The 60948-nt window shown below is 38.8% G+C and overlaps 1 protein-coding gene across 2 annotated transcripts; it reads right to left on the bottom strand.

The window, feature by feature from the left end:
- Window positions 1-12547: 12547 nt before the first annotated feature.
- On the bottom strand, window positions 12548-55397 carry LOC105043147 (myosin-6). Of its 2 annotated transcripts, none has more exons than XM_019850083.3 (39): window positions 55008-55397; window positions 54430-54558; window positions 54007-54150; window positions 53629-53774; window positions 53390-53546; window positions 53192-53250; window positions 52932-53091; window positions 47226-47375; window positions 46979-47115; window positions 46741-46887; window positions 46478-46579; window positions 43301-43358; window positions 43074-43175; window positions 40487-40524; window positions 40257-40383; window positions 39998-40168; window positions 39761-39892; window positions 39553-39662; window positions 39398-39458; window positions 37568-37745; window positions 37220-37425; window positions 36567-36686; window positions 35767-35865; window positions 34531-34743; window positions 32715-32854; window positions 32458-32581; window positions 32324-32362; window positions 32149-32232; window positions 31871-32041; window positions 20555-20701; window positions 20243-20422; window positions 16146-16271; window positions 15990-16060; window positions 15812-15911; window positions 15655-15711; window positions 13974-14030; window positions 13780-13860; window positions 13466-13548; window positions 12548-12919 (listed from the first exon to the last, which is right to left on the bottom strand). In XM_019850083.3, exons 1-39 carry the CDS (start codon window positions 55008-55010, stop codon window positions 12805-12807), a joined length of 4524 nt encoding a protein of 1507 aa, XP_019705642.1. In that variant the 5' UTR covers window positions 55011-55397; the 3' UTR covers window positions 12548-12804. The 2 variants fall into 2 exon arrangements, with proteins under 2 accessions (XP_019705642.1, XP_010918867.1); XM_010920565.4 differs by having other exon boundaries at window positions 32137-32232; window positions 55008-55149.
- Between the last annotated feature and the right edge of the window lie 5551 nt (window positions 55398-60948).

The raw sequence follows: 60948 nt of genomic DNA, 5'->3' as shown, positions 1-60948 counted from the left end.
GGCCCCAGCTGCGGAGGAGACGGCCGGACCAGCGTTGGAAGGTCTCTCCACCAGGGCGGAAGCCGAAGACGTCGCAGAGCCGGTTGCCGAAGATCAGTCGGCCCTGACGGCTGAAGTCGGAGCAGATCCGCCGACCAACTCCCATCGTCGTCCCGTGGAGGATGTAGACTCCGACGACTAGTCATTTTTGCTTTGACTTGTAATCGGGTTTCGGCCTTTTTCTTGTAAACCTTCTTTTATCTATGGATAGAATTTCTTTAAGTCTTGAATGAAATCTTCTTTTACCTTCTCCCTTTGTTTGTAATGTCGAGTATGTCTGCAATGTCGAACGTGAGTCGCTAACTTAGGCAAGTCACTAACTCACGTAAGTCGGTAGGACTTCAGCAACTAGTGCAGCCTCGAAAGCAGGGTGCGTTCCGACTTTAGGTCGGCTTCCAATAATCGAAGTCGTCAGTCGGGCACGTTTGTTGAGTCGGGAGCCGACCGGACCTGGTAAAGGTTCGGTAGTCGGGCTTCCATAGATGTGTTTAGTCGGTCATTGTCCGACGCAGTGTCGGGGGAACGACAGTAAGTCGGGTCCCCATACCCTTGCGTCGGGTTCTGTGTCTTCCGACATACGGTAGCAAGCCGAATGTCGTTCAGCCGGCCGTAGGTCGGTCGGCAAGTCGTGGATGCGACTAAGGTCGCGCTGTGCGATAGACGGTGGTAAGCCGAATATCCCTCGACCGCCGTAGCCTGGTCGGAAGTCGCGACGACAGTCGCGTGGGCTTTTAGCCTTTCTTTGGTCGGGGCCCGATCGGCCTGTCGGCCGATGGTTCGGCCCGAAAATTCGACTGTAGAAGGAGTATGGACTCCCGTTGCAACAGGTGCATCGGCCTTTGTCAAGGACGGATGTGTTGCAGAAAGTCGAAGGAGTGCAACTCCCGTTGACAAGAGTCCGTCGGCCCTTGTGAGGGTCCGATGTGTCGCCGATGATGAGGTCATCGGTTTTAGGTGGATGCTAGGTCCACGTTGATACGTTGGGGCTGAGCGTCGATCATTAGCCGAAAATTTAAGACTCCGAGATTTCAAACCGAACTTGTATTCCGACTATTGAATTACGAAATTCACTGGTAATACAGCTTCAAGTTGTCGGCGTTCCAAGTCCGGGGAATGGGCTTCCCCTCAAGGGTCTCGAGTCGATAGGCTCTTGGCCCGAAGGTGTCTGCAACCTTGTAGGGTCTTCCCAGTTGGGAGCCAGCTTCCCTTGGTCCAAGGGCTTCGACACTTCTGCCTTCCTCAAGACCAGGTCGCCAGGCCTGAAGAGCTTTGGTCTGACCTTGGCGTTGTAATACCGGGCGACCCTCTGTCGGTATGAAGCCATTCGGATTTGAGCCTCGTCTCGTAGCTCGGGGAGGAGGTCCAGGTCGGCCCTCCGACCCTCGGAGTTGTCCGGCTCTTGGTATTGCTCGACTCTTGAAGATGGAAGGCCAATCTCGAGCGGGATCATAGCTTCCGTCCCGTAGGCCAAACTGAACGGCGACTCCCCGGTCGGGATGCGGGGGGTCGTTCGGTAAGCCCACAGAACGGAGCCCAGCTCGTCGACCCAAAGACCTTTGGCTTCATTCAGTCGGGTCTTGAGTCCATGGAGCAAGGTCCGGTTGGTCACTTCAACCTCGCCGTTGGACTGAGGGTGCCCGACTGAAGTCAATCGGTGCCGGATGTGGAACCTGGCGCAGAAGTCTTTGAAGTCTTGGTTGTCGAATTACCGTCCATTGTCGGTGATGATGGTGTGCGGCAATCCGAACCTGAAGATGATGGACTTTTGGATGAAGTCCTCCATCTTCCGCTCGGTGATCTGCGCCAAGGGCTCAGCCTCGACCCACTTCGTGAAGTAGTCGATGGCGACAACGATGAACTTCCTCTGGCCCGACGCTGGTGGGAATGGGCCGAGAATGTCGACTCTCCACTGGGCGAAGGGCCACGGAGCGACAACGGGAGCGATTTGGCTGGCCGGTTGGTGCTGAATATTGGCATACTTTTGGCATAGCTCGCACCTCCGGACCAACTCTGCCGCATCCTTCTTCATGGTCGGCCAATAGTAGCCTTGTCGCAGGACCTTGAAGGCTAGGGACTTGCCCCCCAAGTGGTTCCCGCAAATTCCTTCGTGAATCTCTCGGAGAGCGTAGTCGGCGTCGGTCGGCCCCAAGCATCTGAGCAAGGGGAGGGAAAACGACCTTTTGTAGAGTCGGCCGTCCATGATCACATATTGCGAGGCCGACCATCGGAGTCGCTTGGCCTCCGCGGGATCTTCAGGACTGATCCCGTCGGTTAGGTACTGGACGATCGGGTCCATCCAACTTGGTTCGGACGTTAGCTGCTGCACTTCTTCGACCCGATCGATGCTCAGCTGCTGGAGGTTTTCGACGAACGTCCGACCCAACGAGTCGTAGGCCGACGTTGCCAATCTGGAGAGTGCGTCGGCACGGGCGTTCTCCGACCTGGGGATGTGGGAGATCTCGAAATACTCGAGGCGTGCCACGAGGTCCCTCACTTTCTGAAGGTACTTGATCATGGTCGGATCTCGCGCCTCGAATTCGTCCTTGACCTGCCCCACGATCAGCTGAGAGTCGGAGAATGCCCGGAGGCTGTCGATGCCCAGCTCCTTCGCCATCCTCAAGCCAGCGAGGAGTGCCTCGTATTCAGCTTGATTGTTGGAGGCCTTGAAGTCGAACCGGAGGGCGTACTCGATGACCACCCCATCCGAATTCGTGAGCAGGAGCCCGGCCCTGCTTCCCTGAGCGTTCGAGGCTCCGTCGATGTGGAGTACCCAGGTGGAGATCGGGTCTGGCTCAGAGACCGCATCTCGTCCCGGGTCTTCAGCTCCCGACCTTCGGTCGGTCGTCGGGCATTCGGCGATGAAGTCGGCCAAGACCTGGGCCTTCAGGGCAGGCCTTGGTCGGTACTGAATGTCGAACTCGCTAAGCTTCATCGCCCACTTTGCGAGTCGTCCAGATGTGTCGGGTCAGCGCAGTATCGCCCTCAGGGGCTGGTTGGTGAGTACCACTATGGCGTGGGCCTGGAAGTACGGTCGAAGTCGTTGCGCGGAGACGGTCAGGGCGAAAATCATCTTTTCCGTCTCCGAGTACCTTGCTTCGGCCCCGTGGAGCACTTTGCTGGTGTAGTAGATGGGCTGATGAGTTCGGCACTCGTTTTCCCGGATGAGCACTGAACTGATCACCTCGGAAGATGTAGCCAAGTAGAGATACAAGGTCTCCCCGACCTGCGGCTTTACGAGCAGCGGCGGGGAAGCCAAGTACCTTTTCAGGTCTTCGAAGGCCTGTTCGCACTCATCCGACCAAGAGAAACCGTTCGCTTGACGCAGAATCTTGAAGAATGGGAGGCACCTTTCAGCCGACCGAGAAATGAATCGGCTAAGAGCGACGATTCTTCCGTTCAGCTGTTGGACCTCCTTTTTGGTGTTCGGATGACGCATGTCGAGGATTGCCTTTATTTTCTCAGGGTTGGCCTCGATCCCTCTCTGAGAAACGAGGAATCTGAGGAACTTCCCTGAGGTCACCCCGAAAGCACATTTGGTCGGGTTGAGCTTCATTCGGTGTCGTCGAAGGGTGCGAAAGATCTCCTCGAGATCCTGAACGTGGTCCGGGATCTGCGCGCTTTTCACCAGCATGTCGTCCACGTACACTTCCATGTTGCGCCCGATCTAGTCTTTGAAGACCTTATTGACGAGTCGCTAGTAGGTGGCGCCGGCGTTCTTCAGTCCGAAGGGCATCATCCGATAACAGTAGAGGCCCTTGGGAGTCACGAACGCGGTGTGCTCCTCGTCTTCAGGCGCCATCCGGATCTGGTTGTACCCGGCGAAGGCGTCCATGAAGCTGAGCAGTCGAAATCCGGACGTCGCATCCACCAGCTGGTCGATCTTCGGAAGTGGGAAGCTATCTTTTGGGCAGGCTCTGTTGAGGTCGGTATAGTCGATGCAGATCCTCCACTTCCCGTTGGCTTTCTTTACCATGACGACGTTGGCGAGCCAATCGGGATACGTGGATTCCCGAATGAAGCCCGCTTCGAGTAGCTTGTCCACTTCTTCGTCGATGGCCCTCTGCCTCTCTAGGGCGAAGGACCTTTTCTTCTGCCTCACCGGCTTCATCGTCGGATCGATGTTGAGTCGGTGAGTTATTGTTTCTGGAGGGATGCCCGACATATCTGCTGCCGACCAAGCAAATATGTCGGCGTTGGCCGTCAGCAGCTCCGTCAGTCGGCGTCGTTCGGTGTCGGGCAATCGAGACCGGACCCAAACTTTCCTGTCGGGATTTTCTCCTATCGGGATCGCCTCGAGCTGCTCGGTCGGCGAACCCTGTTCTTCCTCCTCCCTTTGGTCCAGCTTGTCGATTGTCAGAGGATCCTTCGACTCGTTGCTTTGAGCGGAGATTTGGAAGCATCGTCGGGCGAGCTGTTGATCTCCGCGCATCTCCCCGACTCCGTTTTTGATCGGGAATCGAACAAGGAGATGGTACGTCGAGACGATCGCCTTGAGGGCATTCAGTCCGGGTCGTCCAAGTATGGCGTTGTAGGCCGAAGGAACTTGGACGACCGCAAAAGTGAGGGAGGCCGTGCTTTGCCGTGGTTCGGTGCCGACCGTCACGGGCAGGGTGATTTCTCCCTCTGTCGTGACAGTGTCTCCGGCAAAGCCGATCAGGGGCACAGGGACCCTCCTAAGTCGGTCAGTTGACAGTCGCATTCGGGAGAAGGTCGAGTAAAACAAAACATTTGTCGAACTTCCATTATCAACAAAAATTCGTTTTACATCATAATTGGCTATTGTCGCCGACACAACAACAGCGTCGTCGTGGGGAGTCTGGATGCCCTGAACGTCATCTTCTGTAAAGGTGATTACGTCGTCCGGGCGTGGCCTTTTCGTCGGCTCCCCTCCTGCAGACGTCCCCGGGCCCAGCCGCTTGGAGATCATGTTGATGACTCCGGCCGTCGGCTGGTTGGTCGCCGCCTCTTCAGTCGGCTGGGGGCGTCGATCGGCAATCGGTTGGGTCGGCAGACCCTTCCGAAATTTGCCGAGGTACCCCCGACGGATGAGATTTTCAATCTCATCCTTCAACTGGATGCACCGCTCGGTGTCGTGGCCGTGGCTTCGATGGAACCGGCAGTACTTCCGATGGTCGAGGCCCTTTGCCTTCAGAGGCGGAGGCCGTCGCAGGTATCCTCTCCCTCGATCTCCATCAAGATCTGCGCACGGGGAGCGGAGAGAGGAGTGTAGGAGTCGTACCTGGGACGCACCGGCCTCGGAGTCTGCTGCCGAGGTGGCTTTTGGATTCGTCGGGGTGGTGAGACCCGACTATCGGTCGGGGGCCGGCTGGGTTCGGCGGGCTCCCGACCTTTCCTCCGCTTCTCTTTCGGGCCTCTGGGCTCGGCCAAGCGTCGGTCGGACGCTCCTTCGTCCGCGCGCATATACTTGTATGCGCGCTCCAGTAGCTCGGCATAAGTCCGGGGGAGGGTCTTGTCCAGAGAATAAGTGAATCGGGATGCCCTCAAGCCCCGCTTCATGGCTGAGACAGCCATGTCTTCGTTGAGGTCCCGGACCTCGAGCGTGGCCGTGTTGAATCGCGCCACGAAGTGTCGGAGCGTCTCGTTTTCCCCCTGCTTGAGGGAGAAAAGGCTGTCCGACGTTCGCGGTGGCTTTCGGCTGGTGCTGAAATGGGCCACGAACGAGTGCTCGAGCTGCCCGAAGGAATGGATACTTTCCGATCGGAGATCGGAGTACCAGGCCCTGGCAGCTTTGCGGAGCGTGGCGGGGAAGCCGATGCAAAAAAGAGCGTCGGTTGCCCCCTGAATCGTCATGAGAGCTTTGTAGCTCTCGAGGTGATCGACTGGGTCGGTGGAGCCGTCGTATGGCTCCACGTGCGGCATCTTGAACCGACTGGGAATCGGCTCGTCAAGGACCAGTCGGGAGAGAGGTTGGGCGGTCTGGAAGTCGACGTCGTTGGAAGACTTCTGGCCGTCCGTCTGCAGTTGGGCGAGTCGGCGGTCGATTTCCTCGAACCGTCGCTCGTAGTCGTCCGTCCGTCGATGCTGGGAGACCCCGGGAGTGGAGTCTCCGGAGGATTCTGAGAGGGAGGCCGACGGTGTGCGCGGCCGTTTCTCCTTCCTTGCCCGTTCCAACGGGGAGGGAGAGGGCCGCTGGGACCGTCGGTCGTCGCGCCGTGGTCGTCCCTCCTTTTCCCGTGGGAGCGCTGTTGGGGGCGCTCGCACGGAGGCGACAGGGATCGGCGCGGTCGCCGGCGGCTGCTCCTGGAAGGCATAGGTCGGGCCGCCGGTTGCTGCTGGAGGCTTTTGACTGCGTCGGTCAGTACGGTCATCTGTCGTATGATGGCCGCAATCTGCGCCTCCGTGGTCACTGCAGGGCACGGGGAGCTAGGCTCCGCCGCTGGTGGGGGCGGGGAGGCCTCTTCCCGGCGGGAAGAGGCCTGGCCGACCCAGTGACTCTCGATCGTTGAGCTTTTGTCTTTGTCATACTGCCCCCCCTACCTGGCGCGCCAATCTGTTGCGGCCAATCGCCTCGTCGTCCGATCGTCGGGGGACGTGCACCTGCAAAAACGAGAAGTCCACACTAACCGGAGGCGGCTCCGGCGGGGACCCTCCGACGGTCAAGTCAGAGAGGTGACTGGGCAATAGTGAAATGTAGACAGAGAGCTCTGAGAGAGAGAGAGAGAGAGAGAGAGGAGCGAGCCTGTGATTTAGGAGTCGAGAAGTGGGGGAGCGGATCCCCCTGCACTGTTGCCTTCCCCGGTATATATAGTGGAGCACGGTATGGCGCCGTCATTAATGGCGCGGACAAGTGAGGAACTGTCAACTCACTGTAGACTTCAGGGTCGCCGTGAAGATGTCACATCGCCGTGGGGGCTGTCAAATCATCAGGGTTGACAATGCCCCTGGCAGGACAATGCCCCAAAATGGCCGTGCCACATGTTGCTGTCAGAGCTGACAAGGTCTGGCGGCTGTACGGCGATTGGAGGAGTCGGCCGATCCTAGGTCGGCGGCCAGCAGAGTGGCGTCGGGTTCCTCCGTCGGTCGACGAGTTTCATATGAGTCGGCCGTCAGACCTCTGGGTTCAGTCGGTCGGGAAAGATACGCCTGACATATCCCTAGTCGGCGATGGACCATTGAATGGCCGGTAGTGGCGTCCGTCAGTCGGGCGCCCCCGGCGTCGGTCGGTCGGCCAGTCGGTCGGTCGGTCCGACCGTCAATCGGTCGGGCAGTTGGTCGGGACGCCAGTCGGTCGGTCGGTCGGCGGGTATCCCCCAACAAAATTCATCCTTAATCAAATATTCGTACGAGAAATAAATAAATTATTACTAGATTCTTATTTTCAAAACTCTAATATCTAAATTATTTTTAATCTCAAATTTTTAGACTTTATTTAATATATGACTAATTTAATAAATAAAAATTTAAAAAATTATATTGCTTTAGAAATCAGACCATAAATCTCTTGCTCAGCATCTTATCATTCAGTTGATTCTATCTATATATAGCCGAATCGCATAACTAAGAAAAATCATTAAATGAATATGTTTGTGGTGGAAAAATTATGAAAGAAGGTCACAGCTATCCAAATAACGATGCTTGGTAATCGAATGGATTACAGATGGACTCGACTAGTTGGCCATAAAGTAAGAATCCAGTAAGTTCCAGTATGATACGATAAGCATTGTCAATGATGAATATTCTACAGAAGTCAAGATGGAGATAAATACAGTGGGCTGTGTCAATATCAATCCAAGATCTTCCATTGGAGGTCAACTAGAGATTCATAAAACAAAAATCGAGATCCCTTCACTGGATCAATAACCATGTAACATGTAGAGAGAGTGGAGAGAGAAAGAAAGAAGAGAGAGAAAGGAGGAGAGAGAGAGAATAAGGAGATAAGAGAGGCATGGAGTCTCTCTCTTCCACACATCCAAGGAAAGAAGAAGGTTGCTCAACGATGGCCATGGTCGGATGGGTGGTGGCCCATGGTAATGCCCAGCAGCAACTGCGGTGATTATCGGTTGGAAGGAAAGAAAGAAGAACAAAAACAAAAGATAAACTGGAGATTGTGGTGACCGTGTTTGGATTAGGCCTCAAACTAGCAGCTAAGCTCTAATGTGCCCTCTTAATACATCAATATATAAGTTCCGATGGTGGGCAACATTGGCGGCGGCGGCGGTAAGCAAGGAAAAGAGCTGAAACAGGGCACCCCTGTTTCAAAAAAAAAAAAAAAATCGATGATAATTTGAGCAACAACAGTAATCTCAAGAGTGGGGAAGGTGAGGAAAAAGGAAGACTTAATGATGGTGGTCCAATGCCTTCGTCTCCAGCGAGAAATCAAAGCTGGATCAACGAAAAACCCAACAGCCTTAGACGGAAAACAACAAACTTAGGATCACGGCTCTAATCGAGGCTAGACGGTGGAACACCATGAGATACTAAGGAAGAGAGGAGAGAAGGGCTCTTTTTATGGCCAAAAATGAGAGATGCAGATGGAAATTTGGCACCACGAGGCCGTTGTGCGTCAAACTTGGGGAAGGTGGACTCCTGGTCCGAGTCCTCTTTTCTCGCCACACAAGCACATCACGTACGTTGAACTCATGTTGGGCCGCCGAGCCAAAAAAAAAAAAATACACATCACCCAATAATATTAAGAAATGTAGTGCATTTAAATGGAATAGGTATTTAATATCATTTAGTTTTTTTCTCTAATTTTTAGTGATAAAAATATCATTCTCTTCATAAAATAAAAAAAATAATATTATTACTTTCTAATGTCTTATATAATTTTGTATGAATATATACGATGTTCTGAACGATATATTGACTTCATATGTCTTTATGATATCTTAAACAATATATATAACTTTCTAATGCTTTGTATGATTTTTTGTGAATATATATGATATTATGAATAATATATATGACTTCTTAATATCTTATATGACTTTTTGTGAATATAGGACATCCTGAATAATATATGATTTTCTGTAAATATATATGACATTCGGAACGATATATATGGCTTCTTAATGTATTATATGAATTTTCATGAATATATAGAATATCTTGAATAATATATATGATTTTCTGTGAATATATATGATATCCTGAATAATATATATAATTTTCTAATACCTTAACCAATAAAAGTTATATAAGGCATCAAAAAATCATACATATTGTTCAAGACGTTGTATATATTATTTAGAATATTATATATCTATAGAAATTTATATAAGGTATTAGTAAGTCATATATACTGTTCAAGATGTCATATATATTCACAAGAAGTCATATATATTGTTCAGGATATCATATTTATTTATAAGAAGTCATATAAGGTATTAGGATGTCATATATATTTACAGAAAGTCATACAAGCATCAAGAAGTCATATATATTGTTCAGGACGTCATAAATATATAGAAAATTATATATATGGTTCAAAATGTCATATATATTCATAAAAAATCATATAAGGCATCAGGAAGTAATAAATTATTTTTTTTTTGTTCTACGAAGAAAAAGATATTTTCATCACTGAAAACTGAAGTAAGAAAAAGCTAAGCGGTATTAAATATTTATCCCATCATTGAGTGCGCTGTATGCTCCAATGTGATCAAACAGTGGGCACCATATTAATTTTATTGTACCGAATGTGATGCATGAAGACTTTTTCAAAATAAAAATCAGATGGCCCAATCGATCGAGCCTACTTCGCCCAATAGGCCAGCTCACCTTGGTTTCCCTGATGATGTACTTGTTAAGGCTGTTAATGTCTTCTTTTTGGTAAAAGGTTTGAAAAAAAGGAACAAACCCATGACAACGTAGCAAGAGGATCACAAAGCAGAAAAAGAAACAGGCTAAAACAACGAGAAACAGAGTCACAGGGGCCGGGGATGCAGCAATCCTTGAGCATCGGCCGCAAGAATCGCCGCGGAATTGCATCTAACCAGAAAAGCAAGAAAGAACCACCAATGCCAGCCAACAAATCCACAGCGTAGTTTCCCTTTCTGAAAGTACGTCGAATGAAGAAACGAGCAAAATCTACAGTAAAATGGAGGATCTTGCGCACCAAGGGACAGTCTGATAAATAAGTGAGCTGCGGATCAAGCCATTGAACGACTGTCGACGAATCCCCCTCAAAAATGATGCATGGCCTCGTAAACATTCTCTTGGCAACCTTAACTGCCTCCAACGCCGCCCGAAGTTCTATAAGAAGAACAGAGGATAAAAAAAAGGTCCGAGCCCCAGCATATAGAAATCTGCCAAGATGGTCACGAATGATGTAACCATCACATGATCTTCCCTCCCGGACCGATCCATCAAAATTCACCTTCAACCATCCGTGGGGTGGGGGCATCCAAGACACCAAAATAGGTGGATGAACAAGGGAGCTGCTAGAGCTGCGGATGTCCCAAGGCATGTCAAGGAGGAAGGCAGTGTTGAATTCATTGGCCAGCCAGAGAGCATTAGCAATGACTGCATTGGCATCGAGAGTCTGTTGATGATGAATGCGAGAATTGCGAGCAAACCAAAGATACCACCCACAATAAGCGACTGAGGTCTGATGCAATTGGTTGTGTGATGTGCGGAGAAGCTGCAGAACGTCAACGGTAGAGGAAAAAGGCTGAGGTTAATGTCTTTGTGGTCGGTGAAAGCTTCCAACCACAGACTTGACGAGGATCTTGATGGCGAGGGACTAGGTCTCCTAGTGGTCAGATGTATACCAGTTTAACCACTATAAGGACTGGGTAGAGTCCAAAAGTAAGATCACCCAAACTGGATTACGTATCAAACTTTCGAGGCCCTAACTTATCTGTACAATATCCAATTGACATACTTGTTTTCTGAATTAGCGGGCTTTTTCAAGCTCCATTGCACCATCCTGTAAGGGTGTGGCATACCAAGTGATCGCAATCGAAGACAATGAGCCAATGTTTTATGGAGCACCAATCCAGGTTTGTTGAATTTATTAATCTTTTAGCGTTGCCTACGATCTCAATTGAAGTCATTAGGTAAAAGAAAGAATCTTTCCCCCACTTTCAGCTTGCCTCCTTCCTAATGTGTGCTTGCGCGTGAGAGAGAGAGAGAGAGGATTCATCAGTCTGCTTGATTCATTTTAAAGTTTGTAATCCATATTTTGATTGTAGAGAATTTTTCTAGCATCAATGTATATGCTGTAATAAATGTTCAAAACTTTCCTTGTCAGCTAACTTTGTTTTGAAAGACCAAAATTATATAGAAAAAATGTCTTGGCAGATTTTTTTTTTTGTTATAACTGCCTTTCCACTAGAATTTTACTTGTAGAATTTTTTTTCTTATGGCCTGTACAATGTGCATCAACAATTCTTTTTGGGTTGTACCAAAACCAAGGTAACAGTGTAACATAATACACAGAACATGATTTCGAAGAAGACATAAAAGGATTAGGAAACAAAATATAGAGTCTATCACATAATATTCTTAACCTGCATTGCGGTATCAGTGGTAACCACGGAACAAGTTGTTGAGCTTGTATTGATTCTCTAATCACTATAGTGAATTAGCCGACCACAAGACAATCCCCAATACAATCGTAATTTGCCTCCTGACAATGACCTCAATGAGCTAGATCTATGAGTGCTTCAGCCCATTAGGGCTAAGTTCTGATGGACGATACAGGCACCATCCATCAAAAGCAAACACATAGGGTTTTTGCTATTGACGTGCTTTGGCTGCTAGTCAGAAAACTTAGCATTCATTTTTTGATCGATACTCCCAACTCGTCACCAAAGCCTGGGAGATGGAATGAAAAAAGACAGGTGTGAAGTTCTTTTCCAGCTTTATGCAGGCGTTCAAGTAAAATTTTACGATAAACGGCTGTAGCGATGCTGCATATAGAAGCAGGGACCCAAATTTTTTTGTGAATTACCGGAATTACATAGCAAACAAAACATGTATGGTGCCAAAAATTGAAGGGTGTGAATGTGGAATGCATGAAGACCTTTAGTAAATTTGACACTACTATATCAATAGGTGGCAAGTATTCATCAATGGAATAAGCCAGGATCGGAACTAAATTAGTGCAACAAATACGGGGAACAAATACAAATTTTTGATTGTTTTTTTCTTTTCTTTTCTTTTCTTTTCCTTGTGAACATCTGGTTGATACTTATAGTTCACGTATCTCCACGTGTCCGAGAATACTTGATTCAATCAAAAGATCAATCACCATGCACCTTGCAAGGTAATGACAATTTTTATAATTCCACTACCTTGACTATTAATTTATTTAAAAAAAAAAAAAAAAGTTGCATCATTGAAGCAGATTCCAGATTGGCTGCGAAGGCAAACAGAACCACCATGTGAACATAGAGAAAAGGTTTTGATAATCCTGATGCTTTACACTAAATCAAAGCTTTATACAATTAAAGAGGAGGATATGGAATCATCCCCTCCCAACATTTTATAAATGCTTCCACTTGCGTATAAAGAACGTCACCTGCTGGTAAAAGACCAAATGTAATGAAAAAGGTTTTGATAATGCACTATGGGAGAAAACTCATCGCAACCCAGTTGGCCAATTAATTCATAAGGAATAATGAACACCTAGTAGCAAAAAAGAATAATTACACAGCCCAACAAGGAGAGTGTAAGAGGGAAAAAAAAAATTGGAAATGGGGTGGATTTACAACAAAAAACGCAGAAGCACAAACATCTACTTTGGAAATGAAGATCAAGAAATGAAATAGACCAAATGAATGGTTGAATTCTGTATCCTCATGCCTGTAAAAATTGGAAGGCTGGGTTCTTGAGAAGCTCTTCTGGTGGTTTTATATCTGAAAATATCTTATCTTGTAGAGAACTTGATACGTCATCAACTGAGAAGGGAATGCTGCACCAGAAACAAGCACAAAAGAGTAAACCATGGAATGTTGTATTGCACCAAACTGTCTGATTCAGGGTGGACCAGCACAATTCCACTCCTCGATTCAAGATATGTGGCAAAATAGAGAAGAGAGAGAGAGAGAGGGGCTGAGAGAGAGGGGCTTTTGAGCCCCCTCTACTAAAGCCACATGAAAACAGCAGCGGAGCCCCTGTTTTGAAATGAAACAGAGCTCTGCCCCCTTATTTTTATTGAAATTTCTTTAAGCCAGCCCCTGTTTTTGTGCAATCAGAAGAGAGGGTGCTCGAAAGCCATCTCTCCCTCTCCTCTCCCCCTTCCTCCCTCTCTCTTCCTCTCTTTCCTTCTCCCTCTCCCCCCCTCTTGCCGGCTTTGGCTGTGCCAGCACAGGCCCAGAACAGAACAGCATGATACCATACTGTACGGGCAACTGGTACAGATCCCAATATCAGCACAGCATATCTTGGAGTTAACTACGAACTATTTTAACAGACGGTTTCCATAATTAAAGGAATAATTTAATTTAATTCTTTCCACCTGGAATTGTCATCCAGCAAAAAGGCACTGCTAACAGCATTATTGGAGTCCTCTGTCATTAATATCCTCATGCTTGAAAGGACCTGTAGGGAGACATAATGAGTTCATAAAGGTAATATTGGAATAAATGAGCTGTTCAACAAATATAGATAATACTGTACACTTAAAATAGATGCTCACATGCTGCTCGCTAAAGGGTGTAAGCAAACTAAAAACACAGATGAACAAGCATGAAAAACCACTAAGCAATGTTGTGTAGCGTGCCCTAGATAAAAGGTTCTTGTATTTATACCAGAAGCAGAATTTGCACTTACGCTTGAAGATACACTTTGAGTGTTATATTTGTCATCCCAATACTGGGTGCAAATTCTATAGAGCTGTTGGACGCTCAAGACCTGTAGAAAGAACAGAGAATTAGTAGACATATATTGTGCAAAACAACATGTGCATGTATGCATGTGTGTGTGTGTGTGTGAGAGAGAGAGAGAGAGAGAGAGGGAGAGCTCACCGGGCAGAGGTCATTGACAATTTCATCATATGAAATCCTATACTTCTGAAATATCACCTGTATATTGCCATAGAAGATAAAACAATCATGACACAAACAATGAGTGCATACATTGTTAACCAAACAATCTTGATGCTTGTCAAAATTGATCAATACTAAATATAATTGAAACAGATTGTTAAAATTGTACTCAAGCCATATAACCTACAAGACAGTTCTGTAGAAGACTTTACATATTCAGAAAATCTGCAACCTAGATATAAATATTATATGACACCCTGCCTGTCAATATTCAGATAATCTTCAGTGTGTATGGTTCGCGACTTGTATATCAGAATATACCATCACAGGAATTAACCAGGAAGTTCACCTTATCATGAATAGACTCTATATCCCAGATTGATGCAGACATTAATAAATATATGATTGACATATGAACATAATATCTGACATAATGTAATTTAAGTCACCATGATTTAGAGCCATAAGACTACTGCCACAGCTGAAAGTCAAGATATAATGCATCATAACGTATGTTAGTGGTTCTATCAATATGGACGTTGAATTATTATTTTCTTTGTCAAAGCTTCTGAGTGAAAATGAAGAGGAGCTTTGGTTTCAATGCCCGGATGTTTCAAGAAGGATTCAAACGATAGACCAATAAGAAGGGAAATTCACAAAGAATGACCGACAAATATATGTATATTATTTTGCATAAAATTCTCAGGTGGCTAATCAATAAAAAAGATTTTGTGCTACTCAGACTCAGAGATCATCATCTACTTAATTCTTTTTCTTTTAAAAAGAAAACTACCAAAATGCAAATAATCATCACTATTTTAGTCATAATAGATTCAAAATTGATAACCACTCCTTCATGCGTATGTAGACTGGCCCCTATTTCAATCCACCGTTGCTATTGGGAAGCATGGTAGATTGAAGCTAACATTAGTTGGTGAGACAGGAAGAGGCAAATGTGTCAGGTAATATTACATATGACCTTACAATTCTTGAGCGACTTCCTAATCCATCCCAGTTCCACACCCAACTAACCAACAGCTCATAAATCATAAAAGAACTAAATTGTTTGACCCACCAATTTTTTTTTAAGCAATGTAGTTGGGATAATCTATCCCATGGAATTAATTGATTGCACATAAATATTCTCAGCGTGATTATTGATCCACCTTTGATCCATATTCCCATCAATGGATCTCTTTCTTATTTCATTTTTTTCCCTTTTTTGAGTGGAGCCATCAATGGAATTTTTAAATTTGTAATTGCATAAGTACCATAACTAAAAATTATGATAGACAAGTGTTACTAAAGAACATTACTTATTTCATAATTACACCATGAATGAGAAAAGAAAGTCCCTGTTATGGACTTATATAGCACTTGCAGAACTTCACAGAGCAAATCAGTCAGATATCATATAGCAAGATCAAAATGAACAGGTCAGGATGTTATAAAGCTGCAAAATTGATTCTATGAATTGAAAAAGAGAATTGGCATGGGCATTATCTTCCGGTTTATACTTTATCATTAATAAGCTCATAGCTATGGATATCTTGCAGATGCGTCTCATAAAAGTTCCAAGTCAAGTACCAATCAGCTCAATATGAGGAAGTCAACCCAGACATATGGTAAATTCTAATGTGGAAGGGGTAGGATTGCTTACCAAGAAACCCACGGCTTGTCTTATGTGTTTAAGTTCATCCCAGGATGTCCCAGCATACTGTAATGTGAGATGTTATAATATGATACCAAAAAAATTCCAGACATGGTCTAGACCACATACAGTTCCATATATGTCAAAACTCTATTAAGTTTCTCACCTCTGGTTTTGCCTGTGCACACCACAGCTCCAATTCAGCCAAACCAGATTTCACATATTCCCCATTGCTAAAGGAGCAACATTCACGGCGCAGGAGAAGACTAAAGTACCAGAGAAGAGAATATGTCATCAAATTATCCACAAATTAGAAGGGTGAACAAAGTAAAACATATGGTCACCTGTTGAAGAGTTGAACATTGATGAATGAGAATATCTGAGTAAAGAGTTTCTGTATCAGAACTGTAGGCACCTAAAAGTCATATTAACAACAATCAGCCAACTGCTTATAAATAATGTATATACATATTGCCCCAATCTGAGGAGATAATGTTTACATAGTTTTCTTGTAGTGTCTTGAGAAGGTTATTAAGGTTGTCAATGATGCTCTGCCAGTGGCTAGTTTGAGTTGAATTCCCAAATGAACGCCCTCTCAGCATACTTGCTCTTGCTGTTCTTGGTGCCTTTAGTTCGTAAATAAATAATCAGCAATACAGATATCAGTATTAAAGGCTCATAATTCTGATAAGATTCAAATAGGCAAGCATGTATAGCTAGTTGCAAGTCAAAAGGAGAAAAGAATGAAGTCTAGTGCAAGTAGTCAGCAGACTACCATGCCAAGTAAACACAGAACAACAATCCCCTAATGGTGTCTAAATACAAAAGAGACGTAAGAATAGCTAAAAGGACAGACACTTTCAGAACTTTTTCAAAATTCTATTCACAACCAAATGAAAGTAATTATAAACTCAGCCATGACATAATTTTCTTAGGTTGCATTTGGATGTTTTAGATTTTCAAATCATGATTTTATCTTTTTCTCAAAGTAATTAAATTCACAGAGTCAAGAATTTTGGAAGGTATTTGGTTGTGAAAATGTTAAAGATCTAAAATGGTCAATATGGTAGGACCATAAAGATCTAAAATGGTTAATATGGTAGGATCACATGAATGAGAAAAACATGAACTTGGAAAGTTCCATAAAAATAGAAGTTCTGAATTCCACGATTTACAGGGTTTTATGAATTTCTACCACACAATCAAATGCACAGACTTCTAAAATAATCAATTGTGATTTCTAAAGTCATAAAATGTCATGCTTTGAAGGTACATTCAAATGCACCCTTACTAATCTTAATGAGGATTTTACGCAAATAAACAAAGTACATAGCAAATTTATCAGCATATTTTTATGACAAGGATCCGCAGGATCATTTGCTATATGCTAACAGTGTCAAGGATGAAAGATAAAATATATGAATACGGAATACCATTAAAAGAAAGATTCAAAAGTTTTTTCTAATGGCTATATGTGACTTCGTAGTAATAATACTTTGTCAATCAGTTGAATTCCATAGGTGAGATAGTGTTCTTGGTGGGTGCTGGCTGAGGAAATCCTCATGGGGGGCTTCAGGTTTGTAATATACTCTAACTCCATATCTATTGATCTAAGGACAAACTACATCCGCACACGATGTAGAATTGTAGGGCAAGTTGGTCTCATTTCTTAAAGTGATATATATTTCTCTTAAGTTTTTAGAAATGGGGTGGCAAGATATCAAGCGCCTCCAGTGAGGAACATGTTTGTTGATAGCACAGGCATGGACCATTGTTTGACAAGAGACTATAGATGGAACAATATATGATAAGAGATTATGTTGTTGATTAATGTTCCTCCAAGAAAGTATATCTTCCATAATGTAGTGTGGGATCACTATTGGACCAAAGTCTGAATATTTGGTCATGGTTTTGCTTTGGTCAGGCTTGTCGAGTTCCAATTTTGGCAATTTTGTTGTAGGTTATGAAGTTCCAGTAAAATAAATAAAGAAAACATTCAAAATTAAAACTGGAATAATAGAAGAAAAATTTTTAGAAAAAGTTAAAATAAGTTATCACTCACTGCTTTTAAGTATTTTGCATTAAAAGGATTCTTTTGTTGTATAGCCTTCATAGTTTTATTCTAATATTAGGATCAAATATGTGATATAAGCAAAATTCATAAAGTCTAGTGATAATTGCATGGTGAACATATAAAGGGCCTAGTTATTAAATTTTTACCACTTATGAAGCTTTCAATTTTCAATTTTGAGTAGAACTTGCAAACCTCATTCCATCTTATTTTTTTTAGATTGTGTGTCCACTTAACTGATTTCATATTGTTACAGAAAATTATATTTATTTATTTAAAATATACTTGTTATTGTGTAGATGGTGCTTCGTATTTTGTTAATGTTAATTTAAGAATTTTCTTAGGTTCAATCATTCCAGTTTTATAATAAGAACCTCTCTAACCTCCGCACGTGAGGTGCCAAAGTTTTCAGAATAGCAAATATTCAAAGGTTTTTGACTGAAACTGAAAAGAGCTGGCCGAAATCAATAAGTTTCCGGCTAAGCTGACTGACTTGACTGGAACCCAAAAACAAGTACAGTTTTGGCTTGACCTGACCAAAATTACGAATCTTGAGCTTGATTGAAAAGTACCGTCAGACCAGCATGATTCTGATATTGAGTTTTGAACATGTTCTATTTCAGAGGGGCACCAACAATTTTGGAGTGTTGAGAGATACCTGTAGCATGGTATGCATGGTATAACTAAATCTCAAGCAGACAGAAAACTTGAAGTCTACTTGTACATCTGATGCTTGATCTCGTACACCTACTGACATTGGAATAGATAATGCAAACCCTTAAGGCAATGTCTGGTTGTAAAGAATAAAGATCAATAAGAGTTTTCCCATTCATAGGATATCAATTACTAGGAATCATCATGATGATTAATTCCAATTCTGTGTTTGGATAAGTCTAAGCAATCTCGAGGGAATAAAGCAAACTTTGTATTATATTTTATTGTATACTAATATAATAATATTATCATATCATCATACCACAGTAAGATGTCCATGCTAATATTACTGCAATATTAATATTATTAAAATAAGATCAAAATATCTGATATAACAATATGACTTAATATTGTTATAATGCTAATACTACAAATATTAATACAAAAATATTGTATTAGTCTGATTCAGAGTATTTTATTGTTAATATTATTAATAATATCATTAATAATATTAGTATTACAAAGGAGTACCGATCCAATATAATATTATATTATTAATAGCATGGATTGCGTCCCAAACTGCCCGATATGGAGCATACTGTATTGTACCAGGTCAGAACTAGTATGAAACTCATTTTTGGGTTGGTGCAGGATCTATACTGTCCTGTAGAGAGGCGTGCTACATACTGAGGCATACCAAGATAAAAGGTGAGAAAAATGGTCCGAAAAATATTTTGATGAGATGTGTAATGTACCATATCGAGTCAGTAACATACCAATACGGTACTTAGTACCGAGCATGCAAACTTTGATTAATAGCATTATTATAATATTAAATTAACTAGATAACTATAATATATGATAATATAATTATGATATTACAATAATCATAGGTATAATAGTGTATTACTATAACAACATAATAATAAATAAGACATCAATTACATTAATATACATTTAAAAATTATCAAGCAATATGAATACATTATCAACAAAAAGTACAATATGATCTACAAATATTAACATTTTTATAATATATTCCCCTCTCCCCCTAAAAGTGTGGTTTTACCCCCTTCTTATCGGAATTCGGTTCCCATTGCAATCAGCATTCCTATGTCTAGACAAGTTACCAAACAAGGGAATGGGTTGGAATTCAAAGTGATGCCCATTCCCACCTCCCACTCCTGCAAATCAAGCATGTTATAAACCATGTGAGAATCAATTTTGTATGTCAAGCAGGAATTCTAAGTGGCACTCCAAGACAAGATGATAACAGCAAGGTGTTCATTGTGCTACTAATGGAAATTAGGAGAAAACATATAAATGTAGCGTTATTTTCTCTTGCTTTTTTCAAGTCACAAAACAATTAGCAGGCAAACTTGCAAGGGTGTCAAGAATTGGAGGATCTTTAGTAACAATTACCTTTATATATGTCATTTGAGCCTCACTGTTTATTGGTTTATCTTTATCATTGTAATATAATTACCTCCACTTGATCAAATATTTATAATACTTATTTAGAAAGAAAGGAATGAAGAAAGAAAGAAAGAGAATCCCAAAGAATCACTAAGTCATGGTTTGCCATACCGGTGCATATTGATCATACCATACCGATACCGAACTAGTATATAGTATGGAGGACGTTCCAAGTGTCGATACACAGAACTGGCCCCATACCGAATGTACCAACACAGTTACGGGATGGTACCAGTATGGGGTCCGGTATCGAAATGGCAAACCTTGTACTAGGTTCAGCTAATAATCAAAGATTGAGCTGTAGGCTAAAATTATGAATGTAAATGCATCTCACAACATCAACCCCAGATAAATTGCTCCTGAATATTCAAAATAGAATTCCTGCAGTCATCTTACCTGGATACATAAAGAAAGCACAGAAGTCAACTCTTTCTTCACATTATCACGAATAATTCCATATATCTTCTCCACATAAGCTGTGAGCTGCTGCTTGAAAAGCAGGGCAGGGTACTTGGCCTCAACTTCGCGTACAATGTCTGGTCCATCAACAGGAAGGTTTGCAGAGGACCGGAATCCCTACAGAGAATGCCATATTAAATGATGTAAAAGAATGGAGTTCATCCAATTTGCATCCAAGATAAAGCCTGACTGTAGTAACTATGTGTCCATCACAAAGGAAGACAAAGAAAATTTAATGTAACTGCATACTTGTGTCATCCTTCCAAACAATGATGTTGGAGGGGATGGTTTCCGACGTGGAATAGCACCAGCTGCTTTCAGACTCCTTTGAAGTAGGTGTAACAAAGTAGATGTATTTGATAGCCAGTAGGCTAAATGGTCATTTCTCTCATTACTCTGCAACATGGATTTTTATCAGAATAATTGCAATGGCAAAGTACACTACAGGAAACAAAATGAGATGAGGAATACAATGGATCCACATTGCCCCAGTCATGTTACAGTATTTACATGACACCTTTGAAGACAGAAACAGATACCAAACAAGAAAATTTGGTGATAGTGAAGAGAAATGCAGATCTGAGGTTTTAAGTAACAATAAGTATAGGGGAGGTTGTGTCTAAGCAGCATGATTCTATTGGAATTACACTAAAAATATTCTATATTAGTAAACTTTCCTATCATGCTTTCTTCCATGGATGTGCGTTACAAAACACTTCCATACATGAGGCATTAACCTTGAGTTTGAAGAGTCCACAAGTAATTGGTGTTTACATGTGCTAGGGTTGGTTTCTAAACATTAATAAGGCAACTCGCAGTGACACATTAATCTGCTTTATAATGAATGAATGGCTGATTGATACTGCTAGGTACACTTAACCATGTAATAATTCAGGCTGACCTAACGTCTCCCAAACACCATCATAATAGTCTCACCATTCAAGATTTATTCTGCATACCCATATGCCTTGTCCTGATCGTTGTTGCTCACAATACATTTTTTTCATAGGCTAGAGAGTGGGAGCTCTTAGGTTTATAAAGACTTCTAGTGAGGCCCAGCCCATTGTCCGGTCTAACTTAAACATAGGCATGGTCAATTGACCAGCCTAGAGGGTAGGGAGTGGCCTGGCATGATGCTGGAGTGTGGCCCTAAATGATCCACTCCCAAGCTGGCTGAGGGTCCATTTGGTGACATACAGCATGATCAGACTGATCCACTAGGATGCAGGTATGTAATCAGTAGCACTGATTTTACATGATAAATGACTGCATATTTTCATATAATAATATAGTGGCTTTATTTTGGACAGATGGAGGACTCGACTGACTGGTGCTAGCAATCCGGTGCCGCACACAGTTATATATTATAGGGATCAGTTAGATCAGCAGCGCGATGATCAGATATTGTGGGTACCTTACGCATCAAAGATATTGGCCGCATTGTCCAAGATATGCTGATCAGATCAGCATGTATGGAGGACGCGCGCACCTCTCATTTGTTTCGACATCGTGGAGATTTATTGTCCGGAGCGCATGATGCGATAGTTTGGGATGCATCAGAGCGTCCCCCCAGCATGTGACACTCGAGACGCTCTCCACCGTTTCGATCGATGAGGGCGACATCATCATGATTGGGTTCGAGAGCATCGGGATTATATTGATGCATGGGAGCGACGGGAGGATTTGATTGTGGCTGGACCACCCATGCTTCCCATGATAGATTATTATGATCCATATCTGTAGTGGTACAGAGCATCACTAGGCGATTCATCTCGCCATTGATGAGTGAGCGTCTCGAGATGAGGTTCCATGCTTCGGGTGGCTTTATGGACATTGTGATAAATACATTTTACTTTTATCTCATTTTGTTATGTTGTTATTAATATACTTATGAATAATATTTATTTTTTATATATTTTTTTACAGTTTCAGAGGATCACGTCACTATATCATACAGCAAGGAGCGGATTCCATTCGGTCACTGTTGGATGCAAGGATCGAGTACTTGCCGATATTATGGACGGCCTTGTTGATACTATACGAGTTGTCTCAGAGGATAGACAACTTCAGACTGTGGCATCGACGGATGATCCGAGTACCTCTTCGTATGCCCAGCACACCTCATATCCTAGCTTCTCGGACTTCGACCACCCCGTAGACGACGCATCTCTATCACAGAGTGAGTGAGCCTCCACCTTCCTCCCCACCGATCGATATCACACCTGAGCCATCACATCAGTGGCCAGAGATGACACGCGTTTATGAGAGACGAACGCGCAGAAGACCCCAGTATCTTGATATATATACCTCTCGATAGTTGTGATATTTGTATATTTTTTTTACTAAAATAATTTTGTAATCAACTATTATTTTGAAATTAACGTTACAAACTTTTTATCCGAAAGCACACGTTACAATGCTAGTTGCAAAAAAAATTAATTATTGATCGTTTAGGATTGTCCAACATTTTTAATATATTATAATAATATAATAATATAATAATATAAAATATTAATATAATATTATAATATGATATCTATTATATTATTATAATGTATAACCAGTAAAATAATATCATATAATAACAAATTGATATAATACTGATTTGGCACAGACCTGCATTGGCACGGAGTAAATATTACTTTAGCACGGCACAAAGTAAATATAATCATGCACAAAATCTAACAGAGCAAATCAAATGTTATGTAAACCAAATCAAGAACTACTCTGTTTGATAAAACAAAAACTGCTACATTCAAGAACTGATCCATATTTATAGCTTAAAACAAAAACCGTTACATTCAAGAAAATATAGTACTAGATTCAAAAAAATACAGTACTACATTCAACAAAAATACAGTAATATATCATCACAACACAATATATAAAATCAAAAAATACTACATCATCACACCACACAACACATAAAACCATCATCACAATACACAACATATAAAATCAAAAAATACTACATCACACCACTCATCACATAAAACAGTAAAATAATATCATATATTATATTACATATGGCACTAAGAACATTATTTTTGGCACAGACTTGATTTGGCACGTTGTCACTGGCTCCATACAACATTAGTTGTCTGAACTTCATAATAGATACATAAAATCTAACAGCAAATCATAGTGTTCAGGGTTGTACAAGTGAACTTAAACCATTATTCTTTCATCCTTTGATACATACACAACAATTCAATATATAAACCAATATATAAACCACTCTAATATAGAAAATACAATGCTACATTATCACAACACAACATATAAAATCAAAATACTACATCACAACACAACACATAAAATCCGATAGTCTGATCCTTAGGATCAGACTGGACAGCAGGACGATAGCGACGGGTAGATGAAGATGGTCTAGAGGAGGATGGCTGACTAGGAAGAGACTAACTAGGAGGCTGACTGGAAGAAAGCTGACTGGAAGGAGGCTGACTGGATTGATTTGAGAGATTTGAAACAAGAATATTCATCTGTTGGCCGATCCGGGTAATCTTCTGCAAAACTGTAGCCAATCCAGTAGAAAAAATATTGTCTTTCTATCCCACTTGATTCTCTCTGGATCACAGTCTGGAGCACTCTAAGAGTGCAGATAACCTCGCCTAGCTGATGTTGCATAGCTGTATGAGGCGAACATCTTTCTAATTCCTCTATACGACAGAACAAATTACAAATATCCTGTCTTATGTCCTGCATTGCTGAAATAAGATTATCCAATTTTTGTTTGAACGAAGAACTATGTACGCCGTTAGGATCCATACGTGCAGTACTCTCTCCTAAAGATGAGAACTGAAGAATAGATACAACCTCTCGTGTGATTGCACTGACCATATCCGGAATCATCCTCACTTGATCAACAAGTTCCGTAGATCTATATCTGGAAGGTCCTGTTTCACTTCTATTAAATTGAGGTCTTTCTTCCTCAGCTTCCTCATGTTCTCTACTTCCATCCTTTCTGGTCCACTCACCATCATCAGTTTTAAACCAATGCATTCTGTGGAGGACTGCTTCATTGATTTTGCTACCTCTGCCTAATTTTGTTAATTGTTCACCCTGAATCCTTACTCCATAATGTTTAAATATATGGGTTAAAATCATGACATAAGGTAGGGATGTCTGTGCTCTACCCACCACTTATTGCATAGCTTTGATGATCATTCTTGAAAGATTGAGTGGGATGCATTGAACTATATGATACATAATTGCTAAATCTCTCTTTGTTACAATATCAAATCCTCATGCTTTAGGTTATATAATCCAGCAAACAATGATATGGAGGAGTCTCATTTCAATATTTAAGTGTCGTCCATAAATTTTGCGGAATTGACCATGATCCTCTACCCTAAGAACAGTTTCTATTCTTACACTTCTATCTCCTTTACTGCTCCGTAGGTCATCTACGGTTGGAAGTTTTAAAATTTATCCTAGTATTTCATCATCAAAATAAATTTCTTTTTCTTTCACTGAAGATGATACGGTATCTTCTTCAAATGAAATATTCTTATAAAATTCTCTAACTTCATAAACATTGGGGCTTCAGCTGTGCAGATGAATTCCCACCCCATAGCTCTAATCAAGTTTGCAATCTTGAATCTCTTTGAATCTAAAAAATTCATATCAACAATACGATCTGAGAGAATATTTTTATCACTTACTGGAGTTCTTGAAGGAGGTGATCTCGAAGGAGGTGATGAAGGTGGTGCTTCACTTGCTCTTCCCCTTCTGCTTTCACTTCTGGTACGTGATCTCGAAGATGAAGCTGGTGCTTCGCTTGCTCCTCTTTCCCTTCTGCTTTCACTTCTGGTTGCTCTTTGGTGTTGGGGAAGATGCATCTTTGAAGCCATAGGTTGGCCGAAGATGGAAAGAAAGCTTTTAGTTTGAGATTTAAGGTGTGAGTGGAGATGGAAGGTAGGGATTTTGATAGCAACGAAAGGAAAAGGAAAAGAAGATGAAGTCGATATTCAGAACTCGGTGCCCTGGGTCCAATAAATATAAAAACGATGGAACGAACCAATAAATGCAAGTGCTTACATTGAAACCATGGATGTACGCGCCTGCATCAGGGATGTAGGTGCCTACATGCGCCTCCTCACTTTTTCATGGCAAATTTTCGATCAAATTCAAATCAGCTCCAGCTCAAATCTTCAAATCAGCTCCTTCTATTTGATCAATCTTGACCAACATCTGCCCATTCAAATCTTCAAATCAGCTCCTATTTCATCCAAGTTCAAATCTTGACCAACATCTGCCCTGTTGGGTCACGGGTGCCTGTTGGATCACAAGCATCCGCTCAGGCATATGGACAAGAAGATCCAAAACACTAGGTACTGTTTATATGAAACACTGTGACTGGTATGGCAGATGTTGATTCTTCTTTAGATCGACTCAAGTACTTGGCGAGTCGTTGTTGAAGTCTAGACTAGGTTGGCTTGTTTGCTGATGAATCGACTCAATTGTGCAGGTCTATAGGTCTATAGATTTGTGTTGTGCCGACTCACTATGACGAGTCAAGTCGATTTTGCAGATGGAAAAATTGTAAAAGACTATTAGGCAGATTGATTAGATGATGCATTATTGGGCCGACAGCTTATAAGAACCCTATGAAAAAGCATATTCTAATGAAACTTGAACACAAAGCAAAGCATATTGGGCAATCAATGAAACAAACTGGTTCCAATCGGATGTTGCAGATGTTGCAACTAAATGAATTGGATGAATTGAGATGAGAGGTTTATGAAAATTCATGATTTATAAAGGAAAAATAAAACCCTTTCATGACTTCCTCCCATCGATCTCTGGCCAACATGAAAGTATGACTGATTTAGGTGCCCCTAGTTCAACTATCTTTGTGAAGTCAGTTTTGTGAAGTCAGTGGAAGGATTTATAGATCATAATAAGTCCAAGATGATCATTGGAGGCACCACACGCCTGGTGATCCAAGTTCAAATCAACTCATTCTAGGATCAAAGTTCAAATCTTAGCTCTTTCTACTTATCTACTTCTTTTCCATTATAGGCAGCACCACGAAGGCAAGATTCACTGTAATCTAACTGGCCTGTTGGATCACGGGCATCCTAAAATACTTCTGTTAGGTCACAGACATCCTAAAACATAGGGTGGTGCGAACACATAAAGTCGCCATATGGTAGGGCGATTTTGTGAGTCGCCTTGTGGAAGGGCGGCTTTATAAGTCGTCTTTTCATAGGGTGGCTCATAAAGTCGCCCTTCCAAATCACGACTTTCTCTTGACTGACTCACCCCCCTCCGACATGGTGTGAAGGTGGGCTAGATGGCACCTAAAGTCGCCCTATGATAGGACGACTTTCTTTTGAACAGTATTTTCGTAAATACTTTTTGAAGAACATTATTTTCGTAAATTATTTTAAAATTAACAGTAAATCGATAAACAAAATCCTTTTCTCCTATTTTTTTTCCCATGATTTCTCTTCTTTTCCCACCGTCACTACAACCATTGCTTGTCACCAATCAATCAGCCGTAACCACTAGCACCAGTAGCAACCACCACCAACCACTTTCCTTTTCCTAAGAGAGGCGACATGACCCTATTTCGCCAGATGTCTCTCATATTCTCTCTCATCTCTCATTTCTCTATCTTCCTCTCTCTTTTTTTTCTCTCATTATCTTTCAAGTTGGACTCTGACAGAAGGTCCCTCCACTATGATCTTGGTCAACCTTGGTAAAGCGGATATGAACCGCCTTGGTGGCCATGTGTCAGCTAAGGTTTACTATCTCGGTATAGGACGTCATAATAGTACCATCCTATTACAGTGTCGATACACGATTTGATACGGTATAAAATAGCATACCGATGTGAGATTGGTAGGATATGCCTCGTATAAGACAATACAATAGACCATGATGTCAACCCTCACCCTAGCCCTCATCAAGCAACAATGGACTCCACAATCATCAACCCCTATTGTGTTATCATTACTCCAGTCTGACTCTCGCCTTGCGACTTGACTGGCTGGATTACCTAGCCACCCGACTAGCCTTGTTCCTAGGGCTGGTAAAATGTGATCCAACTCATCAATCCGACTCGTGTTCGACTTACAACAAGCAAATTTGAATTTGGGCTAAATACGCTCGGGTTGTAAATGGATTGATTCGTTTAAAATGTTTAATAATCAGGTTGGGTTTAGGTTCCAGCCCCCTGACTCATTTAATAATTGAGTAGGGTCTTATTAAACAGGTTAGTGTGCTATATAAGTTATATAGGTTAACAAACTATATAGGCTAACAAGTTAATAGGTTAAGCAAATTACCTATTTATTAAATAGATTAAATGGGTCAGATTATATTACCTATTTAGTAACATGGTAGGTTCAAATTTCAAATTCTGACCTATTTAATAAACAAGTCATATTCAAGTTTCAGATTTTCTGACCCAACCCATATTTGATCCAACCTGTATATGACCTGACCTGAACCAACTACCACCCCAACTTGTTTGCTTCTTTTAATTCTTCCTCCTATTTGTCTAAAATTGTCATAATTATTGACTTGATTCTATATAGGGATGCAATTGTCTAGATAAGAAGTCCAGCAAGGGGGTATTAATATTACAAATATTGTCCTTAAATAAGAATTTTTAGGAAAGAAGTTATAGAAATTATTTGGATTTGTCTACGTTCTCACCTTAAGCAAAGATTTGCCTTTCTTAAGTTTTTCAATCGATTCATATAAATTTTTGACATCCAATAAATTATAATCAATTTACATGCAATTTATGAATTTTGTATTTTGAACAAAAACTAAATTTGTCATCCGGAAGTAATATTTTTATTAAAGAATGTTATGCATGTTGTTTATAGATTTTACATGGAATATACATATTTTGATTGGAATATGACATAATTATTATGTAAAAAGAGATTTAATATGTTTCTGATTTGCACTTCTAATCTATTTTATGGACCCCACTAGTGGAGGTTAAATGTTGCCTCTTTGATTGTTCCAAGATGTGATTAATATGGATCTACTCCATAATGATTAAGCATCGTGGACCTACTCTGTAGAGGTTAAGTGCGGTATTGTGGACCTATTCCACGAGGGGCTAAATGTGATACTATGGATCTACTCCACAAGGGTTAAGTGCAGTAAAACGGATCTATTCTGCAAGAGTTAAATGCAGTATTATGGGCCTTGCCAAGGATAATATAGTCATAGTTAAAAGACCATTCAGTAACATGATATTTTCAAACTAGACTTGTGAACATGAATAGTTGAGCAATGTTGGATATTTTGGATTCATTTATTACAACATAATGATTTTGTTAATATGCTTATTATCGATAAGAATATTTATATAATTTATTACATAAATTATCTAGTTAAGATATTCACTACTTACTGAATTGTTGAGCTTATCATTTGGTCTCTTCTTTCCTTAAGGATTTAGAGAATTAATCACTGACAGGTATTGCTAAGGGCATGTAATTAGAAGCAAGGATTGATCGTATTGATTTAGCTTAAATTAGCATTGCTTTCATTGTTCAATATTGAAAACATTTCATAGGTGTCTTATTTTGATTGGTGTTTGAAGAATAGTTGATCTAAGACTCATGTAAACAAAATTCTGGATACTACTTATTCTTGGATTTATTAATTATTTGAATTTGGATTTTAGATGCTTTGATTTTATTCTGTTGTGTTATTTATGATCTCATGATAGAAGCCATGCATGCTTGTGGGGAAAGTGCCCCATGAGTTTATGGTGGCTGTCATGTTTCTATCTCTTGATTTCATGATGGAGGAGCGACACTTCTCCAACTAATTGGTTTCATATCTCCTAAATAAAAGAGAGAAATATAAATCAAATTCCAGACACAGCCAACCTAACCATTGACAAATGGACGTCGGTTAATTTAAAGATTGCTGTAACAAGCACATCCATATCTCATTATCCATCAAACCCACTCTTTAAATTAAGTATTATCTACAATTAAAATCATTTCCATGTTTTTACATAATTTCAACTAATTAATGCCGAATTTCCTCAATTTGAAAATAAGATAAATTAACTACATCAGATTTATGAGTCAACATATATATAATTAATGCTAAGTAAGGAATAACATTGACATAGTATAATCTAGATGGGTACTCATGCGAAATTAATAATATAGAAATGTGAGGTCTTAGACTACATAAAATATTAATTTCACATAATTGGATAACAAGTTGTGAATATTCCTCATTATTCCTTGATTCTAATTACCATAATTCAATTATACCCAGTATGCGTCTCTGTTCTTCTTAAATAGACAAAGCCTGATATCTCATACTAAAGTGATCATTGTCATATGCCTCTCAATGAGTATTAAGGCAAAAGAATGGTTTCAAGTAATATTTGGAAAAATGACTTAGACAATGCTAGTTTCATTAGCATCCACCAACCAATAAATGTGGTCCCATACTCATGTGAGTCACATTCTGTGAATGAGTTTACATAAGTTATCAATGTTCTTTATTCACATATGGTCAACAGTAATTTGGAGCTGATCCCATCTGACATCCCTAGCTATCTCCCAAAACCATGTATTTGATTTCACAAGCATGTAAAGAATAGAGCACAAATAACGTGTAAAAAAATTCTTGCAAGGCCACAGAAATAATAATAAATTTCCAATATACCATAACTTAGGACCCTTTTCCAGCTCATCTCCAACCATTGTGTATGTGTGAAATAATAATAAAAAAAAAAGGAATGAGACAAATAGACAAATATCTAGAAAAGCTTGAAAGGTCATTGAAAACATTAATCAAGTTCAAAATCTTTGCATCCCTCATCTATTGCCGTTCTCATCATTCGTATTCCATTCAATCAGAAGATAGACATGCCAAATTTTATTGAAGCCTTTGATGGATTCTAGATTTATTTCTAGGGTTTTCAAAGAAACCTACAAGCATATTTCATGTACGGGCGCATGATCAAGAATTCAAGATGATAGATCACATAATATAAGCTTATATACATTACTAATAAGACATCCAAAATTGCAGTCCTTGTGTATTCCCCCTTGTGCATTGGTCGTCCCATATTAATGCCAGTAAGCCATGCTCCTATCTTCCAATGTTAGGTTCTAATGTATCTACTATTACGAACTAGATCTCAACTCGTGTTTCATGGACACTTTATTTTTAAGCTGCCTAGAGGTGTTGATATTGTTGGACACTTAGACACGGTAGGATATGACATGATAAAATGGGACACTCCACTTTGAAGGGTCCGACAAACATCAACAAAAAGCATCCGACACTTGGCAATTTTTTTAGTTGAAGTCAAGGGTTTTTAAGTGTCAGTAGGATGGTGGGGCATCCCACTATCCCGTCTTGTTCCTATAAGAAAATAGGATCAAGATAGGATCGAGACTTTGAAACTCATCCATGCGGGGAGACAAAAAAAAAGAGGAAAGAAAGAAAGGAAAGATGAAGAAAAAGAAAAAGTGAGAGGAAAGAAGAAAACGGAAAGAATGAAAGGAAGAAAGAAGAAAATGAAAGGAAGGAAAAAAAAAAGGAAGGAAAGAGAAAAAAGAAGAAAAAGGAAAAAATAAATAAAAGAAGGCATAAGAAAAAGAAAGAAAAAGGAAAGAAAGAAAGGAAGGTACAAGAAAAAGAAAGAAAGAAGAAAAAGAAATAAAAAAATAAAGAAAGAAAAGAAAGAAAAGGAGAGAGAGATGAAGAATATCTACTAGGACGCATGATCGAAACTGCCGCCACGACAGGTTAGGATAGTAGGGCATTCTATTCCATGGAGAAACTGGGACACCTGCATCCCATGGGATTTAAAATCTTAGCCGAAGTGTTACATACTCATATTGGAAAACTTTTAGTTTTCGGTGTTGGACACTTTTAGATGTGCCCTTTTTTTTTTGGGTGCTTCAAGTAAACTATTCTTATATATTTAATACAAAGTTAACAAGATTGTACAAATACTTTAAGCAAAATATCATTGTATTTTAAAAATAAATATATCGTAGTTATCAATCAGAGTATTTCAAAACATCTTAAATGTGCCAAGCAAATAAGTTAAACAACTCACAAACTCATGACTATTTCTTTTTTTTTTTTTTGTTAAATAGCTCATGATTCTTTTTTTTTTTTTTTGAATAAGCATCAAAAGACTACAAACACATACATATGTACGTACATCCACACACATACACAAACATATAGACACACACATATAAGTACATATGTACATGGTACATCCATGCATGCATTCATGTATGTATTGTGTCTCAATGCCCAGATTTTTGGAGGCTGCCATGTCCAACAATTGAGGACACTTGGACATTTGGCACCTACACTAATTTTCTAGGTGACATTATTCTTAACTGCTGTTGCATGAATACCTTAATCTTGTCTCTCGGCTTGGCTTTTCTTGCCAAAGTTGTATAACAAACAAATGTCTTGTTTTTTGATGAACAAAGATCTAAATGCCACAAATATTCCGATGTAACAATGATTATATTATCAGACAAAAAAAATATTTAGCTGATAAGCAGCACATACCTCGATTGCCGAACCAATCACCTGAATAAGTCGGTCAAACACACTTGTTTTTTCTGCTTCAAAGGACTTCCAATGAAGAAGACATTGGTATATTGTTAACGCAGCCACTGGCTTTCCTTGACTAAATCCAATATTTTGAACTACACAATTGATAAGGACATCAACACATTCCTGCATGAGAATAAAATTTTGGCATCAAAATTGCTCATTTTATATTGACAAACTAATGCGCTGCAATTAAAAGTTTATTTCATTTGGAAAATAACCAGCGTATATACATGCTGTCTCTCAATATAAGATCTCCTAAGCTTAGGATCAGAGTTGGCATAATCCTTAACAGCTGGAGGTGCACTTTGAGGTTCCTGCCAAAAATTGATGATGATGATGGTGATAAAAGAGCAAAATAACAATAGAAAAATGAGGAAAACATCTTCCTAGATATACATTCCAGACCTTAGGCTCTTCAATATCATGACGACCGTTACCCAAGTGCTGCAAGTCCAAAAAAAAATGTACATAACAAACAAAGGAAAATAGAACTTAAAGAAAGAAAAGTATGTTATCAATAATTTAGAATCCACAAGTACATGTTTTGATGGTGTTGTAGGGATTGATAGATGTTCAGATATCTGTTTTACGGGTGAATTCAACAAGCCCTGCTGACGTAGAACTTGGTTCTCAGATTCCATGTTAGACAGCTTCTCTTGAAGCCTGCTTCAAGAAAATACACACTCAACTATCCAAAATTGGTGGATCGCATTTTGATCAAAGACGTTGTAATGACTACCCTCCAATCATATAAAAATATTGATATTCTGAAATACAGTTGCGAAATTACAAGAACCTTTGCATTGAATTGTTTAGTTCAATTATCTTTGACCCTGCCTCCATAGCTTTATTCAGTCTTTCCTCGCTAATTCTCCTTGTTTCTTCATACTTTTTCTCAGTTTCTTGAATCCTTGTTTCAAGAGAACTCACCAAAGCCTGCAAATTATAGTAGGACATTTGGTGAGGGAAAAATAACTTAATGACAATAACACTTACAAAAGAGAGAGGAAAAATACCAATGCAAAAGAAGAAAGACCAGCACTGTTACCCGCATTGCTGAAAACTCTACCCCAATACAACCTAGCAGTACTCACTCAGAGATTCATAACCCATACACGTGAAAGACAGAACCAAGACTATTGAAAACCCATACCCTCCCACACAAGTAAAACAACCCCAGATAAGAAATATGAGAGAGAGTAAGAGAGAGAGAAAGCAGCACTGAAAACCCCAGCACCAAAAAATTCACTCCCATACAAGAGAGCTGTATCCAATTTCAAATTTATTTGACTTTTATAATGAAGACAATGTCAAAATTACCAAGGAAGGCTACTAAATACACAGTTGCTACATAAATAAGGGTGCCTAACTTTTTAGGTGGCTTCCATTTAAACATCCATTTAGATGTGTACCATTACCCATCACCACTCCATTCTCTGCTCGGTTCCCTCGTCCTATGTGGCAGTTTGGATGGTGCAACACAAGCAGATAAGTTTGAGTTGGAACTAAGGATTCCAAAAATGCCACATCAGCACATATTGATCACCACAGCAGCGTAGGAGAATGAAGCAACAATGTTCAGCATTTTTCTCATTAGATATTTAAGTGGCTATCTAATCCAATCAAATTGCCCAAAAGGAGAATGTTAACAGATTCATCATGCACATGCATTAATGTGATTGCCCCCATCATTCAATAACAACATGTTTCACTCTTATTGGATTTAACTAGAGTTTAATCATGCCATTTCGGTTACCAATTAAATTTGGCCCCACAAAATCTCCTCATATCTCTCCATCTAATTCACCTGCCCAGCACTCCCCTCCCCCCCCCCCCCCTGCAGCCGCACCCCCCCCAAGCTGTTCCTTATTTAGCACACATGGTAGATTAAGATTTAGTTTACTGGAGCATTGATGGATGACAATGATTCAGTTTGGTACTTCTATCCATCTTTATTTCCTTTCAACATACAGCCAAAACCTATAACATGCCACATAAACTTATATTTCCTTTCTATCCCAGAACTCCATCATCATCATGTCATCGCTGTTGTTATCATTATTATCATATTGACTTCTGATTCTGCATTTTTGTCCCCACATTGTACTTATTTTTCTCACCTATGACCCTAAGCCACAATAGTATCATCACCGATTTTGTTAAAAAATAGATTCCAAATCGACACCACATTGTTAACAGCAACAATTCAGACATACATGCTGGTCTCCTGCCATCACAGCACTGACTGCACCATGCCGAAGCAATAGAGAAACGTACAGATTACATATATTTATCCTTTGTTTTTCATCAAAATTGTGAAAATAGAATTCATAGGTCTCATGCAACCCAGGCAGGTTGCTGATACTGGCCTGTCTTATATATGACTATCTATTATACAGAAGACCACAGAGCATGTTTATGTACATATGTGTATGTACACACTCTAACTTCCAAAACATTTAAAATAATCCACAAATGCACTAAACTTTTTTGAAACATAAAGATCAGAAAACACAGATAATTGTTTCACTGCTAGCACTGGCATGGCAGAGAGAGAGTGAGAGAGAGAGAGAGAGAGCGGGAAAAGATCCATTAATTTATGTGAGACTCACCTTCAATTTCTTATTTTCAGCAGCAAGCTTATCCATAAGAGCTGTATCAATAACCGGAACCTCTCTTATGACAGAAGGTTTCTCAGCAGCTTTTTTGGCAGCTTCCTGTTCCTTTATCAACATGGCTTTAGTCTCTTTGAATTGCACTTGCATTTCCTGCAAGGCTAATTGCAATTTTGCATTTTCTTGCATTTTTGCTTCTTCCATGTCAGCCTACAAGAAGATGAATGTATTAACTGTCACAAAAGACGATATCAGCAGTGAGCAACATCCAGGTGACTGCTATAAAGACCAACACTACTCATGATTCACGAATCACAAAGAGAAGCCAGTCAGTCATTTGAATGTTCCTATCAAGTCAGGCAATCAAAATCCTACCCTGTGCTTTGATCATCAGATTTTCCAGAGACAGCAAACTTTCAGACAGTTTTCGGCATCAATAAAAATAACATCTAGCTGGCAGATATTCTGTCTTGACTATAGACCATGTAATTATGCAAAAATCCACAAAAGTAAAACAAGCACACATCTTTTAAGGAGGAGATGTTTCAGATTTAGCATTCAGTGTTACATATCAATTGAACTATACAAAACCGCTTCCAGAAAACCGTTGCTTTATCACTCATATTTTTCTTTTTCAACAAAATATAACAAGACTAATTTCCAGTTTCATAAAGAATTGTTCCAATAACAGGTAATCCATGTTATCCCATCAAAACTATTCCCAAACTACAGAATCCAGCTAAATGCCAAGTACTGCAGGAAATAAAAACTGAAAAGAAAAAAGAGTTTCTCAAGATATCCACCTAAATCTGATGAAAACAGAAATGAATGAGGCATGGACTGACCCAGAACAACTAATCAATTTTCAATTATGGAAGATGGAATAGCATTTAATGCCAGAATTAGGTCAGAAAATGAAGTTTCACACATATTTTGTACAACACTGATTGAAAATTTTACTATCAGTTCTCCAACCAATGCCATCTCGATATAAAATTTGTGAATAGGGCAATAGCCCAGTGGTTGCAACACATTCAAATGGAGGAGCTTCCCATTTTGAAAATTGGGAGGTGTTTCTCAAATAGCTGGACTGCTAGGTGGACTTTCCCTTTCCCTCCCAAAAGGGAAAAATGTTAACATAAAACTTCAATTAACTGTCTAGAACTTGTACACAAAAAGCTAAAGAAATAATTAACAGAATGAACAAGATTAAGCAGTGGTGCATATATTTACCCTCATGCGTCTCTCCAGTTGTAGCCTCCAAGTTAGTTCCTCAACTTGTTTCTCTAACTTATTTTTGGCAGCTTGTAGAGCACCAGTTTCTTTTGCAGCCTGATAAAAAGGACAGGTAATCAACCAAGAAATATTTTATCAAATTTTGATCATTTTACCATATATTCCATTAGAACCATGATATCATTATGACCAAAGATCATGTTCACGACATCCTGTCATAAGCAGCTTCTACTTATAATTTCAACAATAAAAATAAAATACTAATAATCACTAGAATGTGTTTCTTAATCTTAGATGATTGCATATGAAGATTTTTCCAGACTGTAATCAAGTGAAATAAAGTGAAACTATGTCATTCTAAATATATATATTGCTAAAATGGAACTTAGGAGGTATTATCTTATAGAAACTGAAATTAGTGTCTCATTGTCATGCTAATGTGAGTACAACTATTTGTACAAGTGCATTACAGGCACAAGAATTGGATCAAAGAACAATCCAAGAAAAATAACCAACGGTTAAGTACAGAAATTTTTAATTGACTATAAAATATTGAAATCACGTTAAAAAAAATTAAGCTAATAATTGAAGTGTTCAAACAAAGAATGCAATGTTGCAAGAAGCAATGAAATTAACAATGTTAAAAAGAACTAATGAACAGTGATGCCAAATCTTATGATCTTAAACAGTGATGTCATCATTATCATTATCCACATACTTGCTAAAACTCAATAAGAATGCATGAGAAAAATGTTTTCCCAAATTTAGATCCATAAGATGAACAAACAAATGCTGACCATCTTAAGCTTGCGGAGTTCTCTTCTAGCAAGTCTTCCTCTCCAAGCACATTGAGTTGTGATTGCCGCCTTCTTTATCCTTGAATAATGTAACTGTGCCAAGTATCGGCGACAATGACTCTGAAAAAGACATACATTTAATCATAATGGATGATGGGAGGCAGAAGATAATTATATTGTTTAGCAATCAGAAGGGATAACTTTACATATAGTAAACAACACATTTCAAATGATACATAATATTGAAGAAAAATTGAAGATCCAATAATGCATGCATCCAATAAAAGTTTGTATCTACATGATTAAACTAAAATGTTTGAACATAATGCAAGTGTAACTGACAACTGAATAGCAAAAGGCATAATGTACCAATTTTGTGTGTTAGATCCAACTCTCAGTAACTTTATTCCCTCTTGTCTTATTAGCATGACGATCAAATCAAAGTGCTGGAAAACCATAAAAGTCAGGTGTATTTTGTATGAAAATAATTTGATAGATCATACAGATTACGGGTATAAACAGAAAAATAGCAATATTCTTAACTTATACAGGTTTTTCATCTTTCTGTACGAGTAGAACAAAAACAACAAGAATTGTATTATTAATCTTCCAAAAATAGACAAAACTGCATTTGGATAATGGTTCATTTTTACCTGAATAATAATTGCAGCTCTTGTTTGCCGCCTGAAATGAAGTTCCTTGCGAGCAGCCATCCCACGTAAACCACCCTGAATGGCAATTGATGCAGAAGACAGTTCTTGGTATGCTTTCCTTGCAAGATACATACGAAAATATGTCTGGATTCTCAATGAAGCAGCTTGTCTACGCATGTTTTCATAAAGATGTCGTCCAATTTGTCCTTCAATAGCAATAAGACTAAAATTAATTCCATTGGTTCAAAATAATAATATTTCTGCACTAGGTGGCAAATCTGTGCCGACAAACTCCAGGAATTTTCTGAAGAATTAACTGGAACGGACAGATCAGAGGATATTTATTACCTCTGCATACAGCCTGAAGCTGTATAGCTGCTTTGCGGAATAATATGAAACTTTTACGAGCCAGATATGAACGAACTTTCCTTTGAATTTTGCTGGCAGATCGTCCTAAAACAGCATTCCTCCGAGCATCTAATTCAGCCATCTGACCAGCTCGAAGGAACACTTTCGTTTTCCCTATCTGAAAGTTTGAAATTGGTAAGCAAGACAACAGACTGAGTGCATAAAATTTGTAAAGAAACAGCTCTGCTACAATCAAAAGATAGCCCTAATGTGGTGACTTAACTTTACAGTTTGCCTTCAAAGGACTACTCATGTTGAGACATTCTCCATATCAAGGATAAACAGATATTAGCAGAAGAGTTAAGAATAAACTTCTTTTAAATTTTCTGAAGAAGAGTTTCATGAATTTTGTGTTTATCTTCTGTGGAAAATTGTTAGAGCATAAATGGTGAGAAAGGGTATAAGAGATAGGATGAAGGTTGAGCATTTTGCCCATTTCTGATAGATGTTAATAAGCCATCTGGACTTTAAACCAGGTTTACAATTAACAAATAAAAAGGATCATCTATAATTTTCTTGTTGTGATTTCTTTCTTTTTGAGAATAGGAGTGAGTCCCCTCCGGGAAGTCCCACCCATATATTAAGTACCTGGGCTGTTATGATACTCAAACCCCAGATTTTCACTCTCTCATTGTGCATTTTTGCTTTTATAAAATCAGCAGCTCATTTTTTAATTAATGTCCAGTCCACAATAGATCAGATGAATGGATCAGATGATTCACATCAAATGGCTTCCCTAGTTCTCTCTTCCTCCTTTTCTATTATTTCGATACTATATATGTCTAGTATCATAAAAGGTGAGATCCATCCTCTTCAAGTTGTCCTTTTCTTTCATTCAATTATTGAAGCCCCAGTTGTTCTCTATGCTGATTCAGGCACAAGGTTCATCAGTAGAAGGTCAATGTTGGAATTCTTTGTTTTTCAGCATACCGTGTTACATGAATTCAGCTACATGTAACGGCTGCAGAAGTGTATCTAACCACTGGAGTGTTTCTATATCTCAGGATTTTTCCTATAGAACCTCATCCAAGTGTCATACCAATGTCAATGTTAAATTGTCTTACCAATTTTGATTTTCAGAATTTCTAGATTTCATTTTTTTTTGAAAAAATATCAATAATAAATATTAAATTAAATCTTAAAGAATTTGGAGCGAGTGTATATATCTATTATCCAATATATTTGGCATGCATTTCAGTAACTATCCAAATTAATCCTATCAATTATAATTATTTACAATAATTGGTTAGATGTTGAAAAATACATAAAATATACCTTATGCATAAAATATAATTATTATTTCAAAAGAGAGTTCTCTTGAAAGTAACAAGCCTAGTTTGAAATCCACTTTGCCAATGTACCAGCCAAGGCCAATGTTTTAAAAATGCGCTTGTGTATGTAGGCAGTCAAGGGACTACATGGAGCATATGATGTTTGTGGGCAGCATATGTGGTTGCATATATTGTTATTATTTTGCTATTCATCCCCAAGATACTGAATTAGTTAGTAATAAAAAGAATAGCACTACAACAATGTGACAGAAAAACATAGATCTTGGATCCCCATTCCCTATTTTCTCCTTTGCACTTTTATCATTCCACCGTGCCTTCTTACACATTTTCAAATTTACAAGAAACTTCTTTATATATAGAAGTAGCACACATTCTGTGTGAGCTTGTTGAATTTGTGGCCAACTAAAATAGGCATGAGCCTAAGACACATGGAAATGGATCTTGAACCTTCCAAAGAAATGTTGACTCCCATATTTACCTGATAGCCTTTAAGATTCACCTTCTCTAGCAACCTCTTTGTAGCAGTGATCTCATCACAACTACCAAAAACAAAAAAGAGTAAATAAATAAATATGTGCTAGCAGTTTATACTCAAGATGCATGGAAATATGTCTCAAGTACTCTGGTAGCTACCTTCCATCCAAAACTTCTGGTCCAAGAATGCCAAAACGATCTACAAATTCATCAAATGTACGTCGTGTTGGATATCCAGCACAACTTATTCTAATAGCCTCCAGCACCCCCTATACCAAAGAAAATTACAACACAATTATCAACTGGTGCGGGTATCATTACTTAAGCAGAGAATATATGAAGTAGAAAAGGAAGGGCCTTAAATTACCCCACATCGTAGCTGCTGCAGAACATTAATATTCTCAAAAATTGCCGGCTTAAGAAGATTATTAGGTTTAACACAGCGGATGTAGTGAGGCTCGGTAGCATTCAGAGTTTCTAGCAGAGCGTGCAGTTGTTGCTGCAAGGTTGGAGATACAGTGACACTCAACAAATGGATTTTCTGTGATAACTTGGGGCACTTAAGTATGAAGTGCACATCAAATAAGATATATTATAGCTGTACCTTAAACCTTGAGCCTATCGATGAAAATTTTGAAGATTTAGATGAGTCATCAGAGAGAGGTGGAAATAGACCCGAAACAAAGGGGCACTTAGAAGCACTCAGGAGTGATTGATGCTCAGCAACAACATAATCTTTGTTCTTGTCTAAGAATAACTGTGTCTGATAAGTGACCTGAAAGATGAAAAGAGGATTTTCCTTATTATATACTTATACATCCAGATAGTAAACATGGGGCCAAAAGAAACAAGGAGGTACTTACATCACCAGCATAATGACGAATGGTAAAGTCAGAGCGAGCTAGTTTGGGCTTGCTAAAGCGCTGATGATTTTTAAAAGTCTGGTAGAGCTTCTGAGCAAATGTTTCATGGGTTGATCTTGGCAACATGCTTGAAGAAAAAAAGGATCCAGTTGTCTCAGCATCTTAGTATATTAAGTTTTATTGAAATTTTTTTCTAAGCGAAAGAATTACAATAGTATTCTCATATATACCAAGCTTCATCCAGAAGAGCAATGATCCCGCCAGGTTTCTGAAAGTCAAAATGAAAAATTACAACATAAGAGCCCGAGAAAGTGATAATTGCATGCATAAATTCAATGAATCCAGTTAGATGATCATCTTAACAAATGATCCTCTTGTAAAGAAGTGTGTCAGGAATGCACAGGTAGATGGTCCTCTTAACAAACAGCACATAGCGAGGTGCACATCAATGCAGATAAACTTTAGGAAAAAAAAACCTTCATAGATTGCCTTTTAACAGAACCATGATAATATCCAAAAATATGTGATAGTTTTTGCGGAAACGTTTTCAACATTGCAATAGAATTTAATAAAAAAAGGTGACATGACTACAAAATAAACAGAAATACTTTTAACCATGCCTCCCCTTTCACAGAAATTTTTCATATTTATCCTCAAAGACAAAAGTAAAAAACTGGTAAAACTGATAAGACTAGCACTACTCATGCTACTCTAACTTCAAAAGGCAGAAATTTGCCATTTACAGTCAAATAATCCATTTTTTAAACCATCAAAAAGAAAAAAAAAATCAGATCACAGTCATGTGATCATGGTGTCCTAACACTCAGGGGACCAAAGTACTTCATGAATGGTAATAACAAATAAAGCAACTCTTCTTCAGAAGTTGTCTACTGTTTCAGCACTTGCATGTAGCTCCTAAAAATAATAATTCGTGAACACATTCCAAAAGGCATGATACCTGATAGATATCAGCAGAGATGTAGACAATAATATTAAGGAAAAACCATGTGATGATGCTCCCCGAAAGAAGCCCCCGGTGAAAAAATAGAAAGCAAGACTTGAAGCAGTAGGCAAAACATTCAGCCAAAACACTTCGGAAGAATTAGCTTCAGAAATGAACCGATTGTGAATTGTGATCTCTAAAACTTATTGATAGGCTAAAGAAGTTATATCCACAGACATGCATTTCAAAATATATATTCATTTTTTTGAAATGTTATGACAGTTCTTAACAAAGATTTTCCTTGCTCTAATACTTTCTGCTTCCTATCTTTTAGCAGTATAACATGGTAAGAGAAGATCAATACACAAAAGCATGCTCAATATGTGATTCAAGACAAATTAAACCATTGAGGCACAAAGCTTCCAGAACAAACTTAGTCAGCATTGATTATTGTCTAGAGTTGCGAAACAATGGATGTTGTGCTTCTTAAAAATTTGGAATTTAACATCTAATATGCTTTTGGTGGGAGATCTGAAAAGCAAAATAGAATAAGATCTTTGAGAAGTCTCCTATCTATTCGACAGATCTCCATCTTACATCTCAATATATGACAAATTGTTATGTCATGTAGAAGAATCAATTCCTGCTTACCTTCATTTTAGCTATGCTTTCAATATGCTTTAGATTTTATTTGAAATTTTTCCATGAAATAAAACCTTATGTCCTCCATCATGGGCTAATCCTTTTCCAAGAATGGATGGTATCAATTGTTTTAGTGTGCTTAAGTACATGACAGGCTATCAATTGCAACAGTGTGCTTAAATATGACAGGCTACGTAAATTAAAAATCCACGTCATTTATCAAAGACTACTTATCTTAAAACTAGTATAGATTGAAATTCAATGAGTTTAGATATATAGTTCCAAGCAAAACATTATAGCATACCCTTACACCAACATTTGCCGACCTGTCCCGAACCGGATGGTTCAAGCCGTGCCGAACCATACTGGCAGAAAACCGGTCCGATTCTGTGTAGAAAACGGCACAGTGGCCGTCTCAGAGGAAGGAAGAAGAAAAAGAGGAAGAGAGAGAGAGGAGGAGAGGGCCTCCAGTGGCCCGAGGCCGCATCGAGGGGCTGGAAGGCATCCGAGGCTGGAGGAGAGTGGAGGCCCTCCTCTTCCTCGGCCACCCTCAAGGTTTCGCACAGGAGGAGGCCGGAGGCCCTTCTCCGATCTCGGCCGCCCTTGGGCCCCTCGGTGTGACCTCGAACGGCCTCCGACGGCCGTCGGAGGCCCTCTCCTCCGCTTTCTCTCCTTCTCTACCCCCTCTCTCTCTCCCTCTCTTTCTTTTCCCTCTCCCCTTCTCTGCCCTCGGTTCGGCCCGGTATGAAATAATATGGAACCATACCGAATCGTACCACCGGCCGGCAGGCATGGGCTCCTGTTCCGATTCGGCGGTCCTTGCTTACAACTGTTGATTTTTGCACCCACTTGATGCATAGGATAGAGATATAGATTAATATCAACAGAGTGGATCTTTAATTAGCATGCCCCTTCATTATTTTAAGAATTATTAACACTTCTACCAAAGATTTGATGTTTAATATGTTGTCCAATTCTTTGTATTTCTATTCTAATTGGTCTAGTACCGCTTGTGTTATTAAATTGCTTTTGAGGAAGAAAAAATATGGTAGTGAGCTTGGCAGTGCATAAAGAACATCAAAGAAATCCTTGAAATTCTTCAAATGCTCATTAGCCGGGCATTGTGAAACCCAACACAACTATTATATGATATAACCTAGTTACCAAAGGATCACTGCAAAATATTAATTTTTTGATGTATGTGATATTGTAATGAAGTTGTCAAAATGAACCTTCTCAATAAGATCAAGAACATCTTGGTTGTCTATGAACTCAATATAACTCCAGTTGATTTCTTCTTTTGTATATTCTTCCTGCTCCATTTTAAAAACATGCTGTTCAAAGAAACAGAACCAGAAATTATTTTAGTGAGTAAATAAAACAAATTTATATTCTGAATATATAGAAGCCTATCCAATAGGGAACTAAAGTCTGCAAAGAGAATCTTCCATACTCAAACCTGATTAAAATGTTGCTGCAGTTTTTCATTTGTGAGATTGATACAAAATTGCTCAAAGCTGCAAACAATGAATGTATTAGAGCCTTAAACAGGAACAATTGAAGTGAGATATTTATGTCAAAAAAAAAAAACGAGCGACAACAAGAGAAAACAATGCCATGATTATCAAACACTAATTGCAAGAGTATGACAATTGAGGAAATCAGCCTAGGGAGATGATCCTAGAATGGTCAACATAGATGAAGGGCTACAAGGGTTTGTATCACCATCACCCACTTTTAAATGTATTAAGGCTGGGTTGCATGACCCTCTGTATGTAATATAAACATTGTTAAAACTGCTATCAGAATACACATATCTATTGGTCAGAAGATGAGAGCTTGTGTGCTTAACGAGGTATGACTTATGCAAAGAAGGCTCCGGTGAAAACCAAGATACTTGGATCATCCAACTAACACATATCCATTTTCTCAACCAGTCGCTAGATACTGCTTTATATTTAATATAGAGATAATAACATTAGTGAAGATGAGTTTTTTAATCCATCTTATTTGCTTCATTAACCTGGTCAGAAGATGAAAATCATAATCTCAATCCTTTAGGAACTTGATCCATCATCTGTTTAATACACATCCGAGCAGCAAGACACTATCATTTTTACGTTGGATCCTTATACAAGTTTACCAAGCTTGATCCCTTTTTGAATTTTGAACAAGTTTGTCTGCCTATCAGTTACAACTTATGTTGATTTGTATAAGATTTTGTTTGTCAAGACTTCAACATTTCTATTGCAATACACCTCAGATATAAAAAGAGTAAGTTGTTTTACATGGTAGAACACATACTCCTGCACCAGTAGTGATATTTAACAATTTGTTTTCTTCCAATGGTGGACATTACAACTTAAGTCTCTGTGTCTATATGTTTAACCTTAGTTCTTGTCTTTGTATAACACTAGATGAAGTTGAAAACTTCATAGCTCCAACTCAATGAATTGACTTACAGACTTGGTAAATCACTCTTTTGACCATATATAGACACTCATTTTTTTTTCTCCATATTTTGATGAATCACCTAAACTAAAGAGCCTCCATTGTGAACCTTCTTGGTAAAAACCAAATGGTCCATTATGATTGGTCATTGCCTCCATCCGTATTCTGTCACCCTTTCCCACAGCTCACGGTGTGGCTTATTAGTTGAGTTCAATAGTTCTTGTAGCAAATTAGTTTATTACTTCTTTCTTACAGACGCATACACAATAGTTCTTAGAGAAAATTATAGGAACACCCCTTCAACTTTAGCGAAATGTCACTTACATTTCTTTGACTTTAAAACGTGTCAAACTAATCGTTCAAATTTTTGAGATGTTCCAATGTGGTCCTGTCGTCTATCCCTGTTCATAAATGATGCAATGATTTTATAAAATGACCAAACTACCCTTTTTCTACGTCCTTCCTCCTTTCTCTCCGATTGCTCCCCTTCTCCACCTCTGGTGCCGACATCTCTCCTCCCTCCTTCTCCATCCTCCTCTTCCTCCTCATCCCCTTCTTCTCCTCATCATCCTCTACCAAGCCCCTTCCATCTCCTCCCCTTTCTCCTCTTCTACTTCTCCTTCTCCAACCCGCCCATGTCCCTCTCCACGGCGGCTCCCATTACCTCCGCCCCTTCGTCATCGACGATCTCTCCTTCCCTCCTCTTCCTCCTCATCTACTTTTTTCGTCATTCTTCTCCTCCTCTAAGCTTACCCACGACCCCTCCTCCCTCTTCTTTCTCCTCATCTACTTCTCCTCTGCCTCCTCTTCCTCCTCCTCCTCTTTCTCCTCCTCCAAGCCCGCTTGTAAGCCCTCCCCTCCATGATGGCTCCCTCCATCTCTGCGCACCTCGCCGATGAACGCTCCTTCCCCCTCCTCCCCTTCCTTCATTTCCTCCGCTCCCACTTCTCCTCCTCCAAGCCCACCCATGTCTCCATCCCCATCTCCTCCTCCACCTCTATCTTTCATTGCCGGCAGCCCCTCTTTCTCCTTCCTCTCCTTTCTCCTAACCCACTTCTCCTCATCATCTTCCTCATCCTCTAAGCCCCACCCATGAGTGCTCTCCCACCTTCCCCATCTTCTTCCTCCTAACCCCTTCTCCTATTCCTCCTCCAATCCCGCCTATGAAGCTTTTGACACCGTCCTCCCCCTCCACACTGACCTTCGCGACCCCACCATCCCACTCCATAGCAACTTCCTCCACCTCCATCTCTTCTTTTCTGATGATCTATCCACCAATGTAAGCAAAGGATATTTTTGTCTGGTGAAATAGAAAACTAACATCATTCGTTGTTAAGTAAACAATAAGACCACATTGGAACATTTCGAAAACTTGAAGGACTAGTTTGACATATTTTAAAGTAGAGGGGGTATATGTGAAATTAAGCTAAAGTTCAGGGGATGTTCCTGTAATTTGAGTTTAATAGTTCCATTTCCTTGAAAAATCTTTTCCTTTTCCCTTTCTTTAGTTCTCTAATAACCAAATATGCCCTTAGTGTAAATCAAATCAAAGAATAAACATGATATCAATTTTTTTGCCTAAAAATCTGTACACTGATATGCAACACTGAAACTTGGCTGACTGGGAAACAACAGTTTTTTTAAAAAAAGAAGAAGAAACCTTCTAAAACAAAGAGACCTTGGCTCAGCAATAGGTTGTTCAGAAAAATTTTAGGCACTATATTGTTATTGAGAGTCTCCCTCAGATAGGAAGTGATATCTACCTCTTTTTCTTTTCTATTACATAAACCTAAAGCCCATTAACTCTTAGATCCCTTTACCAGTTTTCCTCAGCTAACTTTTACCTCCTTTTACACATTTAGTATAGTTTCAGACCTAGCCAGAGAAACTAATGCTTGTTCTAATTTAATATCGTTTCAGACCTAGCCCCAGAAACTAATGCTTGTTCTCCATCTTGTAGACACTCAACAATGAGTGGAACACAACAAACTCAAACCAAAACTAGAACATGACTAAGAAAAACTTCTTTGATGTTGGTTTATGTACTGAAAAGCATGTGAAAACCATCTCTATCAATGATCTCAGGAGGGTCAGAAGTTTACACATTGCTTCAAAATATTGATGCAGCTCGCATCAAGATTTTGACAGCTTTAGTAATGAATGCAAAAGCATACCGGTTAAGCACCTGTTTGTCTTGAAACTTTCAAAGCCATAAATATCTAGCACTCCAATCAGGGACTTTGAGTTAGGATCTTGACCAATTGAGTTGTTAATTTTATTCACAATCCTGTGATAAACAACAACAACAACAAAAAAAAAAGCAACATGAGAAGTGGGATAGCATCTTAAATTGGGAGAGGGAGAATCATTTTTGAACTAGATATTAAAAAGAATTACTACCGCACATTTCTGCAAAACAAGCTACCCAACAATGGCATCAACACTTACCAATCAAATAACCGTGAGTAAACAATCTTTGCCAAGGCATCTCTGCTAAGAGCTGCAGCTTCTGGATCTAGACTTTTTGTAATGCTCTCATCACGAGTTACAATGATACGCTTACACAATGAATCCTCAAGAGCCTTTACATCGCACCTGTGGAAAATTGCATTGTAGTTGCTCAGGATAATATATAGATCAAATCTTATATTCACAAGTACAGATATTTATATAAAAGGGGGTTTACATAAAAAGCTCAGCAGCAGTTCTTAGGTGGAACCAGGACTTTTCATCTTTAGGTACAGATGAATCTGTTTCTTTTCCTTCGGAGAATTCAACATTGCCTAGATGAAGAATAGCAGCTACAACCCGGAATATTGCATCCTGAATAAAATAGGCATGAAAAAGAAAGGAGGAAAAATATATTAGCAAATGATCAATAATTTATGGTAGGGGGTCTTTCTTCCCAGTGGAACAATAGCCAAAAATCATACCTGTTCATCAGAACTAATTCCAACAACATCCATAGCCCTCCTAGTTGCCAGATATTCCTTAGAATCATCTACCCCATCAAGCTCAAAGCAGTTAGACTGTTTAAGATAATGAAATGTTCTGGGATTTTCCAATTTATACCTCTCAATGTCCTGACAAATTTGCATTTAAACACATTGGTTGACAGAACATGATTAAAACTTTTATCAGCCAATAGCATACTCGTGAATTCAAATGCAGAACCTAAAGATACAAGTGTAATGAATAATGCTCATACAGCAGTCATCAAAACAAAAAATGTGTACTTGAATAGCATTATACAGCACACAGCATGGAAATCAGTCAACCCTTCTGCATGATTCACTCAAGTAGTTGATAAGAAAATAAGGTTCCACAAAATGTGTTTGAGATTAGTTAACATGTTGCTGGAATGTTAAGGGTGGTGATTCATGCTTCCCACAGAATGGTACCTGGAAACCTGATAGTGGTCCACATTATAAAACCTAATCACTTGTCTCAACAATCTATTCCTCCCCATCCATTTTTTTCCTAACAAAAAAAACCCTAAATCTGATTCATTTTTTCATATTCTTGCTTCCAAACATCAGCTTATTTTCCTTCTATATTCTTTGCGGACGTTTTAGCCTCTACTAGTTTACCTTTTCACATATTGCAGTACTAATGCTGGTAGATGAGAGATTGATGCAAAAAGACACTGTTATTCTCCTATCAGCAACTATGTGACTGATCAATATAGATATGAACAAGTATTTGATATAATTTTCTGACTGAAACTTTTACAGTTCTATCAATCATTTGAAGAACAACTGTTAACAATCGTTGCTTATCCTAGATTTAGTGGGATTGATTTCCTTGGGTCAGATACAGGTTAGAGTCTTTTTGATTTAGCAGTGGAATAGGTTATTTAAAGTCTAAAGATAAATATCGGGTATAGATAGTGCCTAATAGTCATCCTTTATTGTGGAATGAGTTCTGATGTGGCCAGCAGAATATCCCAAACAAGGAATCATGCTGTTCTAGATATAACTTATAGGCAACCTACACCCTGGTAATCCCATAAATCCATCCAAACTTAACATAAATAGAGTTAAATTTACAATGATGAGTAAAATTGTCGAGCTATTGCCTACACAACCACCAAACAAAGAATTAAATAGTATTGCACCCTGTACCTGTTGAAGGTTTTATGCTGGAGAGAAAATGCATCTAAGAGGGTTAAGAGCTTGTCCCATGTCTACTAGCACTCAGTTACATTTCACCCTAGTTTCATGGATGACACTGTGAAAACGCCTATTATTTGACCAAACCAAACTTACCAGTATTTTAGTAATTTGTCCACCTTTTGAGTACATGCCCTAACTAAGATATGGAAATATGACTTGATCTGAAGAGGTATTCATGCCCCTGTTCTCTCTCTCGCTCACTCATATATATCTCGTTCTTTCTTTTCTCTCTTCTTTAGTATTGAAAAACTAGTACCTTTAGAGGTATGAACATGGAGCTCAAGGTCTATCAGACTCTCATAAAAGATCATGACAAGCTGAGTAGATACAATCAAGAGTTTTAAGTGGAGAGCATCATACCAAGGTTGAATTTTCTCCATCAACTTTTGCAAGGACAAGTTCTTCAAGAATCAAAACACCGATACTAAGCAATGTTCATGCTCACCTCTATTGTGCTTGTTCGTACACCCAACACCCTCATTACACACCATGGTTGTACATTTATCCTTTTTGCATCAAGTGGACTGATGAAGGACAAGGTCATGGTGAACACAAATGTCCAGATGGTCATGATCAAGAAGGAGCTTGTGGCAAGGATAATGGATCTAAGAAATTGCATCATGACAAATTGTCCAATTACATAGTGCAAATCTGATGGATCCTCAACCAACATGGGCTAAAGAAGCCCATTTTAAAAAATAAATAAATAAACAACACCTAAAGGCGTACAACGTGAGTCCCGTACCTGTAGAAGCTCCATCCACTATCATGTGAAAATTACAATTAACTTGCAACAAAGAATTAGCTACCATCATTTGATTCAACTGCAACTTCTCCACCTAGTACATTAGCTAACACTGGTAGTTTGCTCCCTCTTTCATGCACTAGCAAGCCCCACAAGTTGCCTAAACCTGTGTTGCCAAAAGAACACCTAAGTCGCAAGGTGTCTTAGGTGACTTTTATCAGGTAGTATTTTCCATGCATTGAAATGACAATATCCAAGATGGAGAAGTTGGAAGGCTAGCTACACAAATAAGATTCTATGCTGAAAACCTAGAGACTCTCAAGTATTTCTGCATTTGAGTGGCAATATCCAGAAGGAGAGTACGCATTCAAGTAGGTGATTTATCACCAATGGAGATAAGTATGCTGACTTGCTAAGTTTGTTTGGCAAAGCATCCTATGTACACGGCTACAAATATAGTAGAAGATCATGAAGAATTGTTGAATGATATTGGGCTATATGAATGTTTCATAGGTCGAATTCATGTATTTAGCCACAAAGATGACAAACATAACATTCACCATACTAGATCAGCGTATGCACCAAGGTTTCAAATACTGGTACCAAATCCAGTACCAGTTTTCCCTCTAAATGGTACAGTAAGTATCTACTGAGACCAGGAATCAATAAAAATGAAAAGGAACCAATACAGACCAGTATGCTACCAATACAGATTGTCCATATGGAACAATATGGTCAAGTATATGATGGTCCCATCAGTTTTGGCATCTTCAAGGTTGTATCGATGCCAATTTTCAACTGAAACAGTACAGTACTAGTGGTACCATCGCATTCAATGCTATTTGATTCCTCGCTCTGCACTCTCCTCAAACTTCGGATCAAATGCTGTGATACACAAATATTCCTATATTAAACCCATACTCCAGCCTGTCATGTCTACATTATGTTAAAACTTCTAAGGTAAATGAATATATCCTACTTAGTTTCAATTCTTTAAATGGGGGAAAGATACAAGAGTACACCTCTCAAAATTGGGTATGTTAGCTCACACTGGAGGACCATATCAATCCATAACACCTCTCACAGGCATTGCACATGCCAAAATTTAGTATCTTGATACCTGAAAGGAAGCTACATGAAACAAAGATATTTACAGATGATTATAAACCACTGCCTAAACAGATTTTTTTATGCATTTTGGGCTGGGTCTTGTTATGACAGAATGCTTCCACTAGATTTTGCACCTTCACTAGGAAAAGCCATGTCAATACATGGGCAAAAGGAGTATGATTGGCAAATTTTTTGCAAAACCAGAGTATAGAATAATGGCTCATATAGGTCATTAGTTCTTGTAGATGATGAAGTTGATGAGAAGAAATAGGTTCACTAAACACAGTCCTACAAAAATGTGTTTTAAAATAAACCAAGTTAAAACTGACAAATCTCTGCCTCAATAGTTTTTTCAAAAGTATCTTTGCAAGATTCACCATGATAAAAGGCATAGACTAGGTATTGCACCTTCATTGCAGGAAACCATGTTGAATGGATGAGAAAAGAAGGATAGAAATGTCAAACTAACTGCAAGGGTCACTACATCTATGTAGTGATGGCTCATACAGCTGATGAGTTCATGTGGGTGAAGAAGTTGATGGAAGTAAATAAGGTCACTTCGCATAGTCCTATGAAGTAGTTCGAGAGAACCAGGCTGCAACTGATGTTGCAGGCAATCTAATTTATTACAAGGAAACCATGCACAAAAAACAATTTTCACTACATCCATGAGGAAGTAGAAAATAATCAGATAAACCTTTTACATGAAAATAGGGAATCAGGTTGCTAAAATTCTCACCAAAGTCAATTAATAGTCCCCAACACTTATCCTTTGTTGCCAAATGGGTATGGCATACGTATATGCACAGGCTTGAGGAAGAGTTCTAGAGATTTTAAGCTGGAAAATGTTATGCAAGGAAAATATATAGAGACAGCAATCACACACACACACACACAGAGAGAAGAGAACATAGAGATTAGCATGGTTCAGCCTACAACCTATGTCCATGGGCAGAGACGATCAAAGAAAGCTTCACTAATGGTGAAGAAACCAAAGAGAGAAGAACACCAATTCAAAATCCCTCAATCTAACGAGTACTGGAAAACCACAAAATATAAACGTGTAATCCCAAAACCCCTAAAACAGGCAGGGCAAACCTATACGTGTACAGACACATCAAAAAATCCAGTCCCCATAGTGGGCCTCAGCTCTGGGCGGAAGACCTGACCAAAGAGGCCCTTTTAGCGGTTTATCCTGCAAATACAAAACACATAACAGAAAACCATAGCAAAACAGGGCCATGGACTTCTCACTCTTCTATTAGGTCTTAAGACGAATCATTTAACAAAGTAGCAGATTGTACAATGTAATGTGACTCCTAAGTGACCGAACTATCACTTAGCAGCATGCTTTCTATTCATTCAACTACAAAGAGGATGCCCTAGTTCAGATATAAAGATCGGAATACAGTCTGACAAAAACGCGGTAAATTCTATCCTCTCTCTTCCTCTGTTTCTCTTTATATCATGTTTTTTTCTATATTTCTCTTATATTCTTTACTTCTTTCATTATCTTGGCCTCAAGCCATTCTTGAAAAGTGAATGCCATAGGCAGATGCTTTTGATCTCGACAGTGGCAATCTATATTATATCATATTGTCATATAACATACTGTGCTATGCTATATATAGAGTGTTAAGCTACTTAGTTGAAGAAAAATGGTACATAGATAATACAGCTCCATAATACCTAGTACCTAGGCATTATATTAAGCATGAATGATACATCAAAAAATTCTTCATTTCATTCCCACCAAATCCAATAAAAACCTCAAATAATGGATCCATTTATCTTCGTTCACAAAAAAAAAAAAAAGAAAAAAAAAAGTCTAAGCTAAGAAAACTATTTGATGTTCTTTCAACATATTCTAGACTTTCTTCTTATCCACATAAATATTTCTATTCACAGCTATAACATGAAGCTAAAAGAGAGGCAAATGCATGCCCTCCATTGGAATTCTACATATTGTATTGCACAAAAAAAGGAACACATTCATGTATTCCCTTTCCTCCTAAAATGTGGATATGGCTATGAATGGATTGCACTGGCCAAATGGCCCGATGACCTGGCCCCAGAGAAAAAGGGCCTGGACTAGAAATTTCAACCAAAGATCCTGATTCAGCCTAAAATCAAGAGGCCCGAATTATTCTGGGTTGGGGCCTGAGTTTCCAGCTTAAAATGAATAAGGGCCCATCTTGGACCCAGCCCTTACATACCATTGGGTTAAGCCCGGGCCAATGACCCTGGAGCTTCATTTGGGCCAAGCTGTGCTCGGGCCTGAACTCTAAAAACCACCTTGCTTTTGGCCTGGACCTGACCCAGCATATTGACAGATTAAATAAGAAACTACATGTGCTATGCCAGATCACAGTTTCTCAGTTCCAATAAAAGCATTCATCCAATGGCAACTTAATATCTCCATCAGCATTTGCTACAACCTGCCTGGTTTGTGTCATATGCCATGGAGATTGCAGCATTCTACTGCCAATTTTTTTTTTTTAACTAAATGAAACAAGAAAAAAAAATAGTGCAAAAGAAATAAATATCTTGATATAAATCCAATAAGAATGAGAAGTAAGAATTTTTGATAAAGAGCTAAGAGACTATACCTCTGGTGGAGCAGAACAAAGCATGTAAAAACAGTGGTAATTTCTTTCAGGATCAGATATTTGACAGACACGAGATCTTTCAAGCAGGTATGTCCTGATAGCAGCTCCTGAAATCCTACCCCCCTGATCAAATTGAATCTCAACAAATTTGCCAAAGCGACTGATACATGAAAGGAATTTAATGTGAGAGTCAAGCCATTTAAAGATTTGTGCATTTACAAATAAATAGATGTGAAGCATCATCAAGAGAGAATCCCTACCTTGAGTTATTGTTTCTCACAGTCTTTGCATTGCCAAATGCTTCGAGGACAGGATTGGACTGTATAAAAGAAGCGAAGATACTTAAAAATTTGATATGTGTACAAGGCAGAGAATAATGCAATTTTCAAGAAAAAAATTAACAGCCTTGGTAGTCTAATTTTTAAATCAGAGGCAGATAACATTGGCTGATATCCCACCTCCAGAACTTGCTGCTCCACAGTCCGGCCTTCAGCTGCAGCTCTACCTCCCATATAAGCAAGATAACGCATAAGCAATTTGGTGCTTTCTGTTTTACCAGCCCCACTTTCTCCACTTACTAAAATTGATTGGCTTACTCCCTCATTCATCATAAGTCTGCATTGGTAGAATGCACTTTCGTGATGCAAACAAGAGAAATTAGCACTTTTACTATGTCAACAAGGAGCATAAGAGATACCTATATGCAGCATCTGCAACAGCAAAAGGATGGGGGCTTAGCTCACCAAATGCTGCCCCTTTATATTGTTCCATCATATGGCTGTCATAAAGATGAGGAAGTCTTCGAAAAGGGTTCACAGCAATCAATATGTTTCCAGTGTAAGTCTGGTATCACAGTTTTGTGTCACCAGTTGTTACTAAATATTTAATAGAGGATAGAGAATGTCAAACCTAAACAACTATGGCTTCTAATATGAGGCCCACTACTAGAATCACTACTAGACGCATGCATGACATCAAGACTCGGTTCACAAAGGGATGTGGGGTGGGAGGTGCAAGATCATAGTAGAGACCAAAAAACATGTAATCTCACTTACATTATTCAAAATTCACTTACATAGATTTCATTCATATCGTATCTTGATTTCAAGTTCTGGAGAACTCCTGGTTCATGCAAGTAAGCCAGTTTGGTCATGTCATCAACACCGCAAGGGGATGCTTCAGCGTCCTTGGGATAGACACTGGACACTTTTGCAGTGACCTGAAGAGAAAAGCCAACATCTTTGTTACCAATTACCAAAATCTATGATCTACCAAAGAAAAACAGAGATTATTTGAAGGATTAAAATTCATAAACATGAAAAGTCTTATGTATTTGTCTAACAGGATTAGCCCAGGAAGCCTCTTCTCACAAACAAGGAATCAGCTTTATAGCGCAAGCAAATACTGAAGGCTAACATAGGAGCCGGCATTGTCTTTATAGACCCCCAAAAAAATGGTGTTTTAAGAATTTACAAAATCCTTAATTATAGGCACTCACCATCTTTCCGGAAGTACAGTTGACCTTAATCCGGTCACCATGGACCTCAACGACCTCCCCATCTATCCAAGCTATATCTGGATCCTCTACCCAAACCTGGGATCCTACTTCAATATGGACTGTAGCAGCCTGTCAAGTAAGAAGTAACAATAGGTCACAGTCATTGTGGAAATGAACAAAATATATACGGTCAATTATACATCTAATAAAACACTAACATTCGTCAGTCATGAATCTTGGCATAATCAGATATTTATCCGCTGATTAAAAAAAATCTAGAACTAATGAGAGAATTCTCCAAACTTGCAGAAGATGATCGATAGAAAACACTAAAAAAAAGAAATGGTATGCTAAAAAATTGAATTCTTGATTGTGAGGTGAAGTTCATATATATTCTACATATAATTTTTCTTTCAGGTTCGGTCTCTTCATCATACACTACAGAATTCCTCGATCAGCCCAAAAGATCAGAAAGCATTTCAAAATCCATTGAAGTTCTCAAGAAATAAAACCCAGTCGGTTAAAAGAAGTGAAATTCAAGAATCAAGCAGATCACGAGATGATGGAAGATTCCATACCATTTCGGGATCCAACAGGTCAAGATCCCAGCAACCTTCTCAATCCGCCCTCCTCCCACACCATCCAAACTAAAAAAAAAAAAAACGAAACAGAGAACGAAAACAAGATCTCCGTAGTCCCAAGATCCAAGAAAAGATCGATTTTTTCTCCTTGTTTTGTTTTCAGATCCCTTATTTCTCCACCAATATCTACTTCTCCACCTCCCCACCTCCTAGGATTCGATCAACCCCCCTCCCTCTCTTCTTGCGGCGGCAGTGCCGATAGCTCGAGAGTGGGAAAGGGCTCAGCCTTGGAAAAGAAGAGATCTTTTTCGCTTCCGCGGCCTCGATCACCGCCAAAGCACCCTTTTCGCCAGGACCTCCGCTTTCCGACTATTTCTTGTTCTCCGCTGCTCTCTTTCTCGCAGGAATGAAACGACAAGATACGGCATTAAATAACGAAAACGTGAGGATCCTTGGAGGTCTCCTACAGTTCGCCCTGGATTTGCGAGGGGTGTCCAAATGCAATTCCGGCGTTGGAACCCTTTGGGAGGAGGGAATTGCGGCAATTGGGACCGAATCGGACCGATAGATGCGCAGCTGTGATTTAGAGAGTCGAAAGCGGAAGAAAGCGGGCATGCGGCGTCGTAAAGCTGGTCAGGGGTCCAAATGGTCATTTTGGGCAGTGGCAAGAAATTTATTATATGGAGGTCTATTTGACGAGGTTGTTCTTTGTTAACATTCCCTTCCAAGGGTGGAAACGGTCGATCAAGTGCCTTTATAGCAGGAAAATAAGTTGGCTTGTTTTTTTATAAATTAATTTTTTAGATTTTGATAATATATACCATTAGATTGAGATAAATACATACTAAATTGGCAATATTTCGAAGATAAAATATATGAATATTTGAGAGAAAAATGTTTCTTTGATATGTACAGGGAAGAATAGTTAAACAATGGTAATTGTTCTTGATGTAAGCGCATTATTATGTTACAATGGTTGTTATTCCAAACTATGAATGACATAAAATAAAGGGTAAGATTTTATCTCTTGGTTTTGTATGATTTAATCAAATAAGATGCAAGAAAAAAATAGAAAAACTTTTTACTGATATGCGGACAAACTGGATGTTGTATTCAGTTAGATCTTTTTTTTTGTTATTATTATTTTTGCTTTCATAAGAAAGTTTTGGATGGTCATGACCCAAGATTTAGTTGGTTTGATGGACCATGGACACGGATTACTGACAATCTTTGTTCAGATAGGTGACATAATAAGCAAATGAGATATGTCTCTCCTATATATCTATTAAAGAAATAGAAGAAAAAATTCTTTTCTATTCTAAAATTCATCAAGATTTCAAAGAAAATCAAAAAAATAATTATTGACATTTCATTCACGTGCACATAACCAAATTTTAAAGCCAAATCTTAGATCAACTTTCAAAGGCAATTATTCATGACTTTAAGATAAGCTTAGGTTCCCGACATGCATCCTTTGAATTTCAAATTCAGATAGAAAAAAATCGAAAAAAATTTAACGTGAACATGATTTTCTGATTGCTGATTTTTTGGTTCTCGATGTGCATGGATTTGGTCTCTTAAATTTTGAATTCAGATAAAAAAAAAAAGAAGGAACTGAAAAAATTCAGCGAACAGGATGCATGGATTTGATCCTTTGAATTTCGAATTTAAATAAAAAAAAGAACTGAAAATAATTCAGCGTGAAAAATTTTTCTCTATTCATCGTAGAATATGTATTCACTATTTCCTTTATTTATTTATTGATATATTTTTTCTTTTAAGGGACAGATAAAATAGGAATGATCATAACTTCTAAAATCAACCTCAATCTTTACGAATCCATAATAATGATTTTGCTTTTTTATAGGAAAACATGACATACAAGACAAAAGCTATTAAAAACTATAAATACGGGATTGCTAACTCTTCATAGTGGCTATTCCAAGCTTCTCCGATACAACAGTTCTGCGCTCATTGAGCAAAGAGGATCCTGCTTCTTCGATCCCACGCGAGCCACCCAACCTTCCTGGCATCCCAGGTACCAGATCCGCTCTCCTTTTCTCTGTTGATGGCCGAGAGTATCCCAATTTGCAAGTTAGGCAAAGCATTTGTAGTTTGTCCACATCTTTTGAGTTCCTTCCTTTAATATTTTTTTCTGCTTCTCATTTTTTTAATTTTATTTGCTGTCATTAGTTAAGCATTTGATGGTAGAAATTTTGCCTCGCGATTTTTTATTCACATACTATTATTTCTATCTAATTAAATATATGGGGTATATGAATTATGTTTAATATGGCACTATTGGATCTTTGTTAAGGAAACACAGTATTATTCCTTAGTTGGCAGTAGGGAAGATCATTTTGGCTCTGTTTTGCCACTGTAGATCTGTGGTCTACAACTGAGTGAAATTAATATTTTGCGCATGCTTTTTGGAATGATATTCTTGGACGAGATTGATATCCTTCAGATTTTACTTGACATGTGATATGTTAGTTTTACGATGTTTTGGCACTTAGATTGACATGTTTAATTGTTGAGTATGTAGGTATGCATATTTTTATGCGTATGATGTTTTGCAAGGCTTTATCATCTAGATATTTTTCAGTTCTTAGACTTTATGTTGTAATTAATGTTTGTGAAACTTGAGGGGTAAGATATATTAGTCTTCTTGAGGTGGTATATATATAACAATTTCATTGTTTAGTGCATCAGACCTTATCTGTTAGTTTTGAGAAGTATCGTCGGAAGCAGTTTTTATTTTCTTCCAAGATCCAATCGTCATCTCCGATCTCAATCAATATCACGAATTCGATCGAAGCCTCAATTTGACCATCGTTTCATTCCTTAAAACTCTAAATCTGAGTGATAAGGGTTACCACTTCTCAATTTAGATTTTCTATTCCTATCTAGAATCTATAATTTCATACGCAATCAAAGGTGATTTATAGATTCTAATCATCCTTTATGATCTATTATTGTAATTATTTTCCCATGCAAAGTTAAGATGGGTTTAGATAGAATGACCTTCTGAACTATATTTAATGAATTTAAGCTCATATCAGCGTATTAATAGATAATCAGAGAAAGCCTAGTAAGCCATGATTAGATTATGTTTATCAGATATGCATAAAATCTTATGAAATGATGATATATTTTGCTTTTCCCTCTTTTCACATATTCTTGCTTCTGGATGATTGGATTAAATTTCAAGTTGATTGGGTTATTATGGAAGTATTGCATGCATTCTAATAAATGTATTATTTTTTTATTTAAATTTAATTTAAAATAGGATAGAAATCTCTAAGATTGAGGTATAGAGTTATTTTTTTGTGTGACAAAAAAATTGAAGAAAGTGGACGTGCGCTGGTTTTGTGCGTGAAAGATCTTCTCAATTTCTTTTGGCGCACCACTTATATCATTCCTTTATTACACACCATATATTTTCCATTTTGATGAGATTAGATCTTTATCTCTAAGGGGGCATGAGGAATAAGAGTGTGTGCGACAAAAATTTGAGGAGAAGAAGAGTTTTGGCATGAGATATAGACGACTTCTTTAAGACATGAAAATTATTTTCATGCGTTGCCTTTCTTTCTTTCTTACACATCCCAACGTCCTCCTTCCTCCATCCTCCACACCAAGATCTGATGGTGATCAGATCTAGGATGAGAAAAGAGAGAGAAGAAGAGAAGAAGAAGGATTCTTCTTCTCTTCATGATAATTTGGTTCAGATCCCATCGGATCTGCACGAAAAAGTTTGCACAGCGATCTCCTTCTTCAAGATCTAGAAGAAGAGATCTAGATCCAAGGATGAGGAGCAAGATCTGTAAGGTGCTAGCACACCGGTGATCTTGATGCTCCGATCAGACGGCTCTGTGTGGATACTAGCAAGGGCCGGACGCGTGCACGGCTACGGTCGGAACCCAAGACATCCGCAGGATCCGAAGTATGGAGATCTAATCTTTGTTTGTTTTTCCTAAGAGTTTATTTTTCTATTTCAGATTTCAGATCATGGGTACTTGTTTGTATCAAAATCCATGCTATGATTTTCAAATTTGATCTAGTATGTATAAATTAAAATTATTTTTATTTATTTATTTTTGCTGTATAGATATCTAAAAAAAATTTTGAGCTACACGTACGAAATCGTAGTAGTATATGAAATTTTGATGAAAAATCAAGTATCACGGATTTCGGATATGGTGATTTACTATCTGCACTAATATATAAAGTTTTGATTTTAATTAATATTTAGATCTAATCTAAATATAAATTAGATATGATCTAATTACACATAGATATGATTTATACTTGCTGAATTTTAGATTTCAATTTTAGATACATGTATATTAGTTCATATCATAGATCCTGTATGGTGATTTTAGATTTGATCTATGCATGTATTGTAGATTAAATTATTTAATCTATGTATATTCTGCTGTAAATTTTTAAAAATATATACACGAATCCCACCACGCTTCCCTTCACTTCTCCTTCTCTAGACTGTACTTTCAATCTTTTTTCATCTATCAATCATCACTTTTCTCAACAAGAAGTTAATATATCTTTCAAGAGAAAGCTTAATGATACCTCATTGTCATTGCCCATAACAAATTCCTCACAAGATTTTGGTTATATTATATATGCTATTTTTTTGCACTTTTGATCTATTTTTTATGAAATATCTTAATTCTAATTAATTGTGCAGTTTCAATATCTTCTTCATCCATATTTCGGGAGAGACTATCTTCAAATAATACATCATCTTCTAAGGGATATTTCTAATGATATTTATCATTATTTATTACTATTATAAATTTTGTGATTCATCAATCCTGAATTGTTATTTTTATATGGATAGTTTCATCGAATAGTTGTTTTTTATTGTTCCCATTCTGAAACTGTGTTATAAAATATAGCTCTTCTAATATTAAATCTCATAATGGCTATTCTAAGCTAAGATCATCCACCATTTCGAAAAACTCTTTCATTGCCTCATCTTCATCTCAGACTGAATTGGTTGGTAGAATCAATGCTTCTAATAGTACTGTAATGGCTAAAACTCAAGTCTGAGTTAGAAGTAAAAAGTATATCACATAAAACAATATAATTCTTTAATCCTTATCTTCAAAAATGCTTAATTTTTCAGAATATTTTGAAACAAATGAACCATCTAATAATGATTTTGCTAATGTGGTAGCCGAGATAGATTTTGAAACAATATTTAGAGGTATTTTAAATTTAGTAGTTCTATGTTTCATGCATCTTTTTTTTCTGTTTCTTTTCAAGATTTAAATAGAAATAAGTATTTATGCATGAATGATTTTATTAAACTGTCTAACAATCAAAATTTTAAAACATGCATTGAAGGCAAGCCTCATATTCATATATTTATTATCATCATTTATTCCTTAAATAAATACTATATGATTCTAAAGTAAAATTTATCTTTTATCGTATAGTTTATTGGGACATTAGAGATCCAACATGGCCATGTAAGTCTTGTGATGCTTTATTATGGTATGAGGAAAGACTAGATAAGAGACGTCAAGCAAGAAATTCCATTTTCTCTTTGTGTTGTATGTAAGAACAAATTCAGTTTTCTATGTTGAAGGATCCTCCTGAAGTACTCAAGAATCTATTACAAAATAATAATAGGTTAAGTAAACATTTTAAAGAATTAATTTGAGGATACAACAAGATGTATACTTTTATATCATTGGAAGAAAAAATTGATACAAACATAAATCGCCATCGTGGACCTTACCAGCTTTCATTGCATGGTCAGAATTATCACTTAATTGGTAATTTGCTACCAATTCTAGGATCAACTCCTAAGTTTGCTCAACTACATATCTTTGATACTAAAAATAATATTTTGAATAGAATTAATGCAGTAAGATATGGAATAAATTATATCTTTCATGATTTTATAATA

The sequence above is a fragment of the Elaeis guineensis genome, chromosome 4 (genome assembly GCF_000442705.2).
Source record: "Elaeis guineensis isolate ETL-2024a chromosome 4, EG11, whole genome shotgun sequence".
Lineage (NCBI taxonomy): Eukaryota > Viridiplantae > Streptophyta > Magnoliopsida > Arecales > Arecaceae > Elaeis > Elaeis guineensis.
The sequence above is the reverse complement of the archived record's forward strand: the minus strand, read 5'-3'. Positions and strand labels throughout refer to the sequence as shown.

Bases quoted from the DNA above. Each gene is read 5' to 3' on its own strand.
- LOC105043147 (XM_010920565.4), bottom strand. The intron at 54,151-54,429 runs GTGAGTGCCTAT...TTTTCTCTTCAG, and splicing joins ACTGTACTTCCGGAAAGATG to GTCACTGCAAAAGTGTCCAG. The intron at 13,549-13,779 runs GTAAGTGCAAAT...GTCTCCCTACAG, and splicing joins CTCAAAGTGTATCTTCAAGC to GTCCTTTCAAGCATGAGGAT.